This window comes from Lucilia sericata, unplaced genomic scaffold, assembly GCF_015586225.1.
Source record: "Lucilia sericata isolate MDLA Ls3-8-SP2 unplaced genomic scaffold, ASM1558622v1 Contig001542F_arrow, whole genome shotgun sequence".
Lineage (NCBI taxonomy): Eukaryota > Metazoa > Arthropoda > Insecta > Diptera > Calliphoridae > Lucilia > Lucilia sericata.
In genome coordinates, this window is record NW_023995466.1 from 1 (window position 1) to 72,089 (window position 72,089).

A 72,089-nucleotide genomic window follows, 5' to 3' on the forward strand; every position below is an offset into this window, starting at 1 on the left:
TCTAGTTCAGTTCTAGTTCAGTTCTAGTTCAGTTCTAGTTCAGTTCTAGTTCAGTTCTAGTTCAGTTCTAGTTCAGTTCTAGTTCAGTTCTAGTTCAGTTCTAGTTCAGTTCTAGTTCAGTTCTAGTTCAGTTCTAGTTCAGTTCTAGTTCAGTTCTAGTTCAGTTCTAGTTCAGTTCTAGTTCAGTTCTAGTTCAGTTCTAGTTCAGTTCTAGTTCAGTTCTAGTTCAGTTCTAGTTCAGTTCTAGTTCAGTTCTAGTTCAGTTCTAGTTCAGTTCTAGTTCAGTTCTAGTTCAGTTCTAGTTCAGTTCTAGTTCAGTTCTCTAGTTCAGTTCTAGTTCAGTTCTAGTTCAGTTCTAGTCAGTTCTAGTTCAGTTCTAGTTCAGTTCTAGTTCAGTTCTAGTTCAGTTCTAGTTCAGTTCTAGTTCAGTTCTAGTTCAGTTCTAGTTCAGTTCTAGTTCAGTTCAGTTCTAGTTCAGTTCTAGTTCAGTTCTAGTTCAGTTCTAGTTCAGTTCTAGTTCAGTTCTAGTTCAGTTCTAGTTCAGTTCTAGTTCAGTTCTAGTTCAGTTCTAGTTCAGTTCTAGTTTCAGTTCTAGTTCAGTTCTAGTTCAGTTCTAGTTCAGTTCTAGTTCAGTTCTAGTTCAGTTCTAGTAGTTCTAGTTCAGTTCTAGTAGTTCAGTTCTAGTTCAGTTCTAGTTCAGTTCTAGTTCAGTTCTAGTTCAGTTCTAGTTCACTTCTAGTTCACTTTTAGTTCAGTTCTAGTTCAGTTCTAATTCACTTCTAGTTCACTTTTAGTTCACTTCTAGTTCACTTCTAGTTCAGTTCTTGTTCATGTTTTAGTTTTAATGAAAAATCGGATTTCTTTGTAAAAATTGTGTTTTAGGGAAGATTTAGAAAACAATTCATTCTTGATTTTAAATTTTTATCATTCAGATACATATTTCTACATCAATTTATCTGATCTAAATATGTTCTGTTATAAAAAATTATCCCAAAAATCTAAATTCGTTTAATAAACAAATAATATTTATAAAATGTTAAACTTACCCAATACTTCAGCATTAACGACAATATTACAGCTATACATAGGACTGACTAAACGTTGTGGTTGATTCTGGAAAGCTTGACGACAGGCTTCCTTAGAAGCGGTTAAAACTTGTCCTAAATCATAAGAAGTAAATAAAAAATATTGAAAAATATTATAATTTTATTTTTATCTCACCGGAAAACGGACCATAAGCCTTCGAATTCAACTCATCCGAAGCCTCAACAGTCCACTCTAAGACCACAAAAAAACACCTTGCATTGGCTCTTCACACAGTGGACCAGCCGAGGTGGTCAATTGAAAACCATTAACAAAGGAACTATTATAATCACGTCTTACATCAGACGATTTAGGTGAATCTAAATCATCTGTAGAATTTAATAAAGGCCACCAAAAGCTGGGATGTTCGTAGTCACTTAAGTTTAGCAAAATGTTAGAGCCACAATGGCGTGGGCCCAAAGACCAAATGCGTTCAATTAGTTGTTCAGGAGAGAGAGTGGTTAAGCCATTGTTATCGAAATCTTTGAAAGCTGTAGAAAGTTGTGATTTTACTTGCTGCAACAGTTGCCTTGATTTTTCCGATACATTTGAGGATTTAGCGGTACTGGAAAATTCCTTGATAAAGGTATGATATTTTTCAATTATATCTATTACAGTTTGAGGCAAAGGCAAGGCTATAACTTTAAGAGTGGACAGTTTGTTGAGGGTAGTCATGGTAACAATTTTCTTAGAAATATCCTTATCTTCAGATGTTTTTACTATGGCTTCATTGACCATGTCGACAGTAGCTTCTGGCACTATGGTCTCACGGAATGATACAATGGGTTTAGAGACATTTACTTTAATTTTGGCATAACTCTCCTGCAAATCGTGAACACATTTTTCGACATGAACTTCACCCAAAGTAGTGATGACATGTTCTCCCGTAGCTTCTAGTGATACTTGTACGCATGCATCGGCTTGATTAAGTAATTTAAGACCTTTAATTAATTTAGGCATTTCGGAGGGATTAACCGGTTCTATGGCTACCCGAAATATGGGTGTAGCCATAACACTCAACTCACTAAACGACGTACAGTACATGGTATTACTTAGGGTGCTGGTTTTAACAATACTCTGTTCTAGACCTCCTATGCCCACTATGTTGCCGGCAGGCACTTCGTCTAGAGCCTGTAGTTCACCACCCATAAAGAGATACAAATCACCAATGGTTACTTCGGTTATATAAGGAGAATCCAGGGAAAGAGATCTATTAAGAAAATTATTATATTAATCAATGTTAATGATATATTGTCGATTTTAAAACTTACTCCTTATTTCTAGGATCATGTTTTGGTGCCAGATTATACAATTTCATGCCTTTTTTCAGAGTGCCACTAAAAATTCTGGCAAAGGCTATAAATACAAATTCAGGCTTCTCTTCTTCCTCCTTTGCTCAAGGGCCTTTTGTTTCTCCTCTTCCTCGTGTTGTTGCTTTTCCTCTGTAGTCATTTGCTGTACCCCAGCTGTGATACTTTCCACCTCCGAACTTTGGGCAGCCAACTGTTTACGTTCCTCAATACGTTTGCGTACTTCATCACGTCTCGCCTGTAACTCTTGATCGGTTAAACGTTTTGGTTTATTTTGCGGCAATTGTGTAACATGAACTGGTGTCATTTTCGATACAAATACTATTATGTTCGAGGATTGAGCATCACATTTTTTAAAGTCTTCTTTGAGGGCCAACGATTCGCTGGGATAAGTATTCAAATCGACATTTTCAGGGTAGAGTAAACGCTGGGCTCTTTCATCGTTTATACTGTTGGGGGCTGGTACATGTTTTACCACCATTTCTAAAATGGTACGATCAATGGGTAACCATTGACCCAGGACGGTTTTAATTTGTGCTTTGGGATCACCAACGCGTAGATCACGAGCTAGTAGTTTAATCCCCAGTTTTTCGGCAATAACTATTTATTAAATGAGAACAGGAGAAGATAAGTTAATTATTAAACAAATAAGAGTTCAATATTCTCTTTTACCGAATCTTATATACCCTTCACCATATTGTGTTTAATTTTATAATAATTCACGTTACTATTTTATATTTTCCATCCGTACCGTTACTTTAGCAATAACAAATCATACAACAACAACTAACGAAAAAAAACACAAAAAAAACCAACAAATACGCAAAGAAAAGAAACAAACAAAATACTCAAAGAAAAAACAAACGAAATACGCAAAGAAAAAAACCAACAAAATACGCAAAGTAATAAAACCAATATACAACCTTGGTTGGTTGTTGTTGGATTTTTTCAAAGCATGCACCAACATTATTTTTTATGAACTTTTTGCTTATATCTCCGTTATTTACATACGGATTTTGCTGAATAGGAAGCTTCTTGAAAGCTCGATTAGATTAGCTCGAGTACTTTAGCAAAGTGCTTGTACATGGACCGGCTCAGCCATGTACAAAAATTGCCACCTCATTTCTTCATAGAAGGATTCAGGGGCGCATGTTAGACCGTTCTCAAGTCTACCCAGTGAAATAAGGCCCTCAGCATGTGAAAATTTTGAATTTTCATATTTTCTTCAGTTCTAGTTCTGTTCTAATTAAGTTCTAGTTCAGTTTTAGTTCAGTTCTAGTTCAGTTCTAGTTCAGTTCTAGTTCAGTTCTAGTTCAGTTCTAGTTCAGTTCTAGTTCAGTTCTAGTTCAGTTCTAGTTCAGTTCTAGTTCAGTTCTAGTTCAGTTCTAGTTCAGTTCTAGTTCAGTTCTAGTTCAGTTCTAGTTCAGTTCTAGTTCAGTTCTAGTTCAGTTCTAGTTCAGTTCTAGTTCAGTTCTAGTTCAGTTCTAGTTCAGTTCTAGTTCAGTTCTAGTTCAGTTCTAGTTCAGTTCTAGTTCAGTTCTAGTTCAGTTCTAGTTCAGTTCTAGTTCAGTTCTAGTTCAGTTCTAGTTCAGTTCTAGTTCAGTTCTAGTTCAGTTCTAGTTCAGTTCTAGTTCAGTTCTAGTTCAGTTCTAGTTCAGTTCTAGTTCAGTTCTAGTTCAGTTCTAGTTCAGTTCTAGTTCAGTTCTAGTTCAGATCTAATTCAGTTCTAGTTCAGTTGTTAAATTTTGTCACATAATTCCACTTTCTACTTTAAAATGTTCAAATTTAACGATTTTTTAACAAAACGGCATTGCCAACTATCAGAACAAACAAAACAGCTGTGTTTTCTTTACCAACATAACAATTATTATTAGATATGGCATCACTAATAAAAAACTCTTCAAAGAGGAAGAGAGAAGGAAAACAGCTGTCAATTGATTCAGATTTTGTAAACAAAATATTCCGCAAAAAAAAATCTGGACAAAATGCAAAATTATTATTTTCCCAAAAGTAAAAGTACAATAAAAAATGCCTAAAAATGTCTTATACAATACAAGAAAAAATTGGTATTATTGATTTGCTGCAAACGGAAAGAAACAATATTTCTATATTATATCAACTGGCCAAAAGTGTAACCAAAAATGTGATAAACGTAAACTCAGAGCTGGGTAAGTAAGGTAGTAATAAATTTTAGCAAATCAACAACTTTTAAACACAATTAAATTTCCCTACAGAGGCCTTGGACACAATATTTCTGCACATACCCGACTGCACCACCCTGCTAAGTAAACGTTTAATAACAAAGGAAATTCTCTTTAGATATTTACATAAAAAGAAAGTACCTTTAACGGCCGACTTTACCAAATCGCAACTGGTGAAAAAAGTTGTGGACTATTGGTATCAAAGCTATGACTCCACAAACACACAAAATGGTACTACGGCGGTAGTAAAAAGTGAAACAACTGAGCAGCAAAATCATAGTCAATTAAATTATCATTCAGCGGAATCTTCTACTACCACTAACGCTACAATTATACAAGAACCCTCTGAATTTCCCATACATTTATTGGCTCGCAAATTTTCCGAATGGTTTTTCGACAATTATAATAAAAACTCATTAAAAGTAAATGACTTCTGGACGGATGCTTCTTTATTAATGCAAATTGCGGCCAATGATGGCATAGACGAACATTTATGTGAAGATTCAGAAAGTATTTTACAAAATCTGGTGGAAACTCGTCAACGTTTTGGTTTTTATTTCAATCCCAACCTAACTCATGCTGGAGTTCAAGGGCGTATGGATGTTCATGGTTTAGTTCTGGTCTTAAGCTGTGGCACTCTACATACCTCACAAGATTGTGTGGGAGTTTTTGAATGCGTTTTTGGCCTTTTAAGAGATCCCTTTGCTGAGAATAATTGGAAAACGAAAAATATAAAGTTAATCTTGCGCAGTAAAGGAGCAGCTGTTATGCCATCATTGGAGGAGAGTGTTGATTTGAAAGATGCTTTGGAATTGCCAGTGCCGCAAGGTGAACTAGCTTAGTAGTAACTTAAATTTGTAAAAATTTTGTATAAATAATTTATTTAAGTTAATAAATGAGATGCGAAAAATTGCGAATATAACTAATACAATTGTGTCTAATTGGAATTTAAAACAAGTAATAAGTCTATAATCTCCATGCCAAATCTTTTTTACATTTTAGTAAGTGAAGGGACTTCATCATATTGTGTATATTATTTTATAAAATTTCACTCTGTCATTGGAATAACAAAAACAACAACAATATACGCCAAACAAAACACAAAAAAAAAACAAAATACGTAAAGCAATAAAACTAACACACATACAAACATACTTTTTTCCAATAAGCTATGTTGTTGTTGCTGTTTTGTCAAAACATGCAATAAATTGTTTTTTATGAAATTTTCAGGAATTTGGGATTTTGTTCATATCTCCGTTATTTATGGACAGATCTTTCTGATTTTAAATAGGAAACTTTTCGAAAACATTTCTAACAGAATTATTGAAGATTTGGATTCCATAGACATCTTGGGATAGGGTCGCAAAATTATATTGTGGAAAATACTAACGGAATGACAAACCTGCTCACCGAGGTGAAGGGTGTAAAAAATATGTTTGCATCAAGTAATATTTGATTTAAGAAATGTTCTTATAAGAATAATCTACAATAAACTAAAAAAAAATATATAAATAATCTTTCACTTACCTGGTATTTTATCCTTATCCTTTCTTACAGCGATCGTGTCGTACAAACTCCATATATTCTCCAAAACAAATTGAACAAACATAGGCTTTTTAGCCTTTTCCTGAGCACCAGCAATGGCGCATTTCTTTTAGCATTATAGAAGTAATCACCCCATAAAACTTGTTCCAAATCTTCAACCGACATTTCCAATTTTTCAGCATAAGTGGCAGCAAAGTCACGTACACCAACAAAGCCCAACCATCATAAGCTGAGCAGAAGACAACATTGCCCGAAGCAGGAGAAAAATATAAATGTGAATCATCGCTATCCTCTAAGGCTGACTCATAATTATCCTTATGACTAATATCCTCTTTAGCCAGACATCAGAAGCAAAGATGCTGCCCAAAACTGCATTCACCTGTTCCAGTACTTGGGTAATATGGAAATAAGCATCCAAAGGAGTCATTTGCTTCTCCAAAATAAGACGGTCGATTTATTTAAAACCAACACGGTTTCAATTGTTCCACATAAAACTTGTTGCAGACAAGCCCGAGTTTGAGGACATACACCCTCCACTACATCTACCACCACAATAGCGCCATCGCACAATCTCACCGCTGTAGAAACTTCACTGGAGAAATCTACATGACCCGGCGAATCTATTAAATTCACCAAAAAGTTCTTATGATCCGCAAAACTTTGATAGAACAGAGATATGCTACTGCTCTTCATAGTTATACCGCGTTCCTGTTCATCTTGACGATTATCCAAATAGCGTAATTTTCCCGCCATACGCTGCGATATAATGCCATTGCTGGCCACTAGCGAATCGGCTAAAGTAGTTTTTCCATGATCAACAGGGCCACATATACAAATATTACGCACGCTTTCGATATTTTTTTGTAAATTAACTAAATCACCGGTATCAACGATAGGCATTTTAAGAAAACTTTTTTTTCACTTAAAGGATGCACAAAGAAAAAAACTCACACACACTCACTCACGTAAAAAGGCGCGTAATTTACACAACGGAACCGTATATAAACTTAGAAACACAAACTTATTTAAGCCAATTTGGACTGTCGTACCGCACGTGTGAAACTGATTTGTTTACGCCTGTTTATGAAATTGCGTAGTGCAAGCCAGCTGTTTTTTGTTTATGTTGTGAAATTAATTCAATCATTCACAATAACTAAAGTGGGAAGGGATTTTTAATCAGCTGTTAAGTACAAACCGTTAAATTTTTATTTAAAAATTTTTTATGAAAATAATAAATTTATTTTCTTGGCAGAAAGCAGTTTCATTCTGAAAATAAATTGTTTTGTTTTTGAAAATAAATAAACTATTGAATTTATTGATCGATGTGCATTTGTCGTGTGAGTAGCCAAGGAGTATAAGAGTTTAAGTTGTGCAAATGGATCCACAAATATTCCAGATGCGGCGCTTATGAAGGCTCGATGTATATAATTTGAAACACGTTTCTTATCGTATTTTAACAATTTTTTATTATTTTTAGAAAGAGCTCGGCTAGGTCTTAAAATGCTTAAATGTTCAGGAGTGTGCTTTTAATCTCTTATAATTATTAAGTTACAGGAAATTGATAATTTAAATTTTAATTTATTATTATTTAAACATATTTTAATATATTGAATGGACTAAAATTTGTTTTGAAAGATAATTTTGAAAGATAATAGAAAATTTTATAACAAAATTTTGGATACTTTTAACCAGGTTAAAAAAGGTTGTCCCACGAAAATCGGTTCTTTGCATCGGAACGACGATGCTACACAAAGACATCGTCACAGGGTATACAGAGGCGTCACGAGCAAAAAACTATTTCCCTCTCTTTCGCACAAAACGAATTCAATAATTTTTTTAGCTGTATTTTATATACCTCTTCTCACCAAACAATTTCAAAATCAAACAAAAGCTGATTTTACACTTTTTTTAAATGTCAAAAGTGACACCTCTGTATACTTTGTGACATCGTTACCGAAATAAACCTACCAATACAGCTTAAATGCCGATCCCACTATCCTTTCACCGTTTCGAAAGAGTTGCCAGGCTTGCTTTAAATGAACTTTGTATTCTAATATTCTCAAATAAAATTATTTTCCAAAACAAATAATAAATTAACAAAAGTTATCGTCTGTTGCTTGTCGCTACGGTCGCAATTATAATCTTACTGTATTCACTCTAACAGCTGTTTTATTTTCATTCACAATAGTTTGACATTTTCTTATTGGACACAAGACACATCTCTGCACATACGCAGCTGACGTTTATCTGCATTTAGTCATTTTTATCCATCGAATTTGTCCACGTTTTCGAAAGTGTTTTTTGGTGCAATTGGCGATAAAGGAACAAAACGTAAACAAAATGACTTCGTTAACTCCTGAACAGAAAAAGGAATTGATTACCCGTAATCTCCAAGAAACTTTAGGTGAAGATAAACTCAATGCTATCCTGAAGGAGCGCGATTTGAAAATATATTGGGGTACTGCCACCACCGGTAAACCTCATGTGGCCTATTTCGTGCCTATGTCGAAAATTGCTGACTTTTGAAAGCAGGATGTGAGGGTAATATTTTTAATGGATTTATAGAAAATATTTTAACTTTTAGAAAAATCTGTGGGATTATTGTGATTTCGTGTTTAAAATTAATACACACACACACATGTATAAAATTGTAATTACTTTGGAATGTGACACTCATTGTGGCGAATTTTGTAAACAAAAAATTTAGTTTCTAGGAATTTAGCTAAGTAATAATTAAACATAATAGCTTCATAATACGCAGAATTAACATAAAAGTGATTGTTTTTTTTGTTAAACAAATAACTGGAAAGAAAATTACACATTAGAAATGCTAAGGCAATTTCAAAGACTCATTGTGAAATTGAGACGAATGATCAATAATATATTGTAATGAACCTAAAAGTTTACTAAGCCTATCCTTTTTATACTGACTATCAACGTAAAGTTTGTTTTTACGATGACGCAATGAAATTTGCTTGTTGACCTTGTACTAAGGACAATTCCTATTGAAACCAGTTACAATTCCAGTTGTGCTATCATTCATGTATATTTATCTATCTATCTATCTATCTATCTAGCTATCTATCTATCTATCTATCTATCTATCTATCTATCTATCTATCTATCTATCTATCTATCTATCTATCTATCTATCTATCTATCTATCTAATCTATCTATCTATCTATCTATCTATCTCTATCTATCTATCTATCTATCTATCTATCTATCTATCTATCTATCTATCTATCTATCTATCTATCTATCTATCTATCTATCTATCTATCTATCTATCTATCTATCTATCTATCTATCTATCTATCTATCTATCTATCTATCTATCTATCTATCTATCTATCTATCTATCTATCTATCTATCTATCTATCTATCTATCTATCTATCTATCTATCTATCTATCTATCTATCTATCTATCGATCTATCTATCTATCTATCTATCTATCTATCAATCAATCTATCTATCTATCTATCTATCTATCTATCTATCTATCTATCTATCTATCTATCTATCCATTTATGTATCTATGATTTTAGGGCTCCAAAATTCAGTCCTTCATTCACAAACATTTTCTTTTAACCTCCAGGTCACCATTCTTTTGCCGATCTTCATGCCTATTTGGATAACATGAAAGCACCATGGACTCTTTTGCAATTACGTACCCAATATTATGAAGCTGTCATCAAGGCTATGTTATCATCGATTGGTGTTCCTCTAGATAAATTAAAATTCGTTAAGGGTACCGACTATCAATTGTCCAAGGAATATACCCTCGATGTTTACAAACTAAGTTCGGTGGTTACACAAGCACGATGCCAAAAAAGCTGGTGCTGAAGTAGTCAAACAAGTTGAATATCCCCTGTTATCCGGTTGCTGTATCCCGGTCTACAAGCCTTGGATGAAGAATACCTTAAGGTAGATGCTCAATTCGGTGGTGTTGATCAGAGAAAAATCTTCACTTTCTCCGAGAAATATTTGCCTCAATTGGGCTATGAGAAACGTATACATTTCATGAACCCTATGGTGCCTGGTTTGGCTGGTGGTAAAATGTCTTCTCGGAAGAAGACTCAAAAATAGATCTTTTGGATTCACCCGCTAATGTTAAGAAGAAGTTGAAGAGGCTTTCTGTGAACCCGGCAATATTGCCGACAATGGTTTGCTGTCCTTTGTTAAGCATGTTTATTCTCCTTGTTCAAAGAGGGTGAAGGTTTTGAAATTAATCGTGCCCCTGAAAATGGTGGTGATGTTACTTTCAATAACTTTTGCTGATTTGGAACAATATTTCGCTGATCAAAAGTTACATCCTGCTGATCTTAAAGCTACCGTAGAGAAATACATCAACAGATTGCTGGATCCTATTAGAAAAACTTTCGAAACACCAGAATTACAGTAAGTACATAGTAATGGCATTGTAAATCAATAATACAGCTAATAACAAAAATTATTTTTAATTTTATAGAAACTTAGTGCTGCTGCTTATCCACCACCAGCTAAAACTAAGGGTGGTAATGCCGCCAATGCTGCCGCCCCTGAGGAAGATGGTCCCCATCGTTGGATATACGTGTTGGCAAGGTGCTTGAAGTACAACGTCATCCTGATGCTGATACTTTGTATGTTTTAAAGATTGATTTGGCCGAAGAGCAACCACGCACTATTATCAGTGGTTTGGTTAAATTTGTTACCGTCGAAGAGCTAGATCAACGTTTGGTAGCGGTTTTGTGCAATCTCAAACCCTCTAAAATGCGTGGTATTCTATCCGAGGGCATGGTTTTATGCACTTCCAAGTAAGTTCATTTAAGAAGTTTTTTAATTTAAAAATTTAATCAATATTTTAAATTATTTCCAGTGAGGATCATACTGTGGTTGAACCCATTATTGTTCCTGCCAATGCAGCTCCCGGCAGCCGTTTGGCCTTTGAAGGCTACAGTGGCCAACCCGATGAGCAATTGAATCCCAAAAGAAAGTTTGGGAAAAACTTTCAGTTGATTTCAAGACAAATGCTGATGGTGTTGCTGTTTGGAAAGATAACTTCCTTTTAACTCCTGATGGCGAAAAACTTTCCAGCAAATTAGCCAATTGTTGTATTAAATAGATGATTTCTACTAAAGCGATATTATGAACAAAGGCATTTAGTTTATTTACCACACATTCTTTTATTTATTTAAAACGCCTTCTTAGTAACACATTTTGATATTTGTTTTTTTAGTTTTTATTTTTTTTTAAGAAAAAAAGGCTTAAAGTTTTTAACACAATAAACAGATATAACTGCCTTAAACATTAAAAATGTTAACATTTTATTTACAATTTATTACACTATTTCATAGATAACGGATGGTCATTTAAGCCGCCTTTCGGCTTGTTTGGTTTCAATTGTTTTAGTTCCTTCAACTAAAACATCTTTTAATCTTTGTATTACCACTTTTTGTCCTAAAATTTCCATCATTTCTGCTACCCCCAGGTCCTTCCTAAAATTTTGTTAATATTTTTTTTAAATTTTATTTTCATTGCTTGGTATTTTTAATACACTCACTTTTAAACCACTTAAAAGCTGATCTTAAGCATTTCATTAGTACCGGGAATTTTATACTCTGCTCTTTGCTAAATTCTTTTAAAACTTTATTCAAATTATCTTTATTAAACTCAGTCGTTGATATAATTTCGTTAAGTATTTCAAGTTGTTCTGTAAATATTTTTGATACATTTTAAATCATAATTTTAGTACCAAAATTTAATGAAAAAATTAAAAGTGATGTTTAAGTTGAAAATGGCGTGAAGAATTATAATCGAAATGTTGAAAGATAAAAAAAACTTGTAGAAAGTCGTAAGCAAACATACCTTTAGTTAGATCCTTTAGAATGAAATTTGTAGGTTTAACCCACAGGAAACTTAATTTAGGCGATGTTAAATCCTTAACGAAAGTCAAACGCTGAGCAAGCCCATTGTAAAACACTCTTTATATGATCGGCATTTAAATCCAGATTTGATCTATAACAAGAAATAGAAAAATATATTTTAAATTAAAATTAAATTTGTTAAAACTTCATTCATAATAAAAAGCCAACTAACGAGCTGCTGCCTTTTCGTTGTGGGAATTTGCACACAAAACAGTTAGCAACTCGTTTTTCATTATTATTATTTCATTCTAATTAGAAACTAATTAAAACTATATAGTACTTACTCATTGGGATATGATTCCTTAATTAACGTTGTAACATTTTCCACTAGTTCCTTGGTAGCTGTTTTCAGATTCTAATAATTTAATAATATGTAAACGATTGAAATCATCCAATATGATAGGATTTAAGCGGCTGGGATGTGAATTTACTTGTTCAATATTAAACTGTTAAAAATAAAACTAATATTTCCAGAAGGTACTATATTATTAAAGAAAATCTATTACAAACCTTTTCTGATAGTTCTTTTAAACTATAAACCTTTGGTTTACTAAATTGTTCATGGGGAAAGCCGCCACCAGCGGAAACTACATAATTAACTACGGCAGTAGGAAAATAGCCTTTATCTCTATACAATAAACAATTCAATAAATTTCTTATTGGATTTATATTAGCACTACATACCTAAAATGTTTAATACCATATCACCCTGGCGTTTACTTAACTTAGTTCCATCGTTATTAACTAATAAAGGTAAGTGACCAAATTTTGGTGGTGCCAACCAAAAGCTCTAAAATTTACAAAATCACTTTAAAGGAAGTTGTAGATTTGGAATTTTATAAATAATTTCTTACTTATATAACAATAAATGTTTTGTGGTAGAAATTTGCCATTCTACACCACGAAATACATGTGTCACAGCCCATTAAATGATCATCCACTACATTGGCGAAATGATACGTAGGAAATTGGATCGGTTTTTATTATAACCGGTCGCCTTCATTATCACTGACATTATGTGTGTACCGGACCATAATTAAATCGTTATAGGTTCCTCATAATCCGTCAATTTAAAACGTATACAATAGGGCGTTTGTTTAGCTAAAAGCTCATTGATTTGCTTCTTCTCTGTTAAGTGGGCGACATTTGTTATCATATTTGGGTATTTGTCGTGCTCTAACAGCTTCCTTGCGTACAAATCCAAACGGCGTTCGGTGCAAAACAACGATAAGCTGTGCCATTATCTAATAGAGTTTTAAAACCGAATCTCTGAAATTGGTGCAAACAAAAATATTTTTTTTCGTTTTTATGTTAAATCCTTATACTTACAAGTATATTTTGGTTCGTTGACTCTGTATATAAGGTCCATAACTACCACCAAATTTGCCAGGACCCTCATCTATATCTATGCCAGCCCATTGGTAAATCTTCTATTAAGGCTTCCATAGCTCCGGGCACTAGACGTGTTTGATCCGTGTCTTCTATGCGCAGTAAAAATTTACCATTTTGATTTTTGGCATATAAATAATTGTATAAAGCGGTACGCAGGCCACCCAAATGTAAATAACCTGTTATAAATGTTTTGTTTATTAAATTATTGTTTAAATTTCAAAGTATTCCAATAACTTACCGGTAGGGACTAGGAGCAAAACGTACTCTTACTTCGTTAGAAGAAAATCTTTTAATTGCAGAAAGAGGAAACAAGATGTTTTTGTTAATGATTCTTCTCAGCAGAACCATTTTAATTTATAATTTAAAATTTTCTTAAAAATTACACTATTTTGCAAAAATATTTAAAATTAACCTTAGTTATTGTTTACATTTCACAGCTGATTGAGAACAGTTAAAAAACATGCACAATAAAGCTTTATTTACATACTATTGTGAACTATATATTAACTTCATTCACAATATGACAACCTCATGCTTGCTTTGTTTATAAATTGAATGAAGAAAACCAAAACAAAACGACAAATCCCGGGTTTTAAAAGTTTATTTCGCAATTTCAATAAGAAATTATTTAAAATTTGATGAGAAAGACCGGTAAAAATGAATAATGGCTTTGAAGGAATGGGTAATATTAGTGATTGAAATAAAAATATAGTGTAGTTTATGGATTAATCTTGATTTTTTTCAGGGCGGTTATATGGGCGGCCAAAATTACCAAACTGGAAGAACAGTTTAGTGCCGCCAGTAATCCTTATAAGAAACCGATTTATTCTCCGGCATATCCATATTTGGTCAATGGTCATACGAACCCTTCGGCCGATGAACTAAAACGTATTATGATGATACATGGTGGTATTTTTCATCATTATGAGAGATCGCACACCACTTACATTATTGCCTCCAATTTGCCCGATGTCAAGGTGCGCAATATGAATACTAGTAAATTATAAGTCCCCAATGGGTGGTGGACTGTATAAAAAAAAAAAAGATTTTAGATTATACGAAATATTTACTCTATACAAATCAAAGAAATCCCAACCTAGCATAAGTTTGGTAATGAAGAAAAGGAGGAACCAAATGTAAGTGTGGCAGCAACTAATACCATGGAGGTGGAAGATCAGTTAAAGAATAATTTGAAATCTATTAATAATGGTTTACAAGAATTAAATGCAAAAATGCGTCATAGTTTAGCAGCGAATAGTTCTATGTCGAAAAAGGATGTTTCTCTTAATTCGTCTTCGTGCGGCAAACTCATCTAGTGTGGCTTCGTACTGCAGTGGATCCAAAATTTCTAAGTGAATTTTATAATAATTCACGTTTACATCATATAGCTACTCTGGGAGCAGGCTTTAAAGCAGTATGTTAGCGATTTAAGGGAACAGCATGGTGGAAATGGTTTTCTGCTCGTTTAGAGTTAAAGAAACGTTTACAAATGAATAACGTTGCTGAATAGAGCCTTTTAAATTGTCCCGGCCAAAAATCTTGTGTCCATGCATATTGATATGGATTGTTTTTTCGTTTCTGTGGTTTACGCACACATCCCCACTTAAAGGGACAACCGGTGGCGGTAACACACTCTAAAGGCAGATATATAGATGACCTCTACCAACTTTACCTTCATACTTATAAATTTATTTGAAAATAATGTTTTTTTCCCTTTAGGTGGTCCTCGGCCACTGAAGTACCAGTCCACCCAATGCTGATCGCAAAACCGAAATGGAGTTATTTGCCAAACGTTTTGAGGGCAGCATCTGCACAATAACATACTTTCGGACAAAGTACGTGGTGGCTTTGAAAACAAAATGTCACTATCTGAAATAGCCTCTGCCTCATATGAAGCACGAGCCAAAGGTATACGCAATGGCATGTTTGTGGGTCAAGCTTTGAAACTATGCCCGGAACTCAAACCATACAATATGATTTTGAAGGCTATCGAGAAGTAGCCTTTACTCTATACAATACCATAGCCCAGTATACTTTAAATATAGAGGCTGTCAGTTGTGATGAAATGTTTGTGATTTAACGGAAGTTTTAGATGAACTTAAGGTGATGTAATGGATTTTGTAAAGGCCATACGAGAAGAAGTTAGAGATAAAACCCAGTGTCCCTGTTCGGCAGGCGTAGGAGCCAATAAGTAAGTTATTGTCGTTATTTATAGATTTGGATTTGTTTAAAAGCCTTTACTTTTCTTTAGATTACAGGCTAGAATGGCCACCAAAAAGGCCAAACCCGATGGTCAATATTATTTACAATGTGAAAATGTGGAGGCCTATATGGCGGAAATACCCATACAGATTTACCGGGAGTAGGCAGTAGTACGGCCTATACCTTAAAAGAGGCTCAAATGATTACGTGCGGTGATTTGCAGAAAAGTTTCCCTGGCTCGTGTGCAAATGTTGGTGGGTAAAAAATTTGGTGAAACTTTATATCAATTTTGTCGCGGCATAGATCAAAGAGGTTTAACTTATGGCCAAATACGTAAATCTGTTTCGGCAGAAGTAAATTATGGCATACGTTTCAAAACCTATGACGAATTGGAAACTTTTCTCAAGCAGTTATGTGCCGAAGTACACAATCGTTTGAATGATATTAAAAGAAAAACCAAATGTGTTACTCTAAAACTAATGGTTAGAGCTAAAGAAGCACCAGTGGAGACTTCAAAATTTATGGGTCATGGTGTGTGTGATCACATTACCAAATCAGTGTCCCTTTCAGAGTTTACTAATGATTTGGAGACAATTACTAGGTGTATATTGACTACTATGAAAGCTTTAAATTTACCGCCTCACGAGCTAAGAGGCATTGGTATACAATTATCTAAATTAGATGATCCCACGGAACAGCAGGAGAAGCCCAAAGAGAATATTATAAAGAATATGTTTTCCAAAGTAAAAGAAAAGCAGAAAGAAGCTAAAGCACAGGACAACAAAACAGAAAATAAGGAAATTAAGGAAACAACAAATGAAAGTAAAAATTTGGTCATAGGGCCAGAGATTAATAAAAGTCCCGAAACTAAAAAAAGTCCGGAGCCTAAAAAACATACTGCAGCTACAAAAAGAGGACGTCCCAAAGCTGCTGGCAGCAATAAGGAGTCCAAAAGTAAACCCAATATAATGGGTATGTTACAAAATGCAGCAGCTAAACAGCTAAAACAAAATACAAATGTTCAAGAACAATCAATACCAGAGGATGTGGATCCAGAAGTATTTAATGCCTTACCTTTAGATATAAGAGAAGAAATACTAAGAGAAAGAAGAAAAGCCCCCCTTATAACTAACAAAAATGCTTCAGATAAACCAGCACCAGCAAAAAGTACAAATAATAATCAAAGTTTACTTAATGAAAGTGATTTTTTACCCTCTACTTCTAAGGCGGCACAACAAAAACGTGAGCAGAAGTTACAACAGAAAAATCAGCAAAATTCGGCAACAAATCATACCGAACCTATGGAAGTAGATCCAGAGTTCTTGGCTGCTCTACCGCCGGAGCTAAGGCAAGAAATTGAACAACAACTTAAAGCACAAAAACAAAATTCAGAACATGAACAAAGTTACAGACCCATAACGCCACCGAAAATAAGTGGCTCTGAAGCAAACATTAAAAAGAAAACTTCCCAAGCATCGATTAAAATAAGTTCTGATAATATTTTCACTCAAAGCAATTGTATTGAATTACTTCTATCTTGGCTGCAAAGTTGTGATGTACCTGAAAATTATGATGTTGATTTAATGTGTTCCAATGCCCGAGAATTGGTAAGAGCTAAAGAATTGGATAAATTATATGAATCTCTGGTGTATTTGGGACGTGTGATAAGACAACAGAAAGATACGGAAAACGATTGTCCTTGGCACTTGGCATTTAAGATGATTTTAGAAGCAGTACAAATGGAAATGCTGCAGGTCTATGATGGCAGGAAGTTGTTTTTGCCGGTGAAATTGAAATGTGATAAATGTAAAATTTGAAAAATCAAAAGTAACTTAAGTTTTTTTTTATTGGCAAATAAAAGAGTTTTATATTAAAGTGGTCAAGGTATTCAGAAAGCTTGATGTTTCAACCAGCGAATTACAATTTGAGACTGAACTAGAAGCGAACTAAAATTCAACTAGGGTAGAACTAGAACTGAACTAGAACTGAACTAGAACTGAACTAGAACTGAACTAGAACTGAACTAGAACTGAACTAGAACTGAACTAGAACTGAACTAGAACTGAACTAGAACTGAACTAGAACTGAACTAGAACTGAACTAGAACTGAACTAGAACTGAACTAGAACTGAACTAGAACTGAACTAGAACTGAACTAGAACTGAACTAGAACTGAACTAGAACTGAACTAGAACTGAACTAGAACTGTACTAGAACTGAACTTGAACTGAACTAGAACTAAACTAGAACTGAACTAGAACTGAACTAGAACTGAACTAGAAATGAACTAGAACTGAACTAGAAATGAACTAGAACTGAACTAGAACTGAACTAGAACTGAACTAGAACTGAACTAGAACTGAACTAGAACTGAACTAGAACTGATCTAGAACTGAACTAGAACTGAACTAGAACTGAACTAGAAATGAAGTAGAACTGAACTAGAACTGAACTAGAACTGAACTAGAACTGAACTAGAACTGAACTAGAACTGAACTAGAACTAGAACTGAACTAGAACTAAACTAGAACTGAACTAGAACTGAACTAGAACTGAACTAGAACTGAACTAGAACTGAACTAGAACTGAACTAGAACTGAACTAGAAATGAACTAGAACTGAACTAGAACTGAACTAGAACTGAACTAGAACTGATCTAGAACTGAAGTAGAACTGAACTAGAACTGAACTAGAACTGAACGAGAAATGAACTAGAACTGAACTAGAACTGAACTACAACTGAACTACAACTGAACTAGAACTGAACTAGAACTGAACTACAACTGAACTAGAACTGAACTACAACTGAACTACAACTGAACTAGAACTGAACTAGAACTGAACTACAACTGAACTAGAACTGAACTACAGCTGAACTAGAACTGAACTAGAACTGAACTAGAACTGAACTAGAACTGAACTAGAACTGAACTAGAACTGAACTAGAACTGAACTAGAACTGAACTAGAACTGAACTAGAACTGAACTAGACTGAACTAGAACTGAACTAACTGAACTAGAACTGACTAGAACTGAACTAGAACTGAACTAGAATTGAACTAGAACTGAACTAGAACTAAACTAGAACTGAACTAGAACTGAACTGAATATAAATAACAGCTAAACTTGAAAACCCAAGTACTTTGGCATTAAATTTAAATATCCACAATATTAGATTATATAGATATCAATATCTTTTATTATTCATATTTAATAATTACATTTATCTTTAAGATTTATCTTAAAAATAATCTTTATATACAAGCAAAACATCTGCTTTTCTACAATGCAAAAGAAAAGTAAATTCGAATGAAAAAAAAAAATATACATATGTCTAACTAAAATCATCATCAATCTCCCTGCTGCCTTGTTATCTCTGTTGTATTTTGAACATAAAATATCATCATCATTCATTTATTATTAAATGCATTGTCGCCTCTTTAAACCACCTTTGATGGTTTGTGATGATCATGAAAGATCTTATTGTTGATATAGAAGTAGCATAGCAGAGTTGTATGTACACATAAGCTTGTATGTTGGCAGTTAATACAACTTGTCTGGTTACGAATGAACAACTCTTTAAAAGAAAACTTTATTTTTTAATGATTTTTATAATTAGTTTTATCACGCCACATCAAACGGAAGTAAACCCACATTTAACTTTTTTCTTAGTTTAAGAAATAGATGGCTTACGCAGCATTTTTAACTCCATAGACCCAGCAAAAAAAGTGAGGAAAAAGAAGTAGAATTTTCACCACAAATAACATACTTGAAGTACTTCCAATTTTGGTGAAAAACCTATGAATTTTACATTAGCGTGTCATTGGAGGGATGTTGTTCATTTTTGACAACTTTGAACTACATCTAATCTTATTCATAGATGCAGTAAAAATCCGATATTTGGAAGTCAAAAATAAACCACATACTTTCAATGACACGCTTATGTAAATTTCATTGGTTTTTCACCAAAATTTGATGTACTTCGAATATGTTATTTGTAGTGACTTTTCAACATCTCTTTCCTCACTTTTAACTCGGTTTTTATTTGTAAGGAAATATTTGGTTTATAGAAGCGAAAAATATGCAATCGCATTTTTAGATGTGATTAAGATGTCGTTTGTAAAGTATGACATCAATTATTTTTTGCTGGGAGATATATGTATATGTTTATAGGGAATATTTGCATGCATATAACATTAGACCTGCCCTTAAAAACATAGGCACATATGAAATAGGGTTCTATAAATCGACTTTCGAATAATCGAACAATCGACTTTTTGTCGAAAAAAGTCGAAAAGTCGAAGTCGACTATTTTGTTCCAAAAAAAATCGATAACTCGACTATCGTCTGTGAAAAAAGTCGAAAAGTCGACTTTGTGAATAAAAGTCGAAAAAGTCGAAAAGTCTGAAAGTCGAAAAAAGGAAAAAGTCGAAAAAAGTCGAAAAAAGTCGAAAAAAGTCGGAAAAAGTCGAAAAGTCGACTATTTATAAATACTTATAGTCGAAAAGTCTAAAATCGACTTTTATTTAAATGAAAAAAGTCGAAAATCGACTTTTCATAAAACGCAAAAAGTCGAAAAGTCGCCTTTTAACTAAATGAAAAAAGTCGAAAAATCGACTTTTCGTTTCAACTATAGAACCCTAATATGAAATCATTTTTAAAACATTTCCTGTTTGGTGCTGACTTTTCCGCATTCTATTTAATATGAATTTGTAACTTTCAAGCGCGGGTCTAATACTCAAAATTTGTTTGCTGGAGTTGCACATCAAAAGTTGATAGGAAAATGATAAATTGTTTCTGTTATTATGATCGTTTGAAGTTAATGTTGGTTTTTATTTAGTTGTATTTATTATTTAAAAGAAAAATGGAACAAGTTTATTAGGAATAGTGTAAGCATGTTAAAATGTAAAGTTAAAATCAAACTCGTATGCCTAATAAGATTTAAATGAATTGATGAAGAACTAGTGTTTGAAATAGAGCAGTTTCAATATATAATATTTTTCTATTTTTCATTAGAACTGAACTATAAATGAATTAGAACTGTACTAGAATTGAACTAGAACTGAACTAGAATCATTTAAGTAATTAAGTGATATTGGAGAATAAACTTTATTCCCATTCTTATTACAAAAATTTAATAAATTTTAAAACTTTTTAATGCTTAAATCTCAAAATCAATTCTACACAAACAAAACACAGATGTTCTAAATCAACATACTTTGGGGGTTGAACATCAAGAAAGCATCTGGCAGGTGTGCAATCAACAGCAAGGAATTGTAAAAAATATAGTATAGCGAATTAATTACAAGACAACAATAAATGATCATCAAATTACTTAAAAGAACAACAAATTCTACATTCATAAAAAACAACTCTACTGCTGGAAAAAACAAAAACTAGGTAATTAATAGTCTTCATCAATAGGGCGAAAAATGCATAAAACAAACTCGAAGAGGTTTTTTTCTGCTGCTCCTGCTGCTGCCATTGATGGAGAAGTTGATGTGGCCGTTGATAACATTATATATAAAATATTTCTTCTATATTAATAAAAGGCCTAAATGAAGGTTATTTTATGGATAAACTGTGGGACTTTTAATAAAAAAATCTCTGTATGAATTGGAACTTGTTTTAGGACATCACCAGTGCATTTATGTTTCATCACTCTTGCGAAACTTAAAGAAAACAAAAACGAAATACAATATTAACAATACTAATAATAATAGCACCTAGCACCTGGCGGAACTATCAACTAATAATTTGCACTTTTTAATGGGTGGAGCAATTTTAGATGCCACATACAAACATCTACCTATAACACTAGATTGACTTCAAGAGTTTGGGAACTAGTTGAAAGGAAGTGATGCAGATGAACAGGTATTAGTACATATGTAGGTAGTTCTATCCCTTATATTCTAGTCATAATTCTTTTACAATAGTTAGTGAGAGTATAAGTTTTAACAGGGATGCCAGGTTAATTTAGTTTAGAATAGTTTATCTCTCGTTCAGTTCTAATTCCTGTTCTGTTCTCGTTCATTTCCAGTTCAGTTCTAGTTCAGTTCTAGTTAAGTTCTAGTTCAGTTCTAGTTCAGTTCTAGTTCAGTTCTAGTTCAGTTCTAGTTCAGTTCTAGTTCAGTTCTAGTTCAGTTCTAGTTCAGTTCTAGTTCAGTTCTAGTTCAGTTCTAGTTCAGTTCTAGTTTAGTTCTAGTTCAGTTCTAGTTCAGTTCTAGTTGAGTTCTAGTTCAGTTCTAGTTCAGTTCTAGTTAAGTTCTAGTTTAGTTCTAGTTCAGTTCTAGTTAAGTTCTAGTTTAGTTCTAGTTCAGTTCTAGTTCAGTTCTAGTTCAGTTCTAGTTCAGTTCTAGTTCAGTACTAGTTCAGTTCTAGTTCAGTTCTAGTTCAGTTCTAGTTCAGTTCTAGTTCAGTTCCAATTCAGTTCTAGTTCAGTTCTGTTCTGGTTCATTTTAGTTCAGTTATAGTTCAGTTCTAGTTCAGTTCTAGTTCAGTTCTAGTTCAGTTCTAGTTCAGTTCTAATTCAGTTCTAGTTCACTTCTAGTTCAGTTCTAGTTCAGTTCTAGTTCAGTTCTAGTTCAGTTCTAGTTCAGTTCTAGTTCAGTTCTAGTTCAGTTCTAGTTCAGTTCTAGTTCAGTTCTAGTTCAGTTCTAGTTCAGTTCTAGTTCAGTTCTAGTTCAGTTCTAGTTCAGTTCTAGTTCAGTTCTAGTTCAGTTCTAGTTCAGTTCTAGTTCAGTTCTAGTTCAGTTCTAGTTCAGTTCTAGTTCAGTTCTAGTTCAGTTCTAGTTCAGTTCTAGTTCAGTTCTAGTTCAGTTCAAGTTCAGTTCTAGTTCAGTTCTAGTTCAGTTCTAGTTCAGTTCTAGTTCAGTTCTAGTTCAGTTCTAGTTCAGTTCTAGTTCAGTTCTAGTTCAGTTCTAGTTCAGTTCTAGTTCAGTTCTAGTTCAGTTTAGTTCAGTTCTAGTTCAGTTCTAGTTCAGTTCTAGTTCAGTTCTAGTTCAGTTCTAGTTCAGTTCTAGTTCAGTTCTAGTTCAGTTCTAGTTCAGTTCTAGTTCAGTTCTAGTTCAGTTCTAGTTCAGTTCTAGTTCAGTTCTAGTTCAGTTCTAGTTCAGTTCTAGTTCAGTTCTAGTTCAGTTCTAGTTCAGTTCTAGTTCAGTTCTAGTTCAGTTCTAGTTCAGTTCTAGTTCAGTTCTAGTTCAGTTCTAGTTCAGTTCTAGTTCAGTTCTAGTTCAGTTCTAGTTCAGTTCTAGTTCAGTTCTAGTTCAGTTCTAGTTCAGTTCTAGTTCAGTTCTAGTTCAGTTCTAGTTCAGTTCTAGTTCAATTCAAGTTCAGTTGAAGTTCAGTTCTAGTTCAGTTCTAGTTCAGTTCTAGTTCAGTTCTAGTTCAGTTCTAGTTCAGTTCTAGTTCAGTTCTAGTTCAGTTCTAGTTCAGTTCTAGTTCAGTTCTAGTTCAGTTCTAGTTCAGTTCTAGTTCAGTTCTAGTTCAGTTCTAGTTCAGTTCTAGTTCAGTTCTAGTTCAGTTCTAGTTCAGTTCTAGTTCAGTTCTAGTTCAGTTCTAGTTCAGTTCTAGTTCAGTTCTAGTTCAGTTCTAGTTCAGTTCTAGTTCAGTTCTAGTTCAGTTCTAGTTCAGTTCTAGTTCAGTTCTAGTTCAGTTCTAGTTCAGTTCTAGTTCAGTTCTAGTTCAGTTCTAGTTCAGTTCTAGTTCAGTTCTAGTTCAGTTCTAGTTCAGTTCTAGTTCAGTTCTAGTTCAGTTCTAGTTCAGTTCTAGTTCAGTTCTAGTTCAGTTCTAGTTCAGTTCTAGTTCAGTTCTAGTTCAGTTCTAGTTCAGTTCTAGTTCAGTTCTAGTTCAGTTCTAGTTCAGTTCTAGTTCAGTTCTAGTTCTGTTCTAATTCAGTTCTAGTTCAGTTCTAGTTCATTTTTAGTTCAGTTCAAGTTCAGTTCTAATTCAGTTCTAGTTCAGTTCTAGTTCAGTTCCAATTCAGTTCTAATTCAGTTCTGGTTCATTTTTAGTTCAGTTCTAATTCAGTTCTAATTCAGTTCTAGTTCAGTTCTAATTCAGTTCTAATTCAGTTCTAGTTAAGTTCTAGTTCAGTTCCGTTCAGTTCTAGTTCAGTTCTAGATCATAGTCAGTTCAAATTTAAGCCCTAAACCTTTTAATATTCCAGTTGCCTGGCAATACTTTTCTCTTAATACTCAAAGCAATTAAAGCCAGTAGCTCTTGTTTATAACACGAATTAATTTCAAGACAAATAATTGTGAATCAAAATTTATGTTTTCTTACGCTTTTGAAACCAGTAAGGGGACAGAAATCAACTTGTAAGCTCCATATAGCAACATTTATATGTGTATTTTATTGCTTATACTTTTCTACTAAATTCACTTTACTTAAGTTCGATTTAATTCATCGAAAACTATATAAGAAAAAATATCACACTCAATGGGGGAAACTGCATGTAATTAAAATTATTTTCAACATCCCCATCATTTTAATATCGTCAATATCATCATCTTCGTCGTCATCATCACCGTCGACGTCGTCATAGTTTTACTATTTAATTGTATTGACTTTTTTTAAAACATCCTGTTTTTTATACCAGATTTTTGTAATTCACTTCTTAACCGGGAGCTTTGCTTGTCTTAACGTCACTTTTAAGATTGAACGACTTTTTAATTGTGCTTTTCAGTTTGTCTGCCTGTCCGTCGTTTTCTGTTATTGCTGTTGTCGTAATTATAAAATTTAAATTATTTATATCCTGTGGATTTTTGTAGGCTTGACAGAGATAATATTTTTTACTATTTAGTAACAAAAACAAGTATCGTGAGCACAGGTGTCTTGTAAATTACTAAATGGGAGGAAAAAAATATGATTTTATATAAATTTATTAGCAGGATGTCGATCATGTCATTCTTAAAATAATGTAATTTACAGGGAATTTTTTGAAATTATACACATGTACGTACATATGTGTGTTAGTAGAAATAAAATATTATGAGTGAAATAATGTTAAATGATGAATTTTTAACTGCTTCATATTTTATGGAACTAAAGTGATATGGTTGAAATTAATAAATAAAATATTTAAATGAATATGTATATGGGGAATTTCGTGTCATGTGACCCAACTTTTAAATTCGATGTCTTCCGATTTGGATAATCAGTTCCGTTCTAATTCAGTTCCAGTTCTAGTTCAGTTCTAGTTTAGTTCTAGTTCAGTTTTAGTTCAGTTCTAGTTTAGTTCTAGTTTAGTTCTAGTTCAGTTCTAGTTCAATTCTAGTTCAATTCTAGTTCAATTCTAGTTCAGTTCTAGTTTAGTTCTAGTTGAGTTCTAGTTCAGTTCTAGTTCAGTTCTAGTTCAGTTCTAGTTCAGTTCTAGTTCAGTTCTAGTTCAGTTCTAGTTCAGTTCTAGTTCAGTTCTAGTTCAGTTCTAGTTCAGTTCTAGTTCAGTTCTAGTTCAGTTCTAGTTCAGTTCTAGTTCAGTTCTAGTTCAGTTCTAGTTCAGTTCTAGTTCAGTTCTAGTTCAGTTCTAGTTCAGTTCGAGTTCAGTTCTAGTTCAGTTCTAGTTCAGTTCTAGTTCAGTTCTAGTTCAGTTCTAGTTCAGTTTTAGTTCAGTTCTAGTTCAGTTCTAGTTCAGTTCTAGTTCAGTTCTAGTTCAGTTCTAGTTCAGTTCTAGTTCAGTTCCACTTCAGTTCTAGTTCAGTTCTAGTTCAGTTCCACTTCAGTTCTAGTTCAGTTCTAGTTCAGTTCTAGTTCAGTTCTAGTTCAGTTCTAGTTCAGTTCTAGTTCAGTTCTAGTTCAGTTCTAGTTCAGTTCTAATTCAGTTCTAGTTCAGTTCTAGTTCAGTTCTAGTTCAGTTCTAGTTCAGTTCTAGTTCAGTTCTAGTGCAGTTCTAGTTCAGTTCTAGTTCAGTTCTAGTTCAGTTCTAGTTCAGTTCTAGTTCAGTTCTAGTTCAGTTCTAGTTCAGTTCTAGTTCAGTTCTAGTTCAGTTCTAGTTCAGTTCTAGTTCAGTTCTAGTTCAGTTCTAGTTCAGTTCTAGTTCAGTTCTAGTTCAGTTCTAGTTCAGTTCTAGTTCAGTTCTAGTTCAGTTCTAATTCAGTTCTAGTTCAGTTCTAGTTCAGTTCTAGTTCAGTTCTTCTAGTTCAGTTCTAGTTCAGTTCTAGTTCAGTTCTAGTGCAGTTCTAGTTCAGTTCTAGTTCAGTTCTAGTTCAGTTCTAGTTCAGTTCTAGTTCAGTTCTAGTTCAGTTCTAGTTCAGTTCTAGTTCAGTTCTAGTTCAGTTCTAGTTCAGTTCTAGTTCAGTTCTAGTTCAGTTCTAGTTCAGTTCTAGTTCAGTTCTAGTTCAGTTCTAGTTCAGTTCTAGTTCAGTTCTAGTTCAGTTCTAGTTCAGTTCTAGTTCAGTTCTAGTTCAGTTCTAGTTCAGTTCTAGTTCAGTTCTAGTTCAGTTCTAGTTCAGTTCTAGTTCAGTTCTAGTTCAGTTCTAGTTCAGTTCTAGTTCAGTTCTAGTTCAGTTCTAGTTCAGTTCTAGTTCAGTTCTAGTTCAGTTCTAGTTCAGTTCTAGTTCAGTTCTAGTTCAGTTCTAGTTCAGTTCTAGTTCAGTTCTAGTTCAGTTCTAGTTCAGTTCTAGTTCAGTTCTAGTTAAGTTCTAGTTCAGTTCTAGTTCAGTTCTAGTTCAGTTCTAGTTCAGTTCTAGTTTAGTTCTAGTTCAGCTCTATTTTAATTTTCCATAAGTCCTTAACATTCTATTGTCTAATAGTGTTCGTGTCTTAAGTCTTTTGTGTTGTCTCTGCAAAACAAGAACATTTTTCAAAACATTTTTTGATCCACCGGTAAAAAAAATACTATTTACAAAGTAGTAAACATTCAAAAATTAAAGTTTAAAATACATCATGTTTCCCTTTTACAATGGTGCGTTGGTGCACAAACTCCAACCATTGTTGTGCAAACATTAAGCTGTTAATCTCAAAGGCGCCATTCACAGTTTTGTTCAATTTGTTTATTTTTTCCTGAATTTTATATTTTATGTAAATTAACACTTAGGCCTTTTAAGTTTAAGCAAAATTTTAGCAAAAAAAAATATGGAAAAAACAAACAAAAACATTCTTAAAGGTGTTTATGGGAACACACCTCGTTTTATTTGCACATTTTCTCGTATTTGTGCAACATTCTTAGTATTTTTTTTTTTGCTTGGTTTTGTTGTGTTCTTGGGTTGTTATTTTTTTTTAATATATTTAACACTTAAAATACCTTGTATTATTAACACTTGTATGTTTTTTATTTGAGCTGTTATCGATTCCTGTTAAAAGTCTTGTGAACTTTTAAAATGTTGCTGAAGTATGTTTTGTTTGTAATTTTTGTTTGTTTGTTTAGTTGCGCTAAAAAGATTTACATAGACACGTTTTTATGATAGTATAGTATTTACTAGTAATAATAAAATACTTTTTTTAATTGTGTTTAAATTCCATGAATGGAAAATTCAGAATACTTAATTTGTTTTCTATTAGTATTCGTAGATTTCTACTGCACAAATCTGTCCATTAGTTGGAAAGAGCATAACTGAAAAGGACATTCTCTCAAATAGAAAGAATCTATTTAATTGTAAAACTTAGTTTCTTTTCCAATATCTTCTCGGAATTTTTAAAGAAAATAAATTTAAAAAAAAAAACTTATACCAGAATTTCCTTATTGGTTTTGTTGCCAATACCCAATCAACATATTAACACCTGTTTATAATTAAATTTAGTTAATTTCAAAGAATTCCACTGCACTCTTCTATGTATCACATAAAATAACGCTTTTGACAAACGCTTGTGATCGTGGTCGTTTTGCGCTGGATTCTTTTATTTCCTCAATCTTATTCTATTTGTCTAAACTTACCGCCTGCAGCTGCAACCCATGCACACATATCTCAACTGCAAAAGTCATAGAAAGAAATTGTTCTTGCGGCAAACAAGGAGGCTTAACAATTGCAAGAGATGCCCAGACACAGATGTCTCTGTGCAAAGTTGGCAAAAGCTTTAGGTTTCCTAGAATAATAAAATAGTAAAGAAAAAATATAATAAAACCCTTTTTTAGAAATAGTTGTTATTTATTCTATAGAAAAAAATAAAGAAACAGCAACACATACTAAACAAGTAAGAAGATCACTAGAGAGTACAAACAGAAAATGAAAAACAATTTAAATTGCAGCTGCGTGAATTGTTTGTCTAAAAGTCTGGCCAGTTTAGTGGAGCTTGGCCCACGCACTTGTTCTGACCAAGATGTTTTCTTGCTGTTAAAAAAGAAAAAAAAAAAAAAAACTCAGACACAATGGCTTACATCGAATATACCAACAAACACACTGAAACAATTAAATTTATAGAGAATCATGTGCCATAAAGAAAATTTTTTTTCGAATACTCTACAAAGGGTCGTCTAGAATTTAAGATAACTAAAACAGAACAAGACTAGAGCTAGAATAGAAAAAGAACAGAACTAGAAGAGAACAGAACAGAAAAGAACAAAATAGAACAGAACTAAAACAGAACTAGACAGACTAGAACAGAACTAGAACAGAACTAGAACAGAACTAGAACAGAACTAGACAAGAACTAGAACAGAACTAGAACCGAACTAGAACAGAACTAGAACAGAACTAGAACAGAACTAGAACAGAACTAGAACAGAACTAGAACAGAACTAGAACAGAACTAGAACAGAACTAGAACAGACTAAGAACAGAACTAGAACAGAACGAGAACAGAACTAGAACAGAACTAGAACAGATCTAGAACGAACTAGAACAGAACTAGAACAGAAACTAGAACAGAACTAGAACAGAACTAGAAGAACTAGAACAGAACTAGAACAGAACTAGAACAGAACTAGAACAGAACTAGAACAGAACTAGAACAGAACTAGAACAGAACTAGAACAGAACTAGAACAGAACTAGAACAGAACTAGAACAGAACAGAACTAGAACAGAACTAGAACAGAACTAGAACAGAACTAGAACAGAACTAGAACAGAACTAGAACAGAACTAGAACAGAACTAGAACAGAACTAGAACAGAACTAGAACAGAACTAGAACAGAACTAGAACAGAACTAGAACAGAACTAGAACAGAACTAGAACAGAACTAGAACAGAACTAGAACAGAACTAGAACAGAACTAGAACAGAACTAGAACAGAACTAGAACAGAACTAGAACAGAACTAGAACAGAACTAGAACAGAACTAGAACAGAACTAGAACAGAACTAGAACAGAACTAGAACAGAACTAGAACAGAACTAGAACAGAACTAGAACAGAACTAGAACAGAACTAGAACAGAACTAGAACAGAACTAGAACAGAACTAGAACAGAACTAGAACAGAACAGAACAGAACTAGAACAGAACTAGAACAGAACTAGAACAAATAGAACAGAACTAGAACAGAACTAGAACAGAACTAGAACAGAACTAGAACAGAACTAGAACAGAACTAGAACAGAACTAGAACAAACTAGAACAGAACTAGAACAGAACTAGAACAGAACTAGAACAGAACTAGAACAGAACTAGAACAGAACTAGAACAGAACTAGAACAGAACTAGAACAGAACTAGAACAGAACTAGACAAACTAGAACAGAACTAGAACAGAACTAGAACAGAACTAGAACAGAACTAGAACAGAACTAGAACAGAACTAGAACAGAACTAGAACAGAACTAGAACAGAACTAGAACAGAACTAGAACAGAACTAGACAGAACTAGAACAGAACTAGAACAGAACTAGAACAGAACTAGAACAGAACTAGAACAGAACTAGAACAGAACTAGAACAGAACTAGAACAGAACTAGAACAGAACTAGAACAGAACTAGAACAGAACTAGAACAGAACTAGAACAGAACTAGAACAGAACTAGAACAGAACTAGAACAGAACTAGAACAGAACTAGAACAGAACTAGAACAGAACTAGAACAGAACTAGAACAGAACTAGAACAGAACTAGAACAGAACTAGAACAGAACTAGAACAGAACTAGAACAGAACTAGAACAGAACTAGAACAGAACTAGAACAGAACTAGAACAGAACTAGAACAGAACTAGAACAGAACTAGAACAGAACAGAACAGAACTAGAACAGAACTAGAACAGAACTAGAACAGAACAGAACTAGAACAGAACTAGAACAGAACTAGAACAGAACTAGAACAGAACTAGAACAGAACTAGAACAGAACTAGAACAGAACTAGAACAGAACTAGAACAGAACTAGAACAGAACTAGAACAGAACTAGAACAGAACTAGAACAGAACTAGAACAGAACTAGAACAGAACTAGAACAGAACTAGAACAGAACTAGAGCAGAACTGAACTTTAATCTTAAGGATTTTCGATAAAAATTATTTGATTCCACAAACATGTAGTATATAGTAGCCTTCCTTTTTAGCCTCCTAATACCACCCGAAAAAAAACAAAATAATTCCTAACTTTACTAGTATTTTAGTTTGAAATTAAAATAAAACGAGGAAAACTTGCAAACAACGGCTGCCAACTAAAGTCGGGATTTCTGTTTCAGATAAAAACTGCAGAAATAAGCCACAGGAATTAACTCTGGCACTAAGACTGTCGTCTCTTGGACTTTGGTCTATGCGACTCTTTGGCCATAAAGAAAATATGCGGTGATACATGTGTGCAACAGTAATTCACTTTATTCCCCAGGCATAATACTTCCACCACTTCTGACTAGATGTGGTTGGAAGTATTATGAGGATGAATTATGTGTGTAGGCTGGTTCTATTCGTACAATTCTAGCAATTTATGTTAAAGTAACATGTTGCAAAGTGAATCTTTTTTTGTTGTTGTTAATTTTGTTGGTGTTTTTAGCGAATTTCTAATTATGTGCCACATGCATTGTGTAGTTTTTTTCCCCGATTTTTTGCTGCAGTTTATAATCTTAACAAGGTAAAAGAATTGTTAAAAAATTTTGTTGTAGTTAATGTTTTTCATGAACTTTAAAGTGTGCTTGTATGTCGAAATATGTATGTAAGTCGGTGTGTCGCTATTACACATTGATGACTTTATTTTGGAAAATATTGAAATTTGGATATTGAGGGAAATTAATTTAAAATAATGGAAAATAATTGTGTACATCACTATACTAGTTCAGTTCTACTTAGTTTAGTTTCAGTTCAGTTATAGATTTCGCTATACTGCTATTCTGTGCTTGTTTCTTAAGTCTTTTGTTTTTGTAGCTGTATGAAAATAAAACGTTGCAAAATTTTCCAAAATTACCTTCATATTTAAAAATATTTTATTACTTGTTATATTTATTAGTATTTTAGGATATTTTTTTATAATTTGTAGGTAATTTAACACTTTTGAACAAATTTTTTCTTGCGATATTATCAATACAGTAGTGAACATGTTTAGTAAAAAAAAATAAATTTTAAGAAAAATTGCCCAAAAAAGCCAAATATTGTCATTATAGAATATGATATGGACTGCCGTTTTTGCCTTATTAACTTGCAAAAATAATATTAAATAACTAAAGCTAATTTATTTATGACATGCAGACAAAATTATGTCTGCAGGTGCTAAAGAACTACCAAAATATTTTCGATTTTTTATGATTTTTTTCACAAAATTTTATGCTTGTGTTAACAGCACACACATAATTTGAGGGATCGGTGAAGAAATTATTAAAGAGAATCTTAAAAGTTTATTAAAAATCAATATCGATAAGAAAAAGAAATTAAAGGCAACATATTGCATGATGTCTTCATTAGTTTTAAAATTTCCTTTTTTTTTTTTTGAAGAATAGTGCGTGCTATTGCCAAGTTATTAAAAAATCCTTTATATCAATATTATTATTATTTAAGGGACATTTTTTTACATACAAGAATATTGCCATATTCTTGGAGGTATTTTTAATTATCTTTATTTATTTTGCAAAAAAGTCTTTTTTTCTTTTGTAAAAAATCTTCTTGCCAACAGGCTTTAATTGTTGGTTTCAGTTTATGTTTGGTTACAGCCTCTCAAAAAAAAGTTGAAGAAGAAATCGCCATAAACTAATGTTATTAAATAAAATTAAAGTCAAAAATTATGTGAAATTAAAGAGGAGTAAACCTTGGTTTTTTAAGGGATTGTTTTTGGTTTAGGCTTGAGCACGTGTAACTGAGTGTATTAAAACTTAATGCTTTTTTCATTCAAAAATTGGCCTTAAACCAAAAAATAATTAAACAGAAACTACATTTTGGGTTGTGGCCATAGTATGTGTTATATTTGCATGCAATTACGGTAATAAATAAAAAACCCTAACTAAAGGAAGGATAGCTAAGATACAAGATTATTGTACCGCAGATTTCGCACTATTAATTAGTCTACTATTAGTTTATCCACAGCACTCTTGTCTTCGCCTGTTAATTGCGATTTAAATCCGAGATCGTTCAGATCTACATCAGTTCTAGTTCAGTTCTAGTTCAGTTCTAGTTCAGTTCTAGTTCAGTTCTAGTTCAGTTCTAGTTCAGTTCTAGTTCAGTTCTAGTTCAGTTCTAGTTCAGTTCTAGTTCAGTTCTAGTTCAGTTCTAGTTCAGTTCTAGTTCAGTTCTAGTTCAGTTCTAGTTCAGTTCTAGTTCAGTTCTAGTTCAGTTCTAGTTCAGTTCTAGTTCAGTTCTAGTTCAGTTCTAGTTCAGTTCTAGTTCAGTTCTAGTTCAGTTCTAGTTCAGTTCTAGTTCAGTTCTAGTTCAGTTCTAGTTCAGTTCTACTTCAGTTCTAGTTCAGTTCTAGTTCAGTTCTAGTTCAGTTCTAGTTCAGTTCTAGTTCAGTTCTAGTTCAGTTCTAGTTCAGTTCTAGTTCAGTTCTAGTTCAGTTCTAGTTCAGTTCTAGTTCAGTTCTAGTTCAGTTCTAGTTCAGTTCTAGTTCAGTACTTCAGTTCAGTTCTAGTTAGTTCTAGTTCAGTTCCTAGTCAGTTCTAGTTCGTTCTAGTTCAGTTCTATTCAGTTCTAGTTCAGTTCTAGTTCAGTTCTAGTTCAGTTATAGTCAGTTCTAGTTCAGTTCTAGTTCAGTTCTAGTTCAGTTCTAGTTCAGTTCAGTTCAGTTCTAGTTCAGTTCTAGTTCAGTTCTAGTCAGTTCTAGTTCAGTTCTAGTTCAGTTCTAGTCGTTCTAGTCAGTTCTAGTTCAGTTCTAGTTCCGTTCTAGTTCAGTTCTAGTTCAGTTCTAGTTCAGTTCTAGTTCAGTTCTAGTTCAGTTCTAGTTCAGTTCTAGTTCAGTTCTAGTTCAGTTCTAGTTCAGTTCTAGTTCAGTCTTTAGTTCAGTTCTAGTTCAGTTCTAGTTCAGTTCTAGTCAGTTCTAGTTCAGTTCTAGTTCAGTCTAGTTCAGTTCTAGTTCAGTTCTAGTTTCAGTTCTAGTTCAGTTCTAGTTCAGTTCTAGTTCAGTTCTAGTTCAGTTCTAGTTCAGTTCTAGTTCAGTTCTAGTTCAGTTCTAGTTCAGTTCAGTTCTAGTTCAGTTCTAGTTCAGTTCTAGTTCAGTTCTAGTTCAGTTCTAGTTCAGTTCTAGTTCAGTTCTAGTTCAGTTCTAGTTCCTAGTTCAGTTCTAGTTCAGTTCTAGTTCAGTTCTAGTTCAGTTCTAGTTCAGTTCTAGTTCAGTTCTAGTTCAGTTCTAGTTCAGTTCTAGTTCAGTTCTAGTTCAGTTCTAGTTCAGTTCTAGTTCAGTTCTAGTTCAGTTCTAGTTCAGTTCTAGTTCAGTTCTAGTTCAGTTCTAGTTCAGTTCTAGTTCAGTTCTAGTTCAGTTCTAGTTCAGTTCTAGTTCAGTTCTAGTTCAGTTCTAGTTCAGTTCTAGTTCAGTTCTAGTTCAGTTCTAGTTCAGTTCTAGTTCAGTTCTAGTTCAGTTCTAGTTCAGTTCTAGTTCAGTTCTAGTTCAGTTTCTAGTTCAGTTTCTAGTTCAGTTCTAGTTCAGTTCTAGTTCAGTTCTAGTTTCAGTTCTAGTTCAGTTCTAGTTTCAGTTCTCGTTCAGTTCTAGTTCAGTCTAGTCAGTTCTAGTTCAGTCATTCTAGTTCAGTTCTAGTTCAGTTCTAGTTCAGTTCTAGTTCAGTTCTAGTTCAGTTCAGTCTAGTTCAGTTCTAGTTCAGTTCTAGTTCAGTTCTAGTTCAGTTCTAGTTCAGTTTCTAGTTCAGTTTCTAGTTCAGTTCTAGTCAGTTTCTAGTTAGTTCTAGGTCAGTTCAGTTTCTAGTTCAGTTCTAGTTCAGTTCTAGTTCAGTTCTAGTTCAGTTCTAGTTCCGTTCTAGTTCAGTTCTAGTTCAGTTCTAGTTCAGTTCTAGTTCAGTTCTAGTTCAGTTCTAGTTCAGTTCTAGTTCAGTTCTAGTTCAGTTCTAGTTCAGTTCTAGTTCAGTTCTAGTTCAGTTCTAGTTCAGTTCTAGTTCAGTTCTCGTCAGTCTAGTCAGTTCTAGTTCAGTTCTAGTTCAGTCTAGTTCAGTTCTAGTTCAGTTCTAGTTCAGTTCTAGTTCAGTTTAGTTCAGTTCTAGTTCAGTTCTAGTTCAGTTCTAGTTCAGTTCTAGTTCAGTTCTGTTCAGTTCTAGTTATTTAGTCAGTTCTAGTCAGTCAGTCAGTTCAGTTCTTTAGTCAGTTCGTTCTAGTTTTAGTTCAGTTTAGTCAGTCTAGTCAGTTCTAGTTCAGTTCTAGTTCAGTTCTAGTTCAGTTTAGTTCGGTTCTAGTTCAGTTCTAGTTCGTTCTATTTCAGTTTCTAGTTCAGTTCTAGTTCAGGTTATTCAGTTCTAGTTCAGTTCTGTTCAGTTCAGTTCGTTCTAGGTCAGTTCTAGTTCAGTTCTAGTCAGTTCTAGTTCAGTTCAGTTCCGTTCTAGTCAGTTCTAGTTCAGTTCTAGTTCAGTTTATAGGTTCAGTTCTAGAAAATTCAGTTATAGTTCATTTATAGTTCAGTTCTAGTTCAGTTCTAGTTCAGTTCTAGTTCAGTTATAGTTCAGTTCTAGTTCAGTTCTAGTTCAGTTCTAGTTCAGTTCTAGTTCAGTTCTAGTCAGTTCTAGTTCAGTTATAGTTACAGTCTAGTTCAGTTTCTAGTTCAGTTCTAGTTCAGTTCTAGTTCAGTTCATTAGTTCAGTTCTAGTTTGGTTCGTTCTAGTTCCAGTTCTAGTTTCAGTTCAAGTTCCAGTTCTTTCCAGTTCAATTCTTTATTCGGATCGGAATGATTAGTAGCTCTATACTGATTTGACACAAAAGTTTTTAATTTTGTTATTAATTATTTAAATTAATAAAATATTGTAAAAAATGGAAACATTATTTTTTAAATTGTTCCTAATTTGCTGGTTCCTAGAGCAAAATAATGCTCTGAAATCCTCAAATAGCAATTTATTGCCGATGTACTATATATCGGGAGGAAATCGAGAACCGTCTACATTCAAACTTGTCAGCTACATGGTTTCAATACGTTCTCGTAACCCACAAAGATATTTTGGAGATAATCACTTTTGTGCAGGCACGATTATATCGAAAACGGCCGTATTAACATCAGCCCATTGTGTAATGGAGTAAATATTGAACAAATTTTTGAGATCTATATTATTTTTTCACAATTGACATAATTTTTATCGTCATTTTAGTAAAAGAAGAGTATTAACTCGAGCCCGTCGTTTACTGCTAGTGGCTGGAACACCTAATCGTTTAGTGCCCATCGCAACAACCGTACAATTTCCTGCCAAAAGTCTAACGGCTAATACAAACTATATACGCAACAATAAAGATGATATAGCAATAATTCATTTAAAAGGAGAAATTCCCGAGGATAATGAAAATATACAAATTATTAAAATGCCAACGGGACCACCGGTATATAATACAAGTTGCATTATCATAGGTTGGGGACGAATGATAGTGGTAATCATAATCCAACAATAATAAAAAAAAAAAAATACTGTAGAAATGCTTTCCTCTTTAGAAGGGTCCTTTAGCCGCTTTACCCTTTCATGTCAATGTTAGGCTATATGAACCTTCAGAATGTAAATATTTTCTACGCGAACATTATCATAAAGGTATTTTATGTGCAGGTGATAGTTTGAATTACGATGAAGATCCCTGTCGTGGTGATAGCGGTGGGCCTTTGATCTGTAATAATGAGTTAACGGGTGTTATTTCTTGGACCATAGGTTGTGGTAGAAATCGTTTGCCCAGTTTGTATACGGATGTTTGGTATAATCGGGAGTGGATTGAAAAACATTTAAATGCTGGTTTTAGGATTGTAGTTATAAATAAACTTATTATTTTGTTTTCATTCCTAACAGTTTATGCAATTTAATAAATATGAAAAATAATGTAACGTTTTTTTCTTTATTTATAAGATCTATGAGCATACCTTCCCTTATACAAAACATTTAAATATCATTTTTGAAATGTTTCTTTTTCTTCACTACAAGTCCACTTTAATCTTTCAAAATTTGTGTTATGGCAATTAAGAAAAAGTTTTATTTAAATTATTTGTACCTGAAACTGTTGTTCCTTAAAGGCAATTTTGTTTTAAAGTTTTTACTGTTTTTTTTTTTTTCTTAATTTTTTATATAAAATACCGTTTATCACGGCTTTAAGCCAGACCTTTTAAGCCTTTATCTTTTAGTTTTGCTAAAACTTTGCCCGTTTATTACCACCAATTGTTAATGGACTGGCATTTAGCCATGGCTAATTTCTGCGTGTTTTCGAGTCATTAATTAAAATAAAATGTGTAATTTTGTTCATTCAGTGTTCTTCGGTAAAAAAAGTTTTTATTTTTTTATTAAAGCTTTCTTTGTAGTTAAACATTAAATAATATGATTGGACGACTGTTGCAATTTTCCCAAACAATTAAGAAAATTGTTTTTGTTAATAAATAGTATCTGTATTTTATTGTACTTCTTTAAGATTTCTTTAATCGAAAAGCATTTGTTTAATAGGTTGTTTAAATATGGTTTTGGTGATGCACTTCGGTAAAAAAAATGGAGTTTGTGTGATTGTAAATAACATCTCTAATGAGTACTACGTTAAAGTACACTACTGGCTACCACTACATATAATATAATGAATTGCTTTATACTCTGCCCTATTCCGGTTAAGTTATAGGTTAGTTCTAGTTCAATTCTAGTTCAGTTCTAGTTCAGTTCTTGTTCAGTTCTAGTTCAGTTCTAGTTCAGTTCTAGTTCAGTTCTAGTTCAGTTCTAGTTCAGTTCTAGTTCAGTTCTTGTTCAGTTCTAGTTCAGTTCTAGTTCAGTTCTAGTTCAGTTCTAGTTCAGTTCTATTTCAGTTCTAGTTCAGTTCTAGTTCAGTTCTAGTTCAGTTCTAGTTCAGTTCTAGTTCAGTCCTAGTTCAGTTCTAGTTCAGTTCTAGTTCAGTTCTAGTTCAGTTCTAGTTCAGTTCTAGTTCAGTTCTAGTTCAGTTCTAGTTCAGTTCTAGTTCAGTTCTAGTTCAGATCTAGTTCAGTTCTAGTTCAGTTCTAGTTCAGTTCTAGTTCAGTACTAGTTCAGTTCTAGTTCAATTCTAGTTCAGTTCTAGTTCAGATCTAGTTCAGTTCTAGTTCAGTTCCAGTTCAGTTCTAGTTCAGTTCTAGTTCAGTTCTAGTTCAGTTCAGTTCTAGTTCAGTTCTAGTTCAGTTCTTGTTCAGTTCTAGTTCAGTTCTAGTTCAGTACTAGTTCAGTTCTAGTTCAATTCTAGTTCAGTTCTAATTCAGTTCTAGTTCAGTTCTAGTTCAATTCAGTTCTAGTTTAGTTATAGTTCAGTTCTAGTTCAGTTCTAGTTCAGTTCTAGTTCAGTTCTAGTTCAGTTCTAGTTCAGTTCTAGTTCAGTTCTAGTTCAGTTCTAGTTCAGTTCTAGTTCAGTTCTAGTTCAGTTCTAGTTCAGTTCTAGTTCAGTTCTAGTTCAGTTCTAGTTCAGTTCTAGTTCAGTTCTAGTTCAGTTCTAGTTCTAGTTCAGTTCTAGTTCAGTTCTAGTTCAGTTCTAGTTCAATTCTAGTTCAGTTCTAGTTTAGTTATAGTTCAGTTATAGTTCAGATATAGTTCAGTTCTAGTTCAGTTTTAGTTCAGTTCTAGTTCAGTTCTAGTTCAGTTCTAGTTCAGTTCTAGTTCAGTTCTAGTTCAGTTCTAGTTCAGTTCTAGTTCAGTTCTAGTTCAGTTCTAGTTCAGTTCTAGTTCAGTTCTAGTTCAGTTCTAGTTCAGTTCTAGTTCAGTTCTAGTTCAGTTCTAGTTCAGTTCTAGTTCAGTTCTAGTTCAGTTCTAGTTCAGTTCTAGTTCAGTTCTAGTTCAGTTCTAGTTCAGTTCTAGTTCAGTTCTAGTTCAGTTCTAGTTCAGTTCTAGTTCAGTTCTAGTTCAGTTCTAGTTCAGTTCTAGTTCAGTTCTAGTTCAGTTCTAGTTCAGTTCTAGTTCAGTTCTAGTTCAGTTCTAGTTCAGTTCTAGTTCAGTTCTAGTTCAGTTCTAGTTCAGTTCTAGTTCAGTTCTAGTTCAGTTCTAGTTCAGTTCTAGTTCAGTTCTAGTTCAGTTCTAGTTCAGTTCTAGTTCAGTTCTAGTTCTAGTTCAGTTCTAGTTCAGTTCTAGTTCAGTTCTAGTTCAGTCTAGTTCAGTTCTAGTTCAGTTCTAGTTCAGTTCTAGTTCAGTTCTAGTTCAGTTCTAGTTCAGTTCTAGTTCAGTTCTAGTTCAGTTCTAGTTCAGTTCTAGTTCAGTTCTAGTTCAGTTCTAGTTCAGTTCTAGTTCAGTTCTAGTTCAGTTCTAGTTCAGTTCTAGTTCAGTTCTAGTTCAGTTCTAGTTCAGTTCTAGTTCAGTTCTAGTTCAGTTCTAGTTCAGTTCTAGTTCAGTTCTAGTTCAGTTCTAGTTCAGTTCTAGTCGTCTAGTTCAGTTCTAGTTCAGTTCTAGTTCAGTTCTAGTTCAGTTCTAGTTCAGTTCTAGTTCAGTTCTAGTTCAGTTCTAGTTCAGTTCTAGTTCTGCTATATATATGTATATAGCTGATTATAAACCTATAGGTCATATTTTGCACTACAGTCGTTTGCACACAGTAGCGTGCCACAGCATTAAGCTGCTAAAGAAAATATAATGCTAAGCATCATCATTTTAGTGGGTGTCACCTGGCTTATATTTAAGTAATAAATTATAATTAATTTGTATGTTTGGTTGGTACGTTTTTTCTACTTGCAGTTTAAACGTTTGCTCTTCTTACCTCCTTTTGTCTTGCAAATGATCAATAGTATTTTAATCAATTATTATTTAAAAGGGAGTCTTATTGTTGCAATTATTTTACAACATGCAACAACAATGTTTCATACTTCATTACGAGTACATAAATATTCTTAAACGAATTCTTCGTTATTCCGGGCGGCTTCTTTATGGTTTTCAGAAAAAAAAAGATGTTTTTGTTTTATGTAACTTTTGCTGTAAAATGTCATTGGATGTGTCTTTTGAATAAAACTTGTGTTGGGATAATTCGGTATTCTTTTAAATATCGAAGAAGACTTTATCTTTTACAGGCTCCTTGTTATGAAATCCTTTTAAGTTATTTTTGTAATGTGCTTTTAAATTAATAACAAAATACATTTTTTTTTTTGGTTTACCAATCTTGCATATTGAGGTTGGTTTTTCCTGTAAAATTTAGCTTTTTAGTGGCAGTTATTTTATTTTTCTTGATATTTGCACAGTTTGATGTCATTGTCATTTAAAAAGAGTTGTGATGTTGTACTTGTCACTGACATAGAACACTTAATTGATTTATTACATTGGGTTTACATTATTAAGGATATTATTTTTGCCTTTGATTTTATTGTAAAGAGAGACTTAGTGCTTTTTCAGACAAAGATGAAGAGAATATAGTTTTTTGCAATAGCTGACTCTACAACCGATCTGTAGTCCTGATCCAGCTTTATATTCAAGATAACATATTTGTTGCCGTTACAATTATAAACTTTAAAGTCGAAAAAATAGTCTGCTTTATAGTCGAGACAATAATCGGTTCTGTAGTCGAGGTAATATAGTCTGTTCTAAAGTAGAGACAATAGTCAGTTCTATGATCGTGGCAGTTCTAAAATTTATAGTTGAGAAAATTGTTTACAATATGTATATTTGAGACAGTTGACTGCTCTACTGTCTACACACTATCTAGTCTACGTGGCCATGTTCTGATCTGTAGTCGAGACATTAGTTTGCTCAATAGTAGAGACAATAGCATACTCTATAGTCAAGACTTTTGTCTACTGTATGGTCTAGACTATAGCCAAAGACTCCCTCAAACTACGCCTCTATTCCGTTTCTCTAGTTCATTATTAAAAAAGATAATTTAGGATTTTTTTGGTAAATCAATAGGGAATAAACCAGAAATTGTATTTATTGCCAACACTGAACTATTGTTGCACTTAACACTTTGCAACTTGCAGCAAAATCTAAAAACACACAAACAAACTGAACTCTAAAGTTTATAATGTGTTGATGATAGTGTGGTACTCGTTATATTCTCATATTGCAAGCGCGCAATATAAACAGACAGACAGACAGACAGCCGAGAAACAGCAGAAAATGTTAAAGGAAGAAGAAACGTTTGGAATACATAACAACTTTACGAGTATTCTGTAATCACGTTTTTCCTTCTTTCAAAATACTAAATGAAAATTTCCAAAAAGAACATTTAGTTTTGTAGGCATTTAAGTTAGAATCGGTAGAACGTCGTTTATTTTGTCTGGTTCATGTACAGCGCCATTGTGGGTTGATGTTGACTGGATAGTTTTCGCAAAAGTCTGAATTTACTGCGTACAACGTTCTGTTGCATGTTTTTGTGCTTATTGTTGTAGTGAGAACTCTATGTTCTGTTCGTTTTCAGTTGCAGTTGTTGTTCAAATAAAATGATGCAGGTGTTCTTCAGACTTTTAGGCGCCATTGTAATAGGAATCATTTTTATAGAATTCTATAGATGATCATTTACTTGTTTTTGTGTTTGTTGTTTTGTGTTGATTTTGTCTGTGCAGTTGTTGTTTTTGAGTAAACAATTTAAAGAAAATTATACAACCTACTCAATGACCATATTTGGCGTGATGTGCAAAAAAAAAATAAAATTGGAAAAAATATGTATAAATAAAAATTATATAAAATAAAACGGAAAGAAGAAATTTTAAATGTTTAAAATAAAATTAAATTTGAAATTAAGTCTTTTGAAGAGGATTTGGATAACAATCGGTTCTATGGTCAAGACAATTAATCTAGTCTATAGGCGAGGCAATAGACTGCTATATAGAATAGAAACAATAGTCTGCTCAATAGTAGAGACATTAGTCTGCTTTATAGTCGAGACAATAGTCTGCTATATAACAGAAACAATAGTCTACTTAATAGTCAAGACTTTAGTCTGCTCTATAGTCAAGACAAAAACCTGCTCTATAGTCGAGACAATAGTCTACTCTATTACTTAGTCTGTTATCAGCTCTATAATTGAGACAATAGTCTGCTCTGTAGTCGAGATATTTATAGTTTAGCTTTATAGTCGATACAATAGTCTGCTATATAGTCGCGACAATAGTCTTATATATAGTCAAGACAACTGTCTACTCTATAGTCGAGGCAATAGTTTGCTCTGTAGTCGAGATATTAGTCTGTTTTATAGCCGAGACAATTGGCTGGTCAGTTGTCAAGACAATAGTCTGCTATATAGTCGAGACAATAGTCTGCTCTATAGCCTAGGCAATAGTCTGCTCTGCAGTCGAGATATTAGTCTGCTTTATTGTTTAGACAATTATCTGCTATATAGTTGAAACAATAGTGTGCTATATAGTCAAGACAATTGTTTGCTACTTAGTCGAGACAATAGTCTGTTCTATAGTCGAGATATTAGTCTGCTCTTCAGTCGAAGCAATTGTATGGTCTATAGTAATAACTGCTCAATAGTCTGCTGTAAAGTCGAGACAATAGTCTGCTCTTTAGTCCAGACAAGTTGTCTGCTTTATAGCCGTGACAGTTGTCTGCTCTATAGTCGAGACAATAGTCTACTCTTTTACCTACACTGTTGTCTGCTCTTTAGTCGAAACAATAGTCTGCTCCATACTCAAGGTAGTTGTCTACTCTATAGTCAAGACAATAGTCAAGACAACTGTCTACTCTATAGTCGAGGTAATAGTCTGCTATATATCCTAGGCAATAATCTACTCTGTAGTCGAGATATTAGTCTGCTATATAGTGGAGACAATAGTGTGCTATATAGTCAAGACAATTGTTTGCTATTTAAGCGAGACCATAGTCTGCTCTATAGCCTAGACAATAGTCTGCTCTAAAGTCAAAACTATAACCTGTTATATAGTCGAGACATTAGTCTGCTCTATAGTCGAGGCAATTTTATGTTCTGCAGTCGAGGCAGTAGTCTGTTCTATAGTCGAAGCAATTGTTAAGACAATAGTCTAATGTCTGCTCTATAGCTAAGACAATAGTCTGCTCTATAGTCGAGACACTAGTCAGTGTTATAGTCGAGACTATATTCTGCTTTATAATTGAAACTATAGTCAATTTTATATTATATTCTTCTACTTATGTTGCTTTAAAATTTCGATATTCTTCTAACAAAATTTTCACCTGTTGCTAAAACAAAGTATTTTTTTTAAAACTTTAACAATTGAATCAGCACTTTGGAAACGCCCCAAAAATCTTGTCACGACAAACAAATCTTAAAATAATTAATTTTTTTACGCCATTCTTATCTTTAAAATGTTTTTGAACGCCTTTAGAAACCCCAAATTTATAATTTTTTTTCCAAAATTTCTCAAAAACAAAAAACAAGAACTTTTATTCAATAATATAACGTGTCAAGATAAAGCGTTTGTTATTAACACCCTTTTCCGTAAGAAATATAAAAAAGATGTGTTCTCATGAAAGGCTCAAACAAATGGTGTTAATAACTAAAGAAACCACGAAATAAGTTTTGAAAAAAAAAAAAACAAAATTCAACACTTTTAACAAAAGATCATTTACACATTTAATAGTTGTGCATGCTAAAGAAAGAAAAACGCATATGGCTGAAAAAAACGAATTAATTTTTAATCCATTTAAAGAAATCTTTTGCTACAAAAAAAAAAAAAACAATATTTAAAAGCTTTTGCGTGTTATTAAGTAAAGAAAAGGCTTTATGGTTTCCTTTTTTTAATATTTTATTAATAAATAACACCCTAAAAATGTTAGAGAAACGCACAATGAACGCGTTAAAGAACATGGAATTTTTATTTATTAAAAAGGTTCTTTTGTCATTTTCTGTTTAAAGCCATGAAAGAAGCAATGGTAATGCACCCAATGATATTGATACATTTGGAAAGGTTTTTAGTTTTTTTGCGATTCTTTAAAATCAAAATTGAAATGCGTGATTTGAAAAATATTCAGGTGTTTCGATTTTGCCAATAATGAAAAAGAAAACAAACAAATTTTGTCTTATCGGCGCCACACCCTGCTGCGTTAGACTTTTAGTTTTTTTTTTTCAATAAAATAAAAAGGATATTTTTGTATGGTATTGATTAAACTTGAAATGGTTAAAGATTTTATTAATAACTTTAGGAAAATGATGGTTCAGTTTTAATAAGTAAAACTAAGAATAGATTTTATTAACGTTATCAGATGAATCAATATTTTTATTCTGATATAGCTTACACTCTAGGTTCTGTAGTTCAAATAACTAATTTTTAATTCACTTATAAATTTCTTAATTATCACTTATTATAAAAATAATTTTTAATATTTCAATTTGGTTTTTCCCTCCTAGTAAAAGCTTCAATATGTCAAGTTATTCAATTTTATATGCAAAAGTATAAAACTCTTAAAAGTCAACTAAAATAACTTGTTTGTCTTTGGTTTTTATTTTTTTCCTCCATTCTGGTGCTAAATAATAAAAATTATACTTAATTTTTAACTTGATAGTTTATGGCAATTAATTTAAAAGTTATTCAATGAAATATTGCCATAATGATTGGTTTGTTAAATGGACATCATTATCAAGTCACGTTTTTGACACTTAATGTGAATGTAAAACTTTAATCATAAAAAGAGTATTAAAAATATAATTTAATGATCTCTATATATACAAGTAGATTTTTTACTTGTAAATACAATAAAAAAGAACGGAAATTGTTAAGTACTTTTAGGCATTATGAAGTGGGAAGTATGATGATGGAGTGAAAAGAAGAAATTAAGGGATTTTTAGTTTAACGTTCACTTTAGACTAGACTATCGACTAAACTATATGCTAGACTATAAGCTAAACTATAGACCAGACTATAGCATATACTATAAACTAGACTGTAGGCTAGAATATCGAATAGAAAAGGATAGACTAGATTATAGAAAAGACTAGACTATGGAATAGTCTATTGACTAGACTATTGACTAGACTATAGACTAGACTATAGACTAGACTATAGACTAGCCTATAGACTAGACTATAGACTAGACTATAGACTAGACTATAGACTAGACTATAGACTAGACTATAGACTAGACTATAGACTAGCCTATAGACTAGACTATAGACTAGACTATAGACTAGACTATAGACTAGACTAGACTATAGCATATACTATAAACTAGACTGTAGGCTAGAATATCGAATAGAAAAGGATAGACTAGATTATAGAAAAGACTAGACTATGGAATAGTCTATTGACTAGACTATTGACTAGACTATAGACTAGACTATAGACTAGACTATAGACTAGACTATTGACTAGACTATAGACTAGACTATAGACTAGACTATAGACTAGACTATAGACTAGACTATATACTAGACTATAGACTAGACTATAGACTAGACTATAGACTAGACTATATACTAGACTAAAGACTGGACTATAGACTAGACTATAGACTAGACTATAGACTAGACTATAGACTAGACTATAGACTAGACTATAGACTAGACTATAGACTAGACTATAGACTAGACTATAGACTAGACTATAGACTAGACTATAGACTAGACTATAGCATATACTATAAACTAGACTGTAGGCTAGAATATCGAATAGAAAAGGTTAGACTAGATTATAGAAAAGACTAGACTATGGAATAGTCTATTGACTAGACTATGGAATAGTCTATTGACTAGACTATTGACTAGACTATAGACTAGACTATAGACTAGACTATAGACTAGACTATAGACTAGACTATAGACTAGCCTATAGACTAGGCTATAGACTAGACTATAGACTAGACTATAGACTAGACTATAGACTAGACTATATACTAGACTATAGACTAGACTATACTAGACTATAGACTATAGACTAGACTATACTAGACTAAGACTGGACTATAGACTAGACTATAGACTAGACTATAGACTAGACTATAGACTAGACTATAGACTAGACTATAGACTAGACTATAGACTAGACTATAGACTAGACTATAGACTAGACTATAGACTAGACTATAGACTAGACTATAGACTAGACTATAGACTAGACTATAGACTAGACTATAGACTAGACTATAGACTAGACTATAGACTGACTATAGACTAGACTAGACTAGACTATAGACTAGACTATAGACTAGACTATAGACTAGACTATAGACTAGACTATAGACTAGACTATAGACTAGACTATAGACTAGACTATAGACTAGACTATAGACTAGACTATAGACTAGACTATAGACTAGACTATAGACTAGACTATAGACTAGACTATAGACTAGACTATAGACTAGACTATAGACTAGACTATAGACTAGACTATAGACTAGACTATAGACTAGACTATAGACTAGACTATAGACTAGACTATAGACTAGACTATAGACTAGACTATAGACTAGACTATAGACTAGACTATAGACTAGACTATAGACTAGACTATAGACTAACTATAGACTAGACTATAGACTAGACTATAGACTAGACTATAGACTAGACTATAGACTAGACTATAGACTAGACTATAGACTAGACTATAGACTAGACTATAGACTAGACTATAGACTAGACTATAGACTAGACTATAGACTAGACTATAGACTAGCCTATAGACTAGACTATAGACTAGACTATAGACTAGACTATAGACTAGACTATAGACTAGACTATAGGACTAGACTATAGACTAGACTATAGACTAGACTATAGACTAGACTATAGACTAGACTATAGACTAGACTATAGACTAGACTATAGACTAGACTATAGACTAGACTATAGACTAGACTATAGACTAGACTATAGACTAGACTATAGACTAGACTATAGACTAGACTATAGACTAGACTATAGACTAGACTATAGACTAGACTATAGACTAGACTATAGACTAGACTATAGACTAGACTATAGACTAGACTATAGACTAGACTATAGACTAGACTATAGACTAGAATAGACTAGACTATAGACTAGACTATAGACTAGACTATAGACTAGACTATAGACTAGACTATAGACTAGACTATAGACTAGACTATAGGACTAGGACTATAGACTAGACTATAGACTAGACTATAGACTAGACTATAGACTAGACTATAGACTAGACTATAGACTAGACTATAGACTAGACTATAGACTAGACTATAGACTAGACTATAGACTAGACTATAGACTAGACTATAGACTAGACTATAGACTAGACTATAGACTAGACTATAGACTAGACTATAGACTAGACTATAGACTAGACTATAGACTAGACTAGACTAGACTATAGACTAGACTATACGACTAGACTAATAGACTAGACTATAGGACTAGACTATAGACTAGACTATAGACTAGACTATAGACTAGACTATAGACTAGACTATAGACTAGACCATAGACTAGACTATCGACTAGACTAGAAGCTATAGACTAGACTATCGACTAGACTATAGACTAGGACTATAGACTAGACTATCGAGCTAGACTATAGACTAGACTAAGACTAGACTAGACTATAGACTAGACTATAGACTGACTATAGACTAGACTATAGACAGACTAGACTATAGACTAGACTATAGACTAGACTATAGACTAGACTATAGACTAGACTATAGACTAGACTATAGACTAGACTATAGACTAGACTATAGACTAGACTATAGACTAGACTATAGACTAGACTATAGACTAGACTATAGACTAGACTATAGACTAGACTATAGACTAGACTATAGACTAGACTATAGACTTGACTACAGACTAGAATATAGACTAGACTATAGACTAGACTATCGACTGGACTATAGACTAGACTATAGACTAGACTATCGACTAGACTATAGACTAGACTATAGACTAGACTATCGACCAGACTATAGACTAGACTATAGACTAGACTATAGACTAGACTATAGACTAGACTATAGACTAGACTATAGACTAGACTATAGACTAGACTATAGACTAGACTATAGACTAGACTATAGACTAGACTATAGACTAGACTATAGACTAGACTATAGACTAGACTAGACTATAGACTAGACTATAGACTAGACTATAGACTAGACTATAGACTAGACTATAGACTAGACTATAGACTAGACTATAGACTAGACTATGGACTAGACTATAGACTAGACTATAGACTAGACTATAGACTAGACTATAGACTATACTATAGACTAGACTATAGACTAGACTAGAGTAGACTAGACTATAGACTAGACTATAGACTAGACTATAGACTAGACTATAGACTAGACTATAGACTAGACTATAGACTAGACTATAGACTAGACTATAGACTAGACTATAGACTAGACTATAGACTAGACTATAGACTAGACTATAGACTAGACTATAGACTAGACTATAGACTAGACTATAGACTAGACTATAGACTAGACTATAGACTAGACTATAGACTAGACTATAGACTAGACTATAGACTAGACTATAGACTAGACTATAGACTAGACTATAGACTAGACTATAGACTAAACTATAGACTAGACTATAGACTAGACTATAGACTAGACTATAAACTAGACTATAGACTAGACTATAGACTAGACTATAGACTAGACCATAGACTAGACTATCGACTAGACTATAGACTAGGCTATAGACTAGACTATCGACTAGACTATAGACTAGACTATAGAGTAGACTATAGACTAGACTATAGACTAGACTAGACTAGACTATAGACTAGACTAGACTATAGACTAGACTATAGACTAGACTATAGACTAGACTATAGACTAGACTATAGACTAGACTATAGACTAGACTATAGACTAGACTATAGACTAGACTATAGACTAGACTATAGACTAGACTATAGACTAGACTATAGACTAGACTATAGACTTGACTACAGACTAGAATATAGACTAGACTATAGACTAGACTATCGACTAGACTATAGACTAGACTATAGACTAGACTATCGACTAGACTATAGACTAGACTATAGACTAGACTATCGACCAGGACTATAGACTAGACTATAGACTAGACTATAGACTAGACTATAGACTAGACTATAGACTAGACTATAGACTAGACTAGACTATAGACTAGACTATAGACTAGACTATAGACTAGACTATAGACTAGACTATAGACTAGACTATAGACTAGACTATAGACTAGACTAGACTAGACTATAGACTAGACTAGACTAGACTATAGACTAGACTATAGACTAGACTATAGACTAGACTATAGACTAGACTATAGACTAGACTATAGACTAGACTATAGACTAGACTATAGACTAGACTATAGGACTAGACTATAGACTAGACTATAGACTAGACTATAGACTAGACTATAGACTAGACTATAGACTAGACTATAGACTAGACTATAGACTAGACTATAGACTAGACTATAGACTAGACTAGACTATAGACTAGACTAGACTAGACTAGACTAGACTAGACTAGACTAGACTAGACTAGACTAGACTAGACTAGACTAGACTAGACTATAGACTAGACTAGACTAGACTATAGACTAGACTATAGACTAGACTATAGACTAGACTATAGACTAGACTATACTAGACTAGACTATAGACTAGACTATAGACTAGACTATAGACTAGACTATAGACTAGACTATAGACTAGACTATAGACTAGACTATAGACTAGACTATAGACTAGACTAGACTAGACTAGACTATAGACTAGACTATAGACTAGACTATAGACTAGACTATAGACTAGACTATAGACTAGACTATAGACTAGACTATAGACTAGACTATAGACTAGACTATAGACTAGACTATAGACTAGACTATAGACTAGACTATAGAGTAGACTATAGAGTAGACTATAGACTAGACTATAGAGTAGACTATAGACTAGACTATAGACTAGACTATAGACTAGACTATAGGCTAGACTATAGATTAGACAATAGACTAGACTATAGACTACAGTATAGACTACAATATAGATTACACTATAGACTACACTATAGACTAGAATATAGGCGAGATAATAGCATGTTTTATAATCATGACAACAATCTCTTTTATAGTCTAGACAATAGTCCTTTCTGTTGTCGAGACATAAGAATTTTTTTTTTTTATAATTCCTTATTTTTAATAGCGTATTAAATCACCTTAACAAATTTCATTACAAAATTTCCTAAAAGCTGTTGCCACCGATTTCTTTCAAACACCTGCATTTCGTTTCTCTTCTTTTGTCATTAATTTTTACACATTTTTGATAATTTGATTTTATAAATGGCTTTTTTTTTACTATCCAATATAAATTCGCACTTTTAAGTCGTAAAAAAAGATTCTGAAATTAACAACAACAACAAAAAACAAGCAGAAATATCTTTTTTGCAAATGACATCAAATTTTTAAGACTATAGATTTTGACTTCCTTTGAACAAACAAAAAAAAAAAAAAAATGGACCATTAAATCTTTTAACAGCATGTTGCCCCTAATCGTAACAATATTAATAATCTTTGTGATAATATGAATGTGAAGCTGACTGTTCGGTCCGGCTGTCTTCCACATTTATGATCTCATTTCAAAGTCATTATTTTAAATTTGCCTTAATTAAGTATGAAATATAATTAATGGTTCTTTTAAACTTTATTTGTTTTCTTTAAGGCTATAGTTCTCAATTTCCAAATATATTAAGAACTGCAAGAGAAATTCTTGACTACCCACACTTAATATAAGAATTTTATGACTGTATGTCTGGCTGCTGTTCGGGCAAGGTGTTTTTTGTTTTTTCTGTGGAAGATAATTAAGTTTCCAGTGGATCTACCTGATTTATAAACATTTAACATGTTGAGGTTAAAATTAACTCGTTTAGAACTAATATTTTGGAGGACTACTCTCTTTTGTGTAAAAAAGTCTACTGCAAAATTCCTCTTAACAATTTAGCATGCATTTGTAACTCACATTTTAAACAATCCTCGTTTATTTGAAAATTTGTTGCAATTTTCCTTTGATTTGTTGGTCTTTAATACGTTTTATTAATGTGTTAATATTTTTGTTATTTGTAAAAAGATAAAACTACTCCATCATAATTTTAAACACAATTTTTTTTTTGCAAATATTTTAAATATAAAAAATCTATGGAACTCACGTTTTTGACCTCCTAAATTGAACTTTTACAAAATACCTTGTATTGAATTATGTTCTGTTTAATCGTTAATGAGAGTTCTTTCATATACGAATGCAAAGGTGTTTTTCATAACAAGTTTGAACTTTTAATGCAAGTGCAAACAAGTTCAGAACATTAACATTTGCTATTGTTGCTGCATTTATTGGGAGCGGGACGGTATGCTAATTAAGTAACTTGGTTTAAAATTATAGTCTGAACTACAGCCTAGACAAAAACTGAACTATAAACAAAAATGGTAGACTATAGATTAAGACAATAATGTAGACCACAAACTAATCTGTATGACTATAGACTAGACTATAGACTAGATTATAGACTAGACTATAGACTATACTATAGACTAGACTATAGACTATACTATAGACTAGACTATAGACTAGACTATAGACTAGACTATAGACTAGACTATAGACTAGACTATAGACTAGACTATAGACAAGACTATAGACTAGACTATAGACTAGACTATAGACTAGACTATAGACTAGACTATAGACTAGACTATAGACTAGACTATAGACTAGACTATAGACTAGACTATAGACTAGACTATAGACTAGACTATAGACTAGACAGACTAGACTATGACTATAGACTAGACTATAGACTAGACTATAGACTAGACTATAGACTAGACTATAGACTAGACTATAGACTAGACTATAGACTAGACTATAGACTAGACTATAGACTAGACTATAGACTAGACTATAGACTAGACTAGAGACTAGACTATAGACTAGACTATAGACTAGACTATAGATAGACTCTAGACTAACTATAGACTAGACTATAGACTAGACTATAGACTAGACTATAGAATAGAAGATAGACTAGACTATAGACTAGACTATAGACTAGACTATAGACTATAGACTAGACTATAGACTATAGACTAGACTATAGACTAGACTATATTAAGACTAGACTATAGACTAGACTATAGACTAGACTATAGACTAGACTATAGACTAGACTATAGACTAGACTATAGACTAGACTATAGACTAGACTACAGACTAGACTATAGACTAGACTATAGACTAGACTATAGACTAGACTATAGACTAGACTATAGACTAGACTATAGACTAGACTATAGACTAGACTATAGACTAGACTATAGACTAGACTATAGACTAGACTATAGACTAGACTATAGACTAGACTATAGACTAGGACTATAGACTAGACTATAGACTAGACTATAGACTAGACTATAGACTAGACTATAGACTAGACTATCTTTTCAAAACTTCTTTGGCGTAGGTCAAACCCACAATATTGCTAAAAAGTTCATCAAATTAACTTTAACTACTAAAAATATTACGAAATGTTTCGTTTTTTTCTCATTGAAAATAACAACAATACAATTTTTGGCGTCTCTAACATAAAACTTTATGGCGGCTTTTTAACAAAAGAATAAATTTTCATATTACAATATATATTGGTTTTTGATGACAAAACAATGTCGTTATTGTTCTTTTCTTCTTATTTTTTTTATTAAATAATCATATTAACAAACACACATACTCTTTAGCATGCAAGTTACCAGGGCACATTTTTATTGTTTTTTTATATATAAAATTTTCGGTTAATAAAACAATAGTATGTTACGTGTAGTAAGTATTTTGAGTCTTTTTTTTTTTCTTAATATGAAATACAATATGAACAAATGAATGAATGGGTTTGTTTTGTAGGTTTTTTTTGTCTTGTTTTGCATATGTTGTTGCAAGTTGTTCTTTTTGGCATGTAATTGTTTTAAATAAATGACCATGATATAGCCTGAAACTAATTAATTTGCCATTTGTGTCCCATTAGTGTAATTGTCTGTCAATTATAATAACACACACACACACATACATACAACATATAAAATGTATTCAAATATAAAATACAAGACACACCAAACTACTGGTTATATAAATATAAAAGCAAACTGAATAGTTTTTTTAATATAGTATAGTGAATTGTAAACCGATATGTAACTACAACCATAACATTGATGAAAGGACAGTGACGTCGTTAAATATTCTGTCTAATAAATGTTTATACATGGTTTATTAGATGTTAAGACAAAAATTAATTGTTGAAACTGGACAGTGAATATGGTGGTTAGTTAACTGACATTTTTATAAAAGTATACGGCGACTAAATTTTTAAATTCTTAATCTTCCGCAATTCACGATATATTAAATCGAGGTCCAGTCTATAGACTGACATACTAACTAGACTACAGTCAAGACTATAAATAAAACTACCGTAGAGCCTATAATCTAGAATATAGACTGTGATACAGACAAGACTACAGTCCACACTATGGACCAGACTATATTCCAGACAAAGTACTATAGACCAAACTAAAGAGAAGACTTTAGACTAGACTATAATCCAGATTATGGATTAGACCATAGAGCTGGCTATAGACTAGACTATAGACTAAACTTTAGTCCAGACTATATACTAGACTATAGTCCAGACTATAGACTAGAATAGTCAAGAATATAGACAAGACTATAGTCCAGACTATATACTAAACTATAGTCCAGGCTATAGACTAGCAGAGTCAGGACTATAGTCCAGACTATAGACTTGACTATAGTCCAGACTATAGACTTGACTATAGTCCAGACTATAGACTTGACTATAGTCCAGACTATAGACTTGGCTATAGTCCAGACTATAGATTTGACTATAATCCAGACTATAGATTTGACTATAATCCAGACTATAGACTTGACTATAGTCCAGACTATAGACTTTAGTATAGTCCATACTATAGACTTGACTATAGTCCATACTATAGACTTTACTATAGTCCAGACTATAGACTTGACTATAGTTCAGACTATAGACTTGACTATAGTCCAGACTATAGACTTGACTATAGTCCAGACTATAGTCTAGTCTATAGTCCAGATTATAGTCTAGTCTATAGTCCAGACTATAGACTTGACTATAGTCCAAACTATAGACTTGACTATAGTCCAGACTATAGACTTGACTATAGTTCAGACTATAGACTTGACTATAGTCCAGACTATAGACTTGACTATAGTCCAGACTATAGTCTAGTCTATAGTCCAAACTATAGACTTGACTATAGTCCAGACTATAGACTTGACTATAGTCCAGACTATAGACTTGACTATAGTCCAGACTATAGTCTAGTCTATAGTCCAAACTATAGACTTGACTATAGTCCAGACTATAGACTTGACTATAGTCCAAACTATAGACTTGACTATAGTCCAGACTATAGTCTAGTCTATAGTCCAGATTATAGTCTAGTCTATAGTCCAGACTATAGACTTGACTATAGTCCAAACTATAGACTTGACTATAGTCCAGACTATAGACTTGACTATAGTTCAGACTATAGACTTGACTATAGTCCAGACTATAGACTTGACTATAGTCCAGACTATAGTCTAGTCTATAGTCCAGATTATAGTCTAGTCTATAGTCCAGACTATAGACTTGACTATAGTCCAAACTATAGACTTGACTATAGTCCAGACTATAGACTTGACTATAGTTCAGACTATAGACTTGACTATAGTCCAGACTATAGACTTGACTATAGTCCAGACTATAGTCTAGTCTATAGTCCAAACTATAGACTTGACTATAGTCCAGACTATAGACTTTAGTATAGTCCATACTATAGACTTGACTATAGTCCATACTATAGACTTTACTATAGTCCAGACTATAGACTTGACTATAGTTCAGACTATAGACTTGACTATAGTCCAGACTATAGACTTGACTATAGTCCAGACTATAGTCTAGTCTATAGTCCAGATTATAGTCTAGTCTATAGTCCAGACTATAGACTTGACTATAGTCCAAACTATAGACTTGACTATAGTCCAGACTATAGACTTGACTATAGTTCAGACTATAGACTTGACTATAGTCCAGACTATAGACTTGACTATAGTCCAGACTATAGTCTAGTCTATAGTCCAAACTATAGACTTGACTATAGTCCAGACTATAGACTTGACTATAGTCCAGACTATAGACTTGACTATAGTCCAGACTATAGTCTAGTCTATAGTCCAAACTATAGACTTGACTATAGTCCAGACTATAGACTTGACTATAGTCCAAACTATAGACTTGACTATAGTCCAGACTATAGACTTGACTATAGTCCAGACTATAGTCTAGTCTATAGACCAGATTATAGTCTAGTCTATAGTCCAGACTATAGTCTAGTCTATAGTCTAGTCTATAGTCCAGACTATGGTCTAGTCTATAGTCCAGACTATGGTCTAGTCTATAGTCCAGACTATGGTCTAGTCTATAGTCCAGAATATACTATAGTCTACAGTCCAGACTATAGTCCAGTCCAGACTATAATTTAGTCCATTGTCCAAACTATAGTCTAGTCTATAGTTCAGACTATAGTGTAGTCTACAGTCCAGACTAAAGTCTAGTCTATAGTCCAGACTACAGACTAGTCTATAGTCCAGACTAAAGTCTAGTCGATAGTCCAGATTATAGTCTAGTCTATAGTCCAGACTATAGTATAGTCTATAGTCCAGACTATTGTCCTGACTAGTCTATAGTCCAGACTACAGTCTAGTCTACAATCCAGACTACAGTCTAGTCTACAGGCCAGACTACATTCTAGGCTACAGTCCAGACTACAGTCTAGTGTCCGGGCTATAGGCTAGTCTGTAGTCCATACAATAGTATTATGGACTAAAGTATAATACACTATAAAACAGTCTATAGACTGTATTCCATACTATTCTATAGCCTTATTTCCTAAACCAGATAACTGACATTTGCAAACACCCCTGCACCCAATGTCAACCATATAGCTTAACAATTTTCAGGCTATAATTATAAATTACAAAACACTATAGTTAAAACAAACCTCGCACACACTTAATCACCATCACTTAATCACCATTCTCTGTCTGTCTGTCCGTCCATGCGTCACTTCTCCAACCTAATAAATTATCCAGTTTTGTCAATGTTTGCTATTTTTAATGGTCGTACATAGAAAAATGGCAAATGTATTTAAATTACAATTTATTAAAATTGTTTAAAAAACACATTAACTCAACACCATAAGATCCCCATAAACATGTTTAATGCATGCATAAGCATGTCTTTACTTATTTACATACATATGTGTAAAATAAATGAATGTGTGTTTATTTTCCTGATTTAAATGTAAAATAATAATAATAATAATTTAAGGCGTCTTGCTGTTAAGCAAATTATAAAAATATATTTATATGAAAAGTTTATGGCAACAAATCTAAATTAAAATTCTTGACTGTATCTATAATTTAAATAAATAGCGGGCAGTTAAATAGCCCCCAGGTAGATAGAGATAAGGTAAGAAATCTACAAACAAATACAAAACATTTCCCTTATTCAAAGTTCAGTTAGTGTTAACTAAATTTGTTTATGAATATATGTTAAACGATTTAACTGTTTTATTTTGTATATTATTAGATCATGATTACAATGATTTGCAATAAACAAAACGAAACTAACTACTGCATAATTATTAGCATTTTCTGATTTCTTTTTATTGCTATTATATTTTTTTTTTTTTTTTCGCTAGACATTTTGCTATAATTTTTGGGGGTGTGCCGCAAAAATGTCGATCAACATGTCAACAACATTTTTTGTACAATTAATATTTGCATACACCACTATAGCTGGTATTAGATTTTTATGCATGAATATGCATTTATTTTTTAAATGCAACTCACATACATTTACATAACAATACTTTGTAATCATTGGATATTAAATTAAACTAAATACAAGTGTATTTAAGTTAAAAGTTATAAGTGTTTTGTAATAATGTTAGATATGATTATTTTGTAGTTAAAATTGAAAATGGAGCATGAAATTGTTGTGATAATTAAGATATTTGAGAAAGGAGTATCCCACATGCCAAAAACAAGACAAGCAAACCAGTCAGCCAGCCAGCCAGCCACTCATTTAGATAAAGGTAATTAAAATAAATTAAAATATTTTTAATTATTTTGTTAACAATTCAATTTATACATGTAAATATTTAAAATATTTATTGGCGTACATTTTGTAAGTATCAAGGAAACAAAAGACTTAAGCAACAAACTTGTTATTTATGGTTGTAGTTTTGCAAAGCCGATGTGTTTTTGTTTTCAAAATTTTAAACATAGTTATCTAATCATTATCATAATATAAAACCTATTTTTGAATTTTAAAGGAAAAAATATAGATGATCTAAATGGATTCCTGGCGTTTATTATGAACTAAGTATTAAGAAAACAAAAGACTTAAGCAACAAACTTGTTGTTCATGGTTGTAGTTTTGCAAAGCCGATGTGTTTTTGTTTTTAAAATTTTAAACATAATTATCTAATCATTACCATAATACAAAACCTATTTTTGAATTTTAAAGGGAAAAATATAGATGATCAAAATGGATTAATTTTAAATTAAAACGTAATGTTACGACGTTATAGCCGATTTCATGTTTCAACAAAATTTAATTTTTTATAAAGCTCTTTTTCGATTAAAACGCGTTTAACAAAGTTAAAGTTTTCATCCTAAATTCGATTTTTAGAGATCTTTTGGCGTAAAAGATATTTTTGGGCCAAAAGATTGGTGGTTGGTTTTGTTTGTTTGTTTGTTTGTTTGTTTGTTAGTTAGTTAGTTAGTTAGTTAGTTAGTTAGTTAGTTAGTTAGTTAGTAGTTAGTTAGTTTAGTTAGTTAGTTAGTTAGTTAGTTAGTTAGTTAGTTAGTAGTTAGTTAGTTAGTTAGTTAGTTAGTAGTTAGTTAGTTAGTTAGTTAGTTAGTTAGTTAGTTAGTTAGTTAGTTAGTTAGTAGTTAGTAGTTAGTTAGTTAGGTAGTTAGTTAGTAGTAGTTAGTTAGTAGTTAGTCGTTAGTTAGTTAGTAGTTAGTTAGTTAGTTAGTTAGTTAGTTAGTTAGTTAGTTGTAGTTAGTTAGTTAGTTAGTTAGTTAGTTAGTTAGTTAGTTAGTTAGTTAGTTAGTTAGTTAGTTAGTAGTAGTTAGTTAGTTAGTTTAGTAGTAGTTAGTTAGTTAGTTAGTTAGTAGTTAGTTAGTTAGGTAGTTAGTTAGTTAAGTTAGTTAGTTAGTTATTTTAGTTAGTTAGTTATTTAGTTGTTAGTTACGTTAGTTAGTTAGTTAGTTAGTTAGTTAGTTTAGTTAGGTTAGTTAGTTAGTTAGTTAGTTAGTTAGTTATGTTACGTTAGTTAGTATAGTGTGTTAGTTAGTTAGTTAGTTAGTTAGTTAGTTAGTTAGTAGTTAGTTAGTTAGTTAGTTAGTTAGTTAGTAGTTAGTTAGTAGTTAGTTAGTTAGTTAGTTAGTTAGTTAGTTAGTTAGTTAGTTAGTTAGTTAGTAGTTAGTTAGTAGTTAGTTAGTTAGTTAGTTAGTTAGTTAGTTAGTTAGTTAGTTAGTTAGTTAGTTAGTTAGTTAGTTAGTTAGTTAGTTAGTTAGTTAGTAGTTAGTTAGTTAGTAGTTAGTTAGTTAGTTAGTTAGTTAGTTAGTTAGTTAGTTAGTTAGTGTAGTTAGTTAGTTAGTTAGTTAGTTAGTTAGTTAGTTAGTTAGTTAGTTAGTTAGTTAGTTAGTTAGTTAGTTAGTTAGTAGTTAGGTAGTTAGTTAGTTAGTAGTTAGTTAGTTAGTTAGTTAGTTAGTTAGTTAGTTAGTTAGTTAGTTAGTTAGTTAGTTAGTTAGTGAATTAGCCTATTTCATACATTTAAGTGTTCTTGTCTTAAGTATCTTCTTTTCTTTCCATGATTTCCTTAAACGACAATTATCTCTTTGCATTTATCTGAAGATTTAGTTTATTTCTTCTCTACATAGTATTCATTTAAAATAAACTATTTTTGTACAAGAGTGTCGAAAAATTGCTGCCGTTTGTAATTGTTGTAAACTGACAATTAATTAATTCATTGCAATTTTTCACTGCTGACAATGCCACAACATACCAAACATTTTACAATGCAAGTTGCAACAACAACAAAAAAACAGAGATACGGCAACATGCATGCCACTGAATCAGAAACTACAACTATAAGACGATAGTGCAGGCAACAGCAACAACAATTTTTAAAAGCCTTTTGGCTAAATGGTCGTCAGTAAAGCAACATCCAAGTTTTTTTTTGTTAAGTCCATGTTACTTTGGTGAATTTATCGCTTTTTTACCATATCCAATTGAATGGCTGCAAGTATTACACTTTTGGCTTTTGAACACTCTAAAGAAAACGAATCAAAAAAAAAAAAAAAACAACTAAACACATTGTAAAGTTTAATGCCTTTGCTCGGCAGTGGCAACAAACTGTGGCAATTGAGGCATTTAAGGCAACTGTTTAATTGCGGTACCATATTAGTTAAACTTAAAGACGTAATAGGTACCTTAAAGTAATGGAGTGATAAACAGCGGGGGAAACTCAAAACGGAAAACTAAAAAATCCAAAACTTAAACAAAAGCCTTATAAATAGTTACAGATTGTTTGTTAACTTGTCAAAAGATTTAGTTGCTTGTTTTTATCCATTCCATAGTTATAAACTACAAAACAAAAATCACATCTATTGTTGCCACAAACAATAGTCCACTAATAAACAAATGTGCAGCAAGTGCTGAGTTTTATTTTAGACAAATTTCTTTGCTGCACAAAATTTACATGGTTTGAAAGAGTATTTTGTTTTTCGTCTTTGAGTATAGTGCTTAATTTAATTTTAATCATTGGTTTTAAATCTTAATTCATGCTAAGCAAGTAGTTAATCATTTACTTTACGTTTGTTTAAATGTAACTGAAAAATGTTTGAATGACAGCTAGACAGACAGATATTCAACTATCAAATAACAAATATACAAACGGACAGACAGACAATCGACCGACAGTTAGTTTGAATTGTGACTGCGTTTCGTGTAATTTAAATGTAAATCTTTGTAACGATGAAAAATTGTTTACATTCATCAAAACAAATCACAAAATCGTAAAACATTCATGTTCCAACACGCACATGATTGTTATTTGGTTTTATGTGGCCTCAAACGCATTACAGTGTGTCAAAGATGGACTCAAAATCACTTTTTATATAAAATTCATAGCATAACGATAACCGTTTATTCTTAAAGTTGCTTCAGCTGTAAATCCCTGTATAACGCTCCAATTGAGAAAATAGTGAAAACTCATATTTCCCTCAAAAAATCGATTTTTATATGAAAAACATAAAATCGGCTGTAGCTCCTTAAATAACGCTCAAATTGAGAAAATAGTGAAATTCTGTGATCACTCATATTTCCCAACAAAAATCGGTTTTTATATGATAAACATAAAATCGGCTGTAGATCCTTAAATAACGCTCCAATTGAGAAAATAGTGAAATTCTGTGATCACTCATATTTCCCAACAAAAATCGATTTTTATATGAAAAAAATAAAATCGGCTGTAGATCCTTAAATAACGCTCCAATTGAGAAAATAGTGAAAATCTGTGATCACTCATATTTCCCACCAAGAATCGATTTTTATATGATAAACATAAAATCGGCTGTAGATCCTTAAATAACGCTCCAATTGAGAAAATAGTGAAAATCTGTGATCACTCATATTTCCCACCAAGAATCGATTTTTATATGAAAAACATAAAATCGGCTGTCGATCCTTAAATGACGCTTCAATTGAGAAAATAGTGATAATCTGTGATCACGCATATTTCCCACCAAGAATCGATTTTTATATGAAAAACATAAAATCGGCTGTAGATCCTTAAATAACGCTCCAATTAGAAAAATAGTGAAAACCTATGATCACTCATATTTCACAACAAAAATCATTTTTTATATGGTAAACATAAAATCGGTTGTAGATCCTTAAATAACGCTCCAATTAAGAAAATAGTGAAAACCTATGATCACTCATATTTCCCACCAAAAATCGATTTTTATATTGAAAACATAAAATCGGCTGTAGATCCTTAAATAACGCTCCATTTAGGAAAATAGTGATAACCTATGATCACTCATATTTCTCAACAAAAATCTGTTTTTATATGAAAAACATAAAATCGGCTGTAGATCCTTAAATAACGCTGCAATTTGGAAAATAGTGAAAACCTATGATCACTCATATTTCTCAACAAAAATCTGTTTTTATATGAAAACCATAAAATCGGCTGTAGACCCTTAAATAACGCTCCAATTAGGAAAATAGTGAAAACCTATGATCACTCATTTTTCACGACAAAAATCGATTTTTATATGAAAAACATAAAATCGGCTGTAGATCCTTAAATATCGCTCCAATTGAGAAAATAGTGAAAATCTGTGATCACTCATATATCCCACCAAAAATCGATTTTTATATGAAAAACATTAAATCGGCTGTAGATCCTTAAATAACGCTCCAATTAGAAAAATAGTGAAAACCTATGATCACTCATATTTCACAACAAAAATCATTTTTTATATGGTAAACATAAAATCGGTTGTAGATCCTTAAATAACGCTCCAATTAAGAAAATAGTGAAAACCTATGATCACTCATATTTCCCACCAAAAATCGATTTTTATATTGAAAACATAAAATCGGCTGTAGATCCTTAAATAACGCTCCATTTAGGAAAATAGTGATAACCTATGATCACTCATATTTCTCAACAAAAATCTGTTTTTATATGAAAAACATAAAATCGGCTGTAGATCCTTAAATAACGCTGCAATTTGGAAAATAGTGAAAACCTATGATCACTCATATTTCTCAACAAAAATCTGTTTTTATATGAAAACCATAAAATCGGCTGTAGACCCTTAAATAACGCTCCAATTAGGAAAATAGTGAAAACCTATGATCACTCATTTTTCACGACAAAAATCGATTTTTATATGAAAAACATAAAATCGGCTGTAGATCCTTAAATATCGCTCCAATTGAGAAAATAGTGAAAATCTGTGATCACTCATATATCCCACCAAAAATCGATTTTTATATGAAAAACATTAAATCGGCTGTAGATCCTTAAATAACGCTCCAATTGAGAAAATAGTGAAATTCTGTGATCACTGATATTTCCGAACAAAAATCTTATTTTATATGATAAACATAAAATCGACTGTAGATCCTTAAATAACGCTCCAATTGAGAAAATAGTGAAAATCTGTGATCACTCATATTTCCCACCAAGAATCGATGTTTATATGATAAACATAAAATCGGCTGTAGATCCTTAAATAACGCTCCAATTGAGAAAATAGTGAAATTCTGTGATCACTCATATTTCCGAACAAAAATCGGTTTTTATATGATAAACATAAAATCGACTGTAGATCCTTAAATAACGCTCCAATTGAGAAAATAGTGAAAATCTGTGATCACTCATATTTCCCACCAAAAATCGATTAACCCCACTGTGCCTCAATATAAACATTTTCCTTTAAGTATAAGTATGAATATAAATCTTTTATCATTTTTTTTCCCACTTTCGTTTTGTGTTTAAGACATATTTTTTTTACGGTTGGCAGTTAAATTTTGTATAAGGTGCTGATGACTAAGCTAAAGGCAATTTTTTATTTTCAACTAACTTTTTTTTCTCTGTTCATTTTATACAAAATTATAAAATAAATAAAGAAAAAGATTTAACAATCAATTTTATATGAGAGACACCTTTTGTGTTGCATGTGCAAATAAAATTAATTATACGCCACCATCATCTTATATGTGAGAAGTATGTATGTAAGTAGAAATGTTAAATAAATCTATAGAAAATGTGTCATAATTTTGAAAGGTATGTAAGACGACTTCGAAGTGCGGTATGTAAGATTTCTAAGCTAAGAAAGCAAGTTTTCTTCAGAAAATTTGTTTGAAGTAAGTTTGAAAGTCTTCCATTACTTATTGTAGCTCCCACCTCTGTCTAAAGTGCTGATTTCAATTTCAATTTAAATTCATGATATATGACTTTAATGCATTTTTATGCTTGTTACCAAAACTGCTGATAAGGTTAAAACTAAATTATTTATGTTTTTTCCACTCATATGTTCTTCGATCTCGTATATTTTTTCACTTATACATTTTATTTCATTTTAATCAATGATTTTTGCCAGCACTTTACAAAAACTTTTAAGATTTAAAAGTTCTCTTTTGTATTGATATAAACTTGGTTTAAAAAGTACTTTATTTGTTTGTTTATTTATTGATGTGATTTATGTCTTTAACACCAATTTGATTGAAATTCAATATTTGCCAAAGAAATATTCATGTTTAAATGGGGTGTAAAAATTTAATATAAACTAAAAAGAAACTAATCAAATAAAATTTATGACTTTACAGTGGATAACTTTCAGCAATAAAAACAGTATGAAGACAAATTTTAAAAAGTTAATGAATAATAAAAATTCATCTGTATACTCTGTATATATTGAAACCCAAATACTAAACTCAATGTGTCAAAGATCTTAGTCTTTAAGAAATAAATACCTCCCTAATATATTCATTGACACCTTGTAAATTGTTTATATTCTTTTAAAAAAAAAATGCGTTAAAACTATTTTGTTTTATCACAAATTTACACACGCAAATTAAACAGCTTAATACAAAACAGAACGAATTCAATAATATTTTAGAACACAGCAAAGGTGGCTCCATTGTCTGTCTTTTTATTATTTTACAGACATTTTTCTTAACACTTATGCTTTCGTAAAGCTGGTGTTAAACTATTTTTGTACCTTTTCAGTTTGTTACAAACAACATTTAATTATCTCAACATGTTTGTCTGTGTTTTTAGTTTTTCTGGTGTTGAGCTTATAAAATAAATTACAAAATTGTGTAAAATGTTTAAATAGTTTTTAAGTTTATGTGAGCATAATGTCACACTCAAGGAAAAAATCAGTTCTAGTTCAATTCTAGTTCAGTTCTAGTTCAGTTCTAGTTCAGTTGTAGTTCAGTTCTAGTTCAGTTCTAGTTCAGTTCTAGTTCAACTCTAGTTCAGCTCTAGTTCAGCTCTAGTTCAGTTCTAGTTCAGTTCTAGTTCAGTTCTAGTTCAGTTCTAGTTCAGTTCTAGTCAGTTCTAGTTCAGTTCTAGTTCAGTTCTAGTTCAGTTCTAGTTCAGTTCTAGTTCAGTTCTAGTTCAGTTCTAGTTCAGTTCTAGTTCAGTTCTAGTTCAGTTCTAGTTCTAGTTCAGTTCTAGTTCAGTTCTAGTTCAGTTCTAGTTCAGTTCTAGTTTTCTTTCAGTTTCTAGTTCAGTTCTAGTTCAGTTCTAGTCAGTTCTAGTTCAGTTCTAGTTCAGTTCTAGTTCAGTTCTAGTTCAGTTCTAGTTCAGTTCTAGTTCAGTTCTAGTTCAGTTAGTTCTAGTTCAGTTCTAGTTCAGTTCTAGTTCAGTTCTAGTTCAGTTCTAGTTCAGTTCTAGTTCAGTTCTAGTTCAGTTCTAGTTCAGTTCTAGTTCAGTTCTAGTTCAGTTCTAGTTCAGTTCTAGTTCAGTTCTAGTTCAGTTCTAGTTCAGTTCTAGTTCAGTTCTAGTTCAGTTCTAGTTCAGTTCTAGTTCAGTTCTAGTTCAGTTCTAGTTCAGTTCTAGTTCAGTTCTAGTTCAGTTCTAGTTCAGTTCTAGTTCAGTTCTAGTTCAGTTCTAGTTCAGTTCTAGTTCAGTTCTAGTCAGTTCTAGTTCAGTTCTAGTTCAGTTCTAGTTCAGTTCTAGTTCAGTTCTAGTTCAGTTCTAGTTCAGTTCTAGTTCAGTTCTAGTTCAGTTCTAGTTCAGTTCTAGTTCAGTTCTAGTTCAGTTCTAGTTCAGTTCTAGTTCAGTTCTAGTTCAGTTCTAGTTCAGTTCTAGTTCAGTTCTAGTTCAGTTCTAGTTCAGTTCTAGTTCAGTTCTAGTTCAGTTCTAGTTCAGTTCTAGTTCAGTTCTAGTTCAGTTCTAGTTCAGTTCTAGTTCAGTTCTAGTTCAGTTCTAGTTCAGTTCTAGTTCAGTTTCTAGTTCAGTTCTAGTCAGTTCTAGTTCAGTTCTAGTTCAGTTCTAGTTCAGTTCTAGTTCAGTTCTAGTTCAGTTCTAGTTCAGTTCTAGTTCAGTTCTAGTTCAGTTCTAGTTCAGTTCTAGTTCAGTTCTAGTTCAGTTCTAGTTCAGTTCTAGTTCAGTTCTAGTTCAGTTCTAGTTCAGTCCTAGCTCTAGTTCAGTTCTAGTTCAGTTCTAGTTCTACTATCATCCACCTTCGAGTGTAATCAGCCACAGCCCATTCAATAGTCAAATACAGATAACGTAAAAGAGGAGGTCCAAAACGAACTTGTAGTCAATACGTTTCTGACTGGCAACTACATGAGCACTTGGCTGCCTGCATAATAAAAGTGTTGATAATATATTTTTCTTTACTTTTCGCTTAAAACTTTAATCATTTAGATTTATTTCATCTCGAAACATAAATCTTGAATACAAAATAAGGCAAAATATTTGCTTTTAAACAAATATTTGTTAGTTTTTTTTTCGTTCATTATAATTTATGAGATTTTCTTAAAGAATCAGGTGCAAAATAAATATTTATATTGGCCAATGTTAACATCACATGCAGAAATTTGATATTGTACGAGTAAAATTTTTATAATGCCAAACAATTTCCTGTCTCAAAATGAAGACGTTGTTTTATGTTTTTGTTGGGACTTAATTTTTTTTTTAAGAATTTGTTAGATGCAGACAGTCATTCATTCGCATTAATTGGAAACATCTTCATTTTGGCATTGTGTAGTAGTTGCTGCCGTTAAGTTTAAGTTGGAGCTTTTTGTTTAACATCTCATATTTTATCTTATTTTTACAATTCATTTAATATTTTAGATCCTTAGGCTTAATTCTGTGTATTGTATCTGCTTTTCAATACTTTATGTTTTTGTTTTTTCTCAGAAAAATTTACCACACTTTTGGTTTTTAAAAATTACTTACGCATTGATTGAATTTGCCTTGGGTAAGAAATTTAATTTTGGTAGCAAATTTTGTTATTTATTAATGATGCCAACTATTCTAATGACTGGTTAATAAAATATTAAATTTAGATTCCTTTTGGCCATATTCATATTGGCAACATGATTGCCACATGTTGCAAGTTGCCGTAGATCACGCAAATTGATAATTATTTAAATTGATCTTTAATACTATGTTGTTATGAAAATCGGTGGGAATATTAAAATTGTAACTTTGTATTAAAAAATAAAAGTTTTATGAAAATTTTGTTATAACATTTTCATGGTCAGTCTTTGTCTAAAATATTTCTGAAATCAGTTTTAGTTGACTATTTTCGTTTGCCTTCATCGCATCCTTTTCATACTTCAACTTCTCATTCAATCTCCGATAAATGTCTGGCATAGATACACGTATTCATTTCTTAAGCTTGTCATGTTTGTATTTCGAAACAAAAATCCTTTGATGTTTAAAACCGACTGTAACTACGTAAAACCGCAAACCAAAAAAAAAAAACACGAACTAATTAATATTCAAGTCAAGTTTAGCGGCTGTCAGCAATTAGTACAAAAACAAATTTTTGCAAATGTTCTACAAAACAAAAAAGTAATTTTTGTTAAAGAAAATACTCTTTCGAAAAAATCAACACATAAAAATGGCAAATATGTTGGCAATTTTAAATTGTATTAAAATTTCAACCTGTCTGTAGACTTTGTGATTTTTTTTTTCAGTTTCAGGCAACTGCAACCAACATTAATCAACATTTTAATTAAATTATGTGTGACTTTAGAGTTTTAATATGTGTCTCAAGTAAGTTATATTCATTAGCCGTTTAATATGCAGATGCTGATGGTGTTAATTTAAAAATATATATTTTAATAATTTATTAATTAAAAACTGTCCTTAACTATAGACAGACAGACAGACAGACAGACAGACAGACAGTGTTTTAATATGCATATTATTTTAAACTGAAATTTATTGCAAAAGGTATTTGCATTAATGTTTTTAATCTTATCAGTTTAAATTTAAATATAATCTTAATTAAAATATATATTGAAAAATATGTATATAATAGAGAAAATGTTTAAATCAATATAAATTACGAGCGAAATGTTGTTTTATGAAAATGATAAGAAACTGACCTCGATCGCCTAGATATAATTTTTAGATCAACATCTATGCTAGTAACAACAATTATCAGAAATTTTAGTTAAACATTCTTTTACTTTTCAGTCCAAAAAATTAAACTAAAACTAAAGTAGAACAGAACTAGAACAGAGCTAGAACAGAACTAGAACAGAACTAGAACAGAACAGAACAGAACTAGAACAGAACTAGAACAGAACTAGAACAGAACTAGAACAGAACTAGAACAGAACCAGAACAGAACAGAACAGAACTAGAACAGAACTAGAACAGAACTAGAACAGAACTAGAACAGAACTAGAACAGAACTAGAACAGAACTAGAACAGAACTAGAACAGAACTAGAACAGAACTAGAACAGAACTAGAACAGAACTAGAACTGAACTAGAACTGAACTAGAACTGAACTAGAACAAAACTAGAACAGAACTAGAACAGAACTAGAACAGAACTAGAACAAAACTAGAACAGAACTAGAACAGAACTAGAACAGAACTAAACAGAACTAGAACAGAACTAGAACAGAACTAGAACAGAACTGAACAGAACTAGAACAGAACTAGAACAGAACTAGAACAGAAACTAGAACAGAACTAGAACAGAACTAGAACAGAACTAGAACAGAACTAGAACAGAACTAGAACAGAACTAGAACAGAACTAGAACAGAACTAGAACAGAACTAGAACAGAACTAGAACAGAACTAGAACAGAACTAGAACAGAACTAGAACAGAACTAAACAGAACTAGAACAGAACTAGAACAGAACTAGAACAGAACTAGACAGAACTAGAACAGAACTAAGAACAGAACTAGAACAGAACTAGAACAGAACTAGAACAGAACTAGAACAGAACTAGAACAGAACTAGAACAGAACTAGAACAGAACTAGAACAGAACTAGAACAGAACTAGAACAGAACTAGAACAGAACTAGAACAGAACTAGAACAGAACTAGAACAGAACTAGAACAGAACTAGAACAGAACTAGAACAGACTAGAACAGAACTAGAACAGAACTAGAACAGAACTAGAACAGAACTAGAACAGAACTAGAACAGAACTAGAACAGAACTAGAACAGAACTAGAACAGAACTAGAACAGAACTAGAACAGAACTAGAACAGAACTAGAACAGAACTAGAACAGAACTAGAACAGAACTAGAACAGAACTAGAACAGAACTAGAACAGAACTAGAACAGAACTAGACAGAACTAGAACAGAACTAGAACAGAACTAGAACAGAACTAGAACAGAACTAGAACAGAACTAGAACAGAACTAGAACAGAACTAGAACAGAACTAGAACAGAACTAGAACAGAACTAGAACAGAACTAGAACAGAACTAGAACAGAACTAGAACAGAACTAGAAGAACTAGAACAGAACTAGAACAGAACTAGAACAGAACTAGAACAGAACTAGAACAGAACTAGAACAGAACTAGAACAGAACTAGAACAGAACTAGAACAGAACTAGAACAGAACTAGAACAGAACTAGAACAGAACTATAACAGATCTAGAACAGAACTAGAACAGAACTAGAACAGAACTAGAACAGAACTAGAACAGAACTAGAACAGAACTAGACAGAACTAGAACAGAACTAGAACAGAACTAGAACAGAACTAGAACTAAAATAGAACTTAAAGAAATTTTGATATAATAATTGATATAATTAATAATTAAAGAAATTATACGTTTATCGACATGTATTTCTTAACTAAATGAGAATTATTATTTCATTATGAAAGTATTTTTAACGATTAAACCAACAAAATTAAACAATTTATAAATTTCAATTTTCTGGTCATGCGTTCTCTACGTAAATGACAACTTGTATCAGGATCCGTACCTGAATCCTCCTCCTGACCATAAACAAAAATGTTCTTTTAAACAGACAAATGGAATAACTAAAAAGCTTCAATAACTTAAAATTCTTAATGCAACACATGTTGCAAACATGATATAATATTTATTTGCAAAAGAAACGAACATAAAAAAATAATTGTTTTTCAAAACTTTTACTTTCCATTTGTGGTCATTGTAATTCATGCTCAAACAAGTTACATGCACGTACATAGATAGATACACGTTCTAATCTACAATAATAATAATAATACCGGCTTCCTTTCTCATTCTTTTTGGACGATCTATCGACGCTTGCAACAAACTTTAATTTTTTCCCAACAACAGTCACTTAAACCATCTTTAAACACTTGAACACATAATGTGTTCTTGAAAAAAAAAAATAATAATAAAACAAAACAAACAGCAACAACATTTAACTATTCATTGTTAAGCCATGGTCAGAGTCACACCATAAATGGTCACTTTGGCCATTATTGCATAAATGTTGCAACATGCAACTCATTGTTTTGTTTGTTTGTTGTGCGTCGTCCTCTGTTGCTTCTTTTATTTTTGTTTTTTTTTATTGCGACTGCTGTTGTTGTTGTTAATGTTGTGTTAAAAGCCCAGGGAATTATTAAAAATCAAAAACATTCATAAGACGTCTTGAATGTCTGTCTGTCTCTCTCAACTGTATTTGCAGTTTCGATAAGTAGAAAAGTTTTAACAAACTGTCTGTCTGTCTCTCCATTCTGTGTTCTTTTCGTACTTATATGGCTTATATGTAATTTAGTATTAATGATATTTGTATTAACTTGACTATTTATGGCATTTTATTCTTCACGAACTAAAGCTTCATATTCTATTATGATGATTATCACTTGTTGCAACATGTAGCAAGAGTATGTTGTCCGTCTCTTTATGGAGTTTTAGTGACTTGTACACGCAGTTACTTACTTTTGACTTTTTAGGTCTATTAATTAGTGAGGTATTTTAAATGTAAGTGTTATAAATTAGTTTTAATGTTTATTTCATTATTTGATTAGTAAGAAAGAAAACAATTTATAAGGAATTTTCGTGGGAATTCTAGAACAGGACTAATTTCTAGAGAAGATGAGGGGCTAGCTAAAATTTTGAACACTAAAAAGGTTCCAGCTCAGTTCTAGTTCAGTTCTCGTTCAGTTCTAGTTCAGTTCTAGTTCAGTTCTAGTTCAGTTCTAGTTCAGTTCTAGTTCAGTTCTAGTTCAGTTCTAGTTCAGTTCTAGTTCAGTTCTAGTTCAGTTCTAGTTCAGTTCTAGTTCAGTTCTAGTTCAGTTCTAGTTCAGTTCTAGTTCAGTTCTAGTTCAGTTCTAGTTCAGTTCTAGTTCAGTTCTAGTTCAGTTCTAGTTCAGTTCTAGTTCAGTTCTAGTTCAGTTCTAGTTCAGTTCTAGTTCAGTTCTAGTTCAGTTCTAGTTCAGTTCTAGTTCAGTTCTAGTTCAGTTCTAGTTCAGTTCTAGTTCAGTTCTAGTTCAGTTCTAGTTCAGTTCTAGTTCAGTTCTAGTTCAGTTCTAGTTCAGTTCTAGTTCAGTTCTAGTTCAGTTCTAGTTCAGTTCTAGTTCAGTTCTAGTTCAGTTCTAGTTCAGTTCTAGTTCAGTTCTAGTTCAGTTCTAGTTCAGTTCTAGTTCAGTTCTAGTTCAGTTCTAGTTCAGTTCTAGTTCAGTTCTAGTTCAGTTCTAGTTCAGTTCTAGTTCAGTTCTAGTTCAGTTCTAGTTCAGTTCTAGTTCAGTTCTAGTTCAGTTCTAGTTCAGTTCTAGTTCAGTTCTAGTTCAGTTCTAGTTCAGTTCTAGTTCAGTTCTAGTTCAGTTCTAGTTCAGTTCTAGTTCAGTTCTAGTTCAGTTCTAGTTCAGTTCTAGTTCAGTTCTAGTTCAGTTCTAGTTCAGTTCTAGTTCAGTTCTAGTTCAGTTCTAGTTCAGTTCTAGTTCAGTTCTAGTTCAGTTCTAGTTCAGTTCTAGTTCAGTTCTAGTTCAGTTCTAGTTCAGTTCTAGTTCAGTTCTAGTTCAGTTCTAGTTCTAGTTCAGTTCTAGTTCAGTTCTAGTTCAGTTCTAGTTCAGTTCTAGTTCAGTTCTAGTTCAGTTCTGGTTCAGTTCTAGTTCAGTTTTAGTTCAGTTCTAGTTCAGTTCTATTTTAGTTCTAGTTCAGTTCTAGTTCAGTTCTAGTTCAGTTCTAGTTCAGTTCTAGTTCAGTTCTAGTTCAGTTCTAGTTCAGTTCTAGTCAGATCTAGTTCAGTTCTAGTTCAGTTCTAGTTCAGTTCTAGTTCAGTTCTAGTTCAGTTCTAGTTCAGTTCTAGTTCAGTTCTAGTTCAGTTCTAGTTCAGTTCTAGTTCAGTTCTAGTTCAATTCTAGTTCAGTTCTAGTTCAGTTCTAGTTCAATTCTTGTTCAGTTCTAGTTCAGTTCTAGTTCAGTTCTAGTTCAGTTCTAGTTCAGTTCTAGTTCAGTTCTAGTTCAGTTCTAGTTCAGTTCTAGTTCAGTTCTAGTTCAGTTCTAGTTCAGTTCTAGTTCAGTTCTAGTTCAGTTCTAGTTCAGTTCTAGTTCAGTTCTAGTTTTTAGTTCAGTTCTAGTTCAGTTCTAGTTTCAGTTCTAGTTCAGTTCTAGTTCAGTCTACGTTCAGTTCTAGTTCAGTTCTAGTTCAGTTCTAGTTCAGTTCTAGTTCAGTTCTAGTTCAGTTCTAGTCAGTTCTAGTTAGTCTAGTTCCGTTCTAGTTCAGTTCTAGTTCAGTTTCTAGTTCAGTTCTACGTTCAGTTTCTAGTTCAGTTCTAGTTCAGTTCTAGTTCAGTTCTAGTTCAGGTTCTAGTTCAGTTCTAGTTCAGTTCTAGTTCAGTTCTAGTTCAGTTCTAGTTCAGTTCTAGTTCCGTTCTAGTTCAGTTCTAGTTCAGTTCTAGTTCAGTTCTAGTTCAGTTCTAGTTCAGTTCTAGTTCAGTTCTAGTTCAGTTCTAGTTCAGTTCTAGTTCAGTTCTAGTTCAGTTCTAGTTCAGTTCTAGTTCAGTTCTAGTTCAGTTCTAGTTCAGTTCTAGTTCAGTTCTAGTTCAGTTCTAGTTCAGTTCTAGTTCAGTTCTAGTTCAGTTCTAGTTCAGTTCTAGTTCAGTTCTAGTTCAGTTCTAGTTCAGTTCTAGTTTAATTCTAGTTCAGTTCAGAAGATTATTAAGTTATTATTTTCCCTGAACTTCATTAGTTTAGTACTTACAACACAATATCATTACCAACCACAAAAACATTAATTGACAATAATAAATTAAAGCCAACAACAACTAAGTACGAAAAAATCTTGATTAATCTTCATTCACTTCAAAATAATCCATAGACCATTAATTATACGAGTACATAAACATAACCTATGATTTTAATCGCCAGGCATATGTCGCTTACTTTTCGTTTATTATTTTTTTCGTATTTTTTTTTTTTTGGCTCAAAACTTAAACTAAACATGATTCAACTCGTTTTAAAGATAATTGGCTAACGAACAAGCGACATGTACTTAATGTCTTAAACACACGACGCGTTGCTTTTTTAACGACTCCTCAACAACACAATTCCGGCTTATCCAGACAATGGTTAAATGTAACCTCTTCTCTTAAGCACCTACCGTTAAGGTAAACTTTTTGCGCCTTAACAAACCGAGGACAACTACCAAACATCAAACATTTTGGATGTTGAAAATTTGAAAAGAAAAGAACTGTGTTTTAAATGTCTTTAAAGAGAGGAACGACATGAGGAAAACAGGAAAAGACAGCAGGAGTTAGAATGTCGCAGATATTAGGTTTTTTTTCATTTTGGGTTCTTGATTTTTTTTGTGTAAGCTAGGAAAAAAAATCTTGTTGAAAATTTAACAAAACTGAACATTAAGTCAACTCTTCTTAACTCTAGCTTAGTACTGACAGTTTGACAATCCAACTAAAGAACCAAAGTAGAGGCAAAGATTTTACTCATAGTTTTTTTTTTTGTGAAACAGCCAGTC

At 32.4% G+C, this 72,089-nt stretch overlaps 6 protein-coding genes across 6 annotated transcripts; 4 read left to right on the forward strand and 2 right to left on the reverse strand.

Annotated features, from left to right (window-relative positions):
* Positions 1–1,046: 1,046 nt before the first annotated feature.
* On the reverse strand, positions 1,047–7,226 carry LOC119611836 (elongation factor-like GTPase 1; the record flags this gene model as incomplete). The annotated part of the gene is given in 10 exon segments (XM_037967544.1): positions 1,047–1,160; positions 1,222–1,293; positions 1,296–2,293; positions 2,355–2,475; positions 2,478–2,993; positions 6,122–6,250; positions 6,253–6,346; positions 6,349–6,482; positions 6,485–6,592; positions 6,595–7,226. Coding segments are annotated over 10 exon segments (2,731 nt in total), but the record flags the coding sequence as incomplete, so codon positions are not given.
* On the forward strand, positions 4,290–5,520 carry LOC119611839 (uncharacterized protein C3orf38 homolog). The gene is made up of 2 exons (XM_037967548.1): positions 4,290–4,561; positions 4,628–5,520. Exons 1-2 carry the CDS (start codon positions 4,432–4,434, stop codon positions 5,434–5,436), a joined length of 939 nt encoding a protein of 312 aa, XP_037823476.1. The 5' UTR covers positions 4,290–4,431; the 3' UTR covers positions 5,437–5,520.
* Positions 7,227–8,342: 1,116 nt separating the features above from the next.
* On the forward strand, positions 8,343–11,429 carry LOC119611837 (tyrosine--tRNA ligase, cytoplasmic). The gene is given in 13 exon segments (XM_037967545.1): positions 8,343–8,660; positions 8,663–8,680; positions 9,742–9,962; positions 9,964–10,024; positions 10,027–10,206; positions 10,209–10,271; positions 10,274–10,330; positions 10,333–10,409; positions 10,411–10,548; positions 10,615–10,705; positions 10,708–10,939; positions 11,002–11,108; positions 11,111–11,429. Coding segments are annotated over 13 exon segments (1,563 nt in total). The 5' UTR covers positions 8,343–8,479; the 3' UTR covers positions 11,248–11,429.
* Positions 11,396–14,300, reverse strand: LOC119611838 (probable glutamate--tRNA ligase, mitochondrial). Its single transcript, XM_037967546.1, is given in 18 exon segments — positions 11,396–11,620; positions 11,697–11,835; positions 11,991–12,087; positions 12,089–12,140; positions 12,334–12,389; positions 12,391–12,495; positions 12,560–12,677; positions 12,734–12,752; positions 12,755–12,826; positions 12,829–12,839; positions 12,904–12,968; positions 12,970–13,097; positions 13,100–13,187; positions 13,189–13,244; positions 13,247–13,270; positions 13,273–13,316; positions 13,379–13,470; positions 13,472–14,300. Coding segments are annotated over 18 exon segments (1,614 nt in total). The 5' UTR covers positions 13,790–14,300; the 3' UTR covers positions 11,396–11,490.
* Positions 13,973–17,593, forward strand: LOC119611840 (DNA repair protein REV1). Its single transcript, XM_037967549.1, is given in 17 exon segments — positions 13,973–13,983; positions 14,187–14,440; positions 14,443–14,526; positions 14,529–14,558; positions 14,561–14,737; positions 14,740–14,986; positions 14,988–15,019; positions 15,022–15,081; positions 15,160–15,192; positions 15,195–15,241; positions 15,244–15,400; positions 15,403–15,510; positions 15,513–15,545; positions 15,548–15,632; positions 15,693–15,787; positions 15,790–15,866; positions 15,868–17,593. Coding segments are annotated over 17 exon segments (3,123 nt in total). The 3' UTR covers positions 17,461–17,593.
* A 17,393-nt stretch (positions 17,594–34,986) lies between these two features.
* Positions 34,987–35,936, forward strand: LOC119611841 (trypsin alpha-3-like). The gene is made up of 4 exons (XM_037967550.1): positions 34,987–35,156; positions 35,229–35,502; positions 35,564–35,863; positions 35,907–35,936. Exons 1-4 carry the CDS (start codon positions 34,987–34,989, stop codon positions 35,934–35,936), a joined length of 774 nt encoding a protein of 257 aa, XP_037823478.1.
* The last annotated feature ends 36,153 nt before the right edge of the window (positions 35,937–72,089 follow it).

Excerpts from the sequence above, each read along its gene's own strand:
- LOC119611839 (XM_037967548.1), top strand. The coding sequence starts at position 4,432 with ATGTCTTATACAATACAAGAAAAAATTGGTATTATTGATTTGCTGCAA. Across the intron at positions 4,562-4,627 it reads AAACGTAAACTCAGAGCTGG|AGGCCTTGGACACAATATTT; the intron begins GTAAGTAAGGTA and ends ATTTCCCTACAG.
- LOC119611841 (XM_037967550.1), top strand. The coding sequence starts at position 34,987 with ATGTACTATATATCGGGAGGAAATCGAGAACCGTCTACATTCAAACTT. Across the intron at positions 35,157-35,228 it reads TCAGCCCATTGTGTAATGGA|TAAAAGAAGAGTATTAACTC; the intron begins GTAAATATTGAA and ends TCGTCATTTTAG. Across the intron at positions 35,503-35,563 it reads GTTGGGGACGAATGATAGTG|AAGGGTCCTTTAGCCGCTTT; the intron begins GTAATCATAATC and ends TTTCCTCTTTAG.